Here is a 72,089-nt window from a genome sequence, read left to right as displayed (position 1 = left end):
GAGGGAGGCCGCTGGAGATGGGGAGGGAAGGAAGGGAGGGCAGTGACCCCTCCTGGGGCCAGCTCCCCGCTGACCCCAGTAGGCACCCCATGCTCTGCAACCCGCCAGGAAAGGGGCCCAGGCCCATCCGGACCAGGGCCCAGTGCAGCAGCGCCGCCCGGCCCCACAGAGCCCGGGACAGTCCACCTGACCCCACCACAGAGAAAACTGCGCCCACCCCATCATCCACTCATCTTCCAGACTACACAAGACAATAGACGCCCAGGCTGAGATCTTCCTCCACCTCTCCTGTATCTCCACCTCCTGCAGAGAGAGTTCCTGAAGAGAGGAAAGCTCCTGCAAGATGTGACAACCTCCCCCACCAGTTGAAGAGCCCCCCAGGTGGCTCGATGCACCGGCGGCACCCTGCGCCAGGGCCGGGCCCCCATACACCCACCCGCCCACAACCTCGGCAACACACCAACCAGGACCCAAGCCCCTGAGGCCCGGCCAGGGCCCCAGCCCAGAGGCGGAGCGCCCCCAGGGAGGGAGGGAGCCGGATCATTGACGTGAATGACGGGAGCCGGCTCCTTATCGGGAGCTGTGTTTCTGTTTTGTTTTCCTTTCTCTCACTCTCTCACTCACTTTTTTCGCTTCACGGCCCACATGAGCCTGGTGTTTGCACTGAGCAGAGGGGGGAGGGGCGCAAACACAGCCTTATGTTTGCCGAGCAGAAGGGGGAGGGGCGAGAGACATAAAATTTATTTTTAAATTTTATGTGGAGTGAATAAATTAAAGCATATTTATATAATAAACATATATAAATAAAAAACACATTTACATTACATTAGTAATTCATTTTGTGCATAATTTTGTATTGTTGTTGATAATTAATTAATTAAAGCAACAAGACAAACTGAAAAACCGGTTGGGAGTCTGACTACAAAATGTATGATTTCAGAAAAGATGTTTACTAAAATACATAAAAATTAAAAAGAAAAAAAAAATTAGTCCGTCGAGACCAAGATGAGACCAAGACGAGACCAAGACCACGTAAAAGTGGTCTCGAGACCGGTCTCGAGACATCCAACTCTAATACTGAGTGTACCTGAAATGGACAGAAATATGTGGGGCCTTGTTCAAAACATCTGGGACAAAGACTCAGTGAAGACAAATAAGATGTATTTCATTTAGAGAAAACAGTTTCCAACTGCAAAGTAAATATAAATAAATAAATAAGCTAACAAAAATAGAATTTTATCAAGTAAAAAACCTTACATTTACAGAACTGACATATTTAACATTTTATTAGTGGTTCCAAAAAGACACCATGAGTTTGGCTTTGTTTGTGAGTACTGAGCTCAGTTATGTCGCACTTATCCAAACAAACACCCCAGTTAAGTTAATGAAGTGAACATAGTCCTAAGAGACTTTATTTGCATGTTTCATTTGTGATAGAGTGCTGTGCAAGTATGACTAATGTCATCATAGTTTATTTAGAAAATGTGAAACAGGTGATTCATTGTAATGTGCAAAGATACATGGTCACACAGGATACAAGGCACAGAGCGAGTTTGTGTGTTCTATTTATACTGACTCATTCATAATTAATTTTTTGTAGTGCTGTCAGCGTTAATCTCGTTAAAATGACGTTAACGTCATAACCACATTAACGCGGCAAATCTCCATTAGCGAGTTAGCACGGATCATCCGTGTGTGGGGCTGCATGGTGTCAACGCATTAGCACGGTTAGCTCGTTAACGTGTTGACGCTGTCCAGCCCCATGCACAGGCCGATCCGCGGTAACTCGCTAACATAGATTTGCTGCATTAATGCGGTTATGGCGTTAACGTCATTTTAACGAGATTAACGCTGACAGCACTAATTTTTTGTTATCATTTATTTTTATTAGTTTGAACATATAGTTAATTCAGTTTCACCACAACAATGTCTGTAAACGACTGAGCGGAAGAGGATTTGAACTTTACTGTTATTGCAGTTTGTACAGAGACATGAGTGAAACAATGCAAGGAGGAAATTTTTAGATGTAAGCAGGAGGATGACAGCGATGCTAATCAGGTGATGAAAAACATGTCACTGCAGCTCAGGGGGCTCTGAGAAATTAGCTCACTCAAAACCTGCTGAACTGCATTCTAGCATTTTTTTCAGTCCGTGTGAATGTGTCAGAGGTGATGAATGTTTCCACATTCAGAGATTCCTCCTGTCAGTCAACCCTCTGGATTTTTTAAACACAATTAATAATGAGAAAAAAAGGTAAGTAAATGTCCATGTTGTTGATCAGAGCAGCTTCACAGGGTTAAAATCAGACCTGAAGAGGGCCCGAAGCTCGAGCACTTTCATTTTGTTGAGCCTTTTTATGGTAACAAATGTTTTTTTTCCTCCAGCTTTAACACAGAAAACCTGCAGCATTGTTTCTGTTAATCCATCTGAGACATACACAGAGATCTTTATGTCATCTTTATACAAAATCAATGAATAATTGCTAGAAAATTTCCACTTGACAGACAGAATGCTGTGAATGTTGCTCTTAGTCTGAAATTTGAGGTTTTTTTTTTTAAGTAATATTAGCCTGAAAATACACACAACCGTGCAGGCACATAAAAAAAAGTCACAGAACAGAGGGAAAATGAATGGGAATAGAATTCATGCCACACAAATCAAGAGAAAGGCATGTTGGAGAACAAAGTGCTTGGAATTGATGCAAAAGTATGAGTTTAGAGTCTGTGTGTGTATGTGTGTGCGTGTGGGTGTGTGTGTGTCAAAATATGACCCTGTGAAAACTGCTCAGCCAGGCCTAGCAATGTTTTACTATGTTATCTGCAAAGGGATGAAACTCCCAAGTTGACCGGTGCCATTAGCCTCCCAGGAGAATAGTAGGAGTCCTCCTTGCAGCAGCCCAGCTAAGACAAAAGACTGTTGTAACTGAAAAGATATGGAGTGTAAGTTCCGCCATACCATATATCATCAAACAAGATGTGACCTTCCCATGAACTTAACGTGTATGAGGTATGCCGAAACAGCAGAAGGGAGTGAACATCCTCCCATCTCAGAGTGCACACAGAACTAGCTAAGCATAAATGATTATATGTTTCTAAGTACAAATGGCAATCTTAAGTTATCACTCTCACAATCTCTGTGTGATCTCTACCAAGACAAAAAGATCGGAGAGACTGGTGTCACGACACTAGTCAGACTTTTACCTTTTCACAAAAGGTTAAAAAGTGATTGTCCACAATTTGGACTTTAATTCCAGAATATTTTTGCATAATATTTTATTAAAGCAATTTTGCAAGAGCAAAGCAAAATAAAATAATATCAATAACAAAAAATGATCAAATAACATGTATCATATTTATCTACTTAACCTACTCTGAGCTAATGCTGATTTTGTTCTTGTCTTTAGTGGAAAGAGGCTGAAGAAAGGATGAGCATACCTGGATCCATAGATGCACTTATTGATGATAATCACCCACAAGGAAAGCAGCACTCTCTGGGCATTTTGTAGAAGTACGATGTAACCCAAAATCCTTCAGAATTAACCATCTAACACAGCAAAAATGAGCAGAGAGGAAAGCCAAAAATATACAACCAGTTTGCAGAGGTCGGGTTGGACTGGGACAATACCTCTACCATCCCTCTTTGAATTTTCAACTGTGAACCTCTTATATCCAATCATCTAAACTGCTCATCTCACAGAAGACAAAAGGGAAGAACCCCGAAAGTCTTTTACTGCCCACTGTTATACCACCTCTAACACCTAACCTCACCTCTGGGGACATATAGTCACATCATTAACATTTAATCACCCGATGTGCACCCACACGTTACCATCCTCTCTCTATCTGACTTACATGATCTAACACACAGTTTAAAGTTTAAAATGACTTCATCATATTTTCTTCATTATTCTAAACAAAGAAATTCTAACATATTTAAACATTCAACAACATATAAATATAATTCACTTCATGTTTCATTCAATTATTCATTAGATTTGTCTTTAGCAAATTCTCACATGAAAGTTCATTTTAACATAATCCCTTTTTAATTGAAGTACATTGGAATATTTTACCTTTTTAAAACTGAGTTTGTCAATCACCATCTATTTAATACAAGTTCTTTTTATTAAATCATACATTTTATAAATAAACCATTTTCTGTGATTTGCACTCTGATCATTTTAATCACTTAAAGGTGGATGTTCACCCCCTCTCAGCTGTGACAACAAGCAGCGGGAAAGGGGGACTTCAGTCTCTCTCTACCTCATGTCACCTGACACATCTTGATTGACACTCACTGCTTTACAGGATTGACATTAAGTTTAAAATGATGGATGCACCAACGTACTAAACTATTTATAGCAAAATACAACCAACTTCTTGAATATTCTCAGAATTTTAAAGAACCCACCATTAAATCTTAACAACCACCTAAAAACAAATGCACAATCACTCAAAAACACAACCTAACACCCCAGCAAACAGTCTACACTCCATCAATTATAAATATACGAAATAAAACCACTGGATAAGTGCAGCTGAAAATCAATAAATAAAATTAAAGTCTTTCTTCTGATGATGCTGCCTAAGGGAAGCATGCATAATGTAAACAGAACTGGTGCTAGCATGGACCCTGGTGGAACTCCATAGTTAACCTTAGTGTGTGAAGAGAACGCTCCATGAAGAAATCAGAGTCTATTAGATAGATATGATACAAACCACTGCAGCGCAGTACCTGTAATACCTACAGTGTGCTCTAATAGCTCTAATAGGATATTATGGTCAACAGTATTTTTTGAACACTGCACTGATGTCAAGCAGGACAAGCACAGAGTTAAATCCACTGTCAGAGGCCATGAGAAGCAATGAGCTCTGAAACGTGACTGAAACTCCTCAAATAAACCATTCTAGTACAGTTAGCTGTTTTACAGCTAATGCATTTTATTTATTTTGGCACTGTCGGGTCATCTAACTAGTCAAACACATCTGCTATATGATAAAACCAGTGTAAGCATTACTGAAATTACATACGAGAACATTTCTATTTTAAAGGAACTACAGCATTTATATTCAAGATAGCGGTCTTTTAAGTTTGCTTAAATCACTATTTTCATTCTTTTTCACTTGCAGCTCAGTTACATTTAGGAACGAAAACTACAAGCAGACAATGAAAAAACCTCTGCAATTATCTGAAATCAGTACAAACCAACTATGCTGAACAGATTCTGCTTACATGACAGTGAGAGGTGTGAAGACAGGTCCCTTTTTTTTCAAAGTATTTTTTATGAAAACATAAAAGTAGCACTGCAGCAGTTGCCCTGACAACTACAGATAAATACTCAACTACAATTCATCAATAGTTTCCTAAAAGAAAAGCAACATGTGAATTTCCCTGCTCTGTGTAAATAAAGCAGCGGTAACACCAAACAGCTGGGAAGGTTTAGTCCCTCTAGACTTATTAGCACCAAGCACTTGACAGTGTTGCTTATTACAGGGATATTGGTCACTGGAACAGAGGCAAGCAGCCCAATGCACCACAACCAGAGCACGGATGATATAACTGTGATGGTGTAGAAGGCTCTTTGCTTTGATTGGTCAACCTGTTTCTTTTCTCCACCTGTGTCCCCTGGCCCTGGACGAATCAGAACACAGAGAACAGCAAGGCTGCAGAAAGATATGATTGTTATGGATAAAATCAAAACACATAACAATTGTATGGAGCGTTCATTATGCATAACTAGAGCTCCACAGCTCAGTCCAAAACATAGCAGCCAAGCACAGCCAATGCTGATGTTTCTGATCTTGACCCCACGGGCGTTTCTTAGACTCATGTAGATGATGGGGTGAACAACAGCCATGTAACGTTCTACACAGGTAAGGATGTGGAAAATGATCCTCCCGTAGTAAGTCATATAATAAGCATTTAATCCAAGGTTTGTCAGTGCTGAGTTATTAATATAAATGCTACCAAGAATGAAGAAGCCCCCAACGATCCAGATCAGCTCAATGGCAGCCATGTGGTAGGTGAAGATGTCAGAGTGACTTGCTGTTTTAAAGGAGCGCTGCTGCCGCCATTGTCTATGACCCAGGTAGAGGACGATAGTGGAGAGAGGGAGGAGGAGGATGATTCTCAAGGTATTGATGGTAATGTTTACGTATCTGTAAACGTTGTAGTTGTAGCAATTCAGAACACTGGAGGTGGATGAGGAGTTAACTGACATATCTGCCATATCTCCGGTATATTGTAGTTGTGCTGAGAAAAAGGAATTACAGAGAAATAAGGAGACAGAAAGTATAGAAGTAAAAAAAGGAAAAAATAAATTAATATGCTTTAAAGTTATATTTAACCTTGGTAGGGTATTGGTGTAATCTCACATTTTCTTAGTAGTTACATTAACGTTAACATATACTATCATAAGAAAATATTTGTTGACAAATATTTGTTAATAAATGAATGGTAATAATTAAAAAAAAACAAGAAAATTACATACACTGACAAAATCCATTTTATAATTTTGTACCTGAATGCATTTTATTCTTGTTATGTGTATACATTTATCTTTATGCTTGAAGCTACAAAACAAAGCTCTGTCACTACAGGTCACATTTACTAAGAGTTTCTGCTGGTGCAAAATACTTTTTTATGTTGAACAGCTACCAGGATTTAATAGAGGCACAGTGTAAATTTTGTAATTGAATGAGGTAAACACAGGAAATTCTGTGGCTGGTCTCACTGCAAAGGTATTTATCAGTTTCCAGAGCATGATGTTTTGGGAGGAGAATATTTAACTGATACATGTAAGTCATAAGTCATTACTGAGATTTCTGACACTCAGCTTAATGCAGATTATTCAATCGATTCTCATTTTAAAATATCAGTATTTTAGTAATTTGGGGTACATTTGTTGTTTATGATTATTGGGAACACAGTGAAAAGTAACTATGTTATTGGGATTGTTTATATGATTGGTAGGAATTACTTTTCCTTCTGCCTGTCACAGTGATATGCAAATTATGACTGTATGAGTGCATCACAGCTCATGTGTGATGTGTGACGCTATTTCAGCTCCACAAACAGCCAATGCGGTTTGTGACACATGTGGCAAGACCACAAGCCTTGTCTGACAAAAGCAAAAAATAAAATATAACACAGAATCTAATGATGAGTTTATGATGAGGCAAAATGAAGGAGGAGAGGAACAGGTGCTGCTAGGGTGAGACAAATGTTGCTCGTTGAGTCCTTTCCCATTACTAGCACTCTCCAGGTACAGAGAGAGAAAAGGTGGTGGTATCGGATCTAAAAGGAAATCAGTGGTCTTGCAGATCACTAGGGAGTTCATCTCTCTGTCTCTGTCATGGTCCTGAGTCCGTGGACTCAGTGATTTGGGGTTTGGTGTATTTATTATTATTATTGTCATTATTATTTGTGGACTCATGTTCTAGTTTTGGGATAATTTGTGTTTTGGGATTTTCTGCTTCTGGGATTCTGGGTTAGTGCTCCCTCTGTTGGTCCCTGTTGTTAGTGTTTCCTCTGTCTCGTCAGGTTAATCAGGTCCATCTGTGTCTCCCACCTGTGTGTGATTTCCCAGTGTCCCTCTTTGTGTATTTATGTTGTGTGAATTGATGTGCTGGTTACTGGTCCATCTGTGTTCGTCTCCTGGAAACTGTCTGTGAACCTGTGTGCTTTCCCTGCTGTTCCCCTTCATGTTCAGGTTTTCCGTTCAATAGTTTAGTTTCTCCCAGTTTAGATTATCCTAAATTCTGTTTTTGCCATCCCCGTTTTGTGTTCTTTCATTTATAATAAATCCCCCTCGCATCTCACTGTCTGCATTCGAGTCCTTTTCCCACACACCACAAGACTGTTGCCCCAGCCGTGACAGTCTCATTTAAAATAAAATGCTGGAATTGCACCCACTAGTTCACAGATTAGAAATCCAATCGGTTACATTTGTAGAACATTTATTACCAAAGATGTTTATTCAAATCAAACTTAATTTCTGGACTATAACCCGCCCTGCTATCATGATGTTGAATTTGAAGTCACAAATAAGTATTTAAACTTAATAAAAACTGCAATATCATCAGCAGTGAAAGTTGGGTTTTTTTTGGTTGATTTTAATTTTGGGTGTCAAATTGGGATATTTTTTATCCTATTTTCCAATTGTAGCTCTAACAGTGATCATTTCTTAGCACAGGTAACAATCATTTTCCATTTCTTATTGACTTTCAGGGACATCTGCTTTGGTCATAGTGTGCTGCTGTTATATCACCTTTTGCTTGTTGTCATTCTGCACCTTTGGGGGCCTAAATGCATATCATAATTCAGTCTTAGTAGGCTGCTGAGTTTAAGTTCAGCATGGCCAAAATATTACATTACATTTTGGACACAGATAACAGCGTGTGTGTGTTTTTTCCACAGCTTTTATAGTGTATTTAAATTGTGTAGGTATCATTTATTAGGTTTCCGATACAATATCAATAATTTTAATACATTATATGGCCATTAAACTAAACAAGTCCCATTTAGTCAGGTATAAATACAATTTTTAATTCATGATGATCAAACTTTTTACTAAGATAACAGAGAGCTGCAATGTATTTTTTTCTCTTTAACGTGTTTAATGAGAAGCAATGGAAGTGTAATTGTTTTTTAAATAAAGGTAACTGCAGAGTTTTAATTTTCTACAAACAAAGACATAAAATGCAAACTTTTGTGAATAATATGGATTATAATAAAGAACAAGTACCTTGTCTGTCGTCTCGTTGTTGTTAATTTCAGGCGTCCAAACTGAGTGATTGCTGTTCACTGCAAATGTCCTCTGAAGCTTCTGGCTTGATTGTGCTCACCGTCACAGCAGCAGGACTGTCTGAGCTGTTTGCAGCAGAGTCTTCTCTGACTCAGTTACTGTGAACTATATCAGGCCAAAAAAAATTCTCAACTTCTTCTGTGCATAGAGAAAATGCAGTCCTGCTCTAGGGCCCATTCTAATGACTATGGACCCTTTATGTGGCAAATAATAAATAACAGAAATTCAAACATGCAGTAAATAAACACCAACTCAGAGTTGAATTAGTTCAGACTTTACAACAAAGTAAAGTTGAAACTGTTAATGAAGTCTGAAAAAACAGTAAGCCCTATTTCATTATACTGACTCATTTCCATATGACCTGCTGTGCTTGAGCCTACCAGTCCATTACCTTTGACAGGATTCAAATGTACTGCAAAGAAAAAACAGGTGTTAATTCAAATGAGGCAGAATCTTGCAGACAGTGTGTACAGGGAGCACTTTCTCATTCTCATCTGCATGATTCATGATTCATGACTGCAGTAGAAGTGGTTTGTTTTATGTGCTGGATTCAATTTCCATGAGTTAAAAAAAACTGCATTCACAAATTGTTGAACAATTGCAGAATAAGTCTTCTCAACGTAAAATTTTGAAGACTCCTGCCATCATCAATAGTTCATAATATCATCAAAATAAACCATCAATCTAAAGAAATCTCAACAGGAATCCCTAAAGGAAAACATTACATAATAGAGAGTGTTTACATCTTCTCTGCTTTGATGACCTTTGGAAACTATAGGACAAGGACTGAAATTTCATCAATTTAGGACTCGAAAAACAAAAATAAACAATGGAACAATATTACATGTAACTGTGATTTTTCTATCTCTTTGTCTCATGTCCTCCAGGTGTAGGGCATCCACTTATTGGCTTAAACTTGGTATACCCGTACTGGCTGCTCTAAGCATAGGTGACCAACCCCTCACCATGGATCATTTCAAAAGGAGCAGCTTTCACATATATTGTTCAAAATTGGCAGGAGCAACACAAATAAATAGAATAGAATAAAATAACCCTTTAATTGTCCCACAAGGGAAATTTGGTTGTAACAGCAGCCAGAAAGACACCTATAAAAATAAACAGAACACAGGACACAGAACAGAAACATACACAATTTTTAATAAAAAGCACACACTTCTTTTTCCAGAGTGAAATGGTACAACATACATCATTAAAGGCTTTAAAGAACAGTTAGTGGGCACAGAAGTTTTAAAATATTTTTTATATTTTCTAATTCACACAGAGTCAAAAGTATGCATACACCCCAACTAATTGTAGTTATTTCTCCCTTAGCTTTTCGCAGCTGACAATTTTTGGACTGGTATGATATCATTTTTTAAGCTGAAGTTTTGCAGGCTGTGACTATTTGATAGCAGTCATTTAATTCTGTTTAAAAAAGTGACATTCCCTGTACATGTTATACAGGGTGTTGGAAATTTTTCAATTCAGTTGTTTTGCAATAGTGGCAGCATGTTTCAGCGGTCCTACTCCGCCCCAGCATGAAACACTGCGACATTTTCTCCCAGGGAGATATAATGCTACATACAGTTTGACTCTAAATACATCTGAGAAATGTGTCAGTACAAAGAAAGTCACAGCTCACATGTGTGTGCACAAAAGCAATTTTATAAAGAAGAAGCAGTGGATACTTTACATATGCCTATGCTGATGCAGAGTTTTGGTGAAATATTGGAATATAATATGTTTCATCTTTTCATTTCTTGAAACTGTCCCAGCACATAATGGATCTGCTTCTAGAAACTTAAAAATAAAATACCCAAAATAAATGAAGCACATTAATGTCTTTCTATTTTTTTTTATTTGTACTACTTGCCATCATTGCACTGTTGCGTGTTTCACAACAGTTGTATTAACATGCTGGTGAATTTGTTGTTGTAACTTTGATTTTCCCACAGCAAAGAAATCCCAGCAGCAGCAGCAGCAGAGCCACCATCACGATGTTGAACACAGTCCGTAAGATGAAGTAAAGATGAGTCTCTGTGTAACTGACTGCAGAAATAATATACATTAATTAGTTGTGTTAACCTTGGCTGGTTACTTAATATCTACATTTAATTCTGGCAAATTCAAGGACTGAAAAATTGCCAGAAACTGCATTTTGTCTAATGCCCACCTGACTAATGAACAATTAAACAAACACGTTTATAGGCTGGTACAAAACACTCTTTTGCTATATTTCCTCCGTCTCTATACAATATATTTAAATATAAATTATATGAGATTAAATGTTGGTTAAATAAATGAATGATTGATACTAAATGATAATTATTTAACACTTATATATGCACACACTTTTCCTCCATATGTGAATTGACTGATTCCTAAATAGCACTTTTCTGTTCTCCCAGACCACTCAAAGTGCTTTATACTATTTGCTCCATTCACACCCATCCACACCACAACTAAACACCACAACTTCTGTCTAACATTCACACTCTGATGGACACATCGGAGAGAAACTTAAAGTTAGTATCTTGCCCAAGGATATTTGGCATATAAACTCGGATCGAAGCACCAACCTTCCAGTTAACAAATGACCTGCTCTACCTCCTGAACTATAGCCACCCCTAAATACTGCCATAGTTGTTATTAAGGTGGATTTGTATTGATTTTTTTCAGAAAACAAATGTGACTCGTAAATTATTTTTCAGTGAAACACTGTATTTAATCGCACAAACAGGAGTGCAATAAAATAGAAAATATAAACGTGTATGTAGGATTGATGCATGAATCAGCAGTGATTGACCAAATTCCACTCGGAAAAGGAAGAAAAAAAGTGTCTCACCTGTGAGACATGGCAGAGAGACAGACAGCCAGCTTGCTAGGGATTCACCGCCTCCTGAAATGTTGCACTTGTAAAGTCCTTCATCTGTCTTATAAACTTCGTGAATGGTCATGTTTCCTGTTGAGCTGCTCCCTATGTGACGCCCATTTTTGTAGAAATCAGCTGTGAAGTTGGAGGAAACCATCTTGATTCTGCAGCGCAGAGTTACAGCATCTCCCACCATCACAGGAACAGCAGGACTCTCCAGGATCACAGAACCATCTGAACAACAAGTGACTTCAATTTATTAAATGCTGAACTTGTGTTTTATGTGACAAAGTATTGCTGCCTTCATTCAGTCATACCAGTGACAGTGATGTAGATATTGTTGCTTCTGTTCCCTCCTGCTGTCCCACACCAGTATTCTCCACTGTCACTTGCATAAAGATAATGAATGGTGCACTGTGAACCTGTTGGTGTTGCTGTTGTTTTATTACTGGTTGTGTTGCATTGCTCTACTTCCTCTTTCATCTTATATAACATGTGTCCATTAGAGATCTCCTCACAGTAAAAAATAACTGACTCATATTTAAAAAAACTGGGATTTGTTTGGAACAACACGAAGAGAAACTGCATCTGAGAAAAAACAAAACAAAGGTTCAGCTCATTGTTGAATTAACAACCTGCTGCATGTCACTAAACAATAACAAATAAAATAAAAATACCTTAACAAAGCAAAATGAAAAGCATGACAGCTAATACAATGTGTGCATCACAAATTTTGTGACGATTAAATGTATGACAATCGGTTTTAAGAAAATCACAAATATATATTTTCAATATTTTACTGCTGAGCTAACCACCTTGAGGGGACTGTTGTTGAGGGGACCGTATTCTCTGCACTATAAGGCGCACTTCAAATCCTTTAATTTTCTCAAAAATCGACAGTGCGCCTTTTAATCCAGTGCACCTTATGAATGAATTCTGGTTGTGCTTACTGACCTCAAACTAATTTTATGTGGTACATGGTGCTCAAAAATCTGTCAAAATACGTTTCAGTACGACTTTGGTAAGCTGCGAAGCCGCACCGCTTGATGGATTGTTGGACCATTACGGCTACTGTTTTCAGGAGCCCCACTGAGTAATCTCGGTCCAAAACTCTGTCCGCTTCAGGTCCCGAAGTTAAACGAACACTGCAGCATCCCTGAGAGTTAAAAACTGTCTAAATTCTTTCATCTTTAATAAAATGATCAGCGTTGCTGCTTTACCAGGTGTAACAATTAAATTTAACATCCAGGCATCCATGAAAACAGAATTAATTAAATTTAACAGAGTTAGAAGTTAGCAGGAAGTTAGCTCGCTAGTTTCCACCTAAACATGATATAGCATGTTCTGACTGAGAGATTTCTGAAGAAATTCAAGCGCACAGCTCTGCTATCAATTCCAACATTAATGAAGAAAACTAAACAGCAGGGAATTTTGAAGGGTGTGGCGGAGGTGTGGTCCTGGGCTCGGCTGCAGGAGAGCCCTGGTGCAGTGAGCTGGAGAGGCAGGTGAGAACACAGCTGATGGCATTTGGTCTGATGACGGGTTCCTTCTCCTTTTTTTAGTAAGACGGGAGAGGAGCAGAGTGAAAGCTGGGAACAACTGAGACCGGAGCTGTCCAGACTGTGGACTGTGAAGAATGAGTTGAGTAAAGTTTGACTTATCAATCTTTTTTGTTTCGCTTAATGCACCTTGTAATCCGGTGCACCTTCTGGTCCGAAAAATACGGTAATTTGGTGGTATAAAAACAAAAGTGATTTGAACTTATCCAAATCTCCTCCAAACACAAAATGATAAATAAAGTTTATATCAATCAGCAAACATACAGCACTCACCAACATTCTCATCATGTCTGCACAACAGGATGTTGACGGTCATCACTGATGAGACCAAGAAAAAAAGAAAGGAAAATGTATGACTTTTATACTTTATTGTTCATACTTTTCATATTTATTGTTAATAATAGTTTTAATAATTTATATTTATAATCTAAGGCACAGGTGTCGAACTCCAGTCCTCAAGGGCCGATGTCCTGAAACGTTTCTGTGTCTCTGTTGCAACACACCTGAATAAAATTAGTAGGTCATTAACAAGACTTTATAGAACTTGACTGCAGGTAACAAATCAGCCATTTGATTGAACATGGTGCAATAAAAGAAGTTTTGTTTTTAAATCTTACACATTTAAATTTACTTTAGTAGGTTAGGGGTTGCCACCTCAGCATGAGGTCTAGTCTTGCTAATGACTTCCAAATTTTTATTCAGGTGTGTTGCAACGTTTCAGGACACCGGTCCTCGAGGACTGGAGTTCAACACCCCTGCTCTAAGGTCTCACTAAAAGGTTCTTCCACATAAATCCTAACCCTAACCCATCCCATTTAGCATTATAAAGACTTAGCTTATAGATTAAAACTAAATTATTAACTTTAACACAGACAGTACTCACGCAGTCTGATGCAGAGAGCTCTGACCTCCATGATATGTTGCTGCAGACTGACCAACAGACTGTGTGGCATTTTTGAAACAACTCTAAATAGTTTTCAGTGAAGCAGAGCTACTGGTGTGGTAGTTCATCTGCCACAAAAACAGCCTGATGCTGCTTTCAGTTCTATTTATAGCCATTTAGCGTTCATCTTCTTTTTCTTGGTTTACAACATTGATGAGAAAAACAGACAATGCTTGACAGCGGAGACATTTCAGTGCAAACTTAGTCGGAGATCACGTTTGCTCACAAACCACCCACAGAGTCTCATAATAGACAAGTGGCAGTACTGTGGGTATGTTATGTCCCCTGGCTATTCTAGGGGATAGAAGGGACTAACATAACAGTTTGTAAATGGTTTATTTTCTGTTAGTCTTAAAGTTTGGGTTCAGACTGGCAGTTAGTTTCAGGGAGAGCCAAGGCCAACATAATAAACAAAACATCCCTGATATGAAAATAAAACAAAATACGTAACTCCAAAGAAAACAAAACTAGCAACACATAAACAGGAGAAAACAAGGGATCAATTAAAAAAGGCAGCTGTCCCCTACAGGCAGACTGAACAAAGACACACAAATTGCACATAAATTTCAAAATTAATGTAAGTAAATGTCAATGTAATGTAATGTAAATGCATAAGTATGGCAGTCAAAATGGCCAGAGGGCCCAGCAACACAGCTCCACAGGCCTTATATAGGGCTCTGCTGATTAGCAACTAGGTGGATTCAGGTAACAGCACCTAACCTAGACAGAACACAAGGCATTCTTTAACAAGAGAAAACCAGCATCCTTCTGGGCAGTATAACAGGGTAGTTTACTGATGTTTATCAGAGTTATGCTATGGGCATAGGGTTATGGGAAAACTGGCAGAAATGACAGATAAACTTTTCACACCACATGGTGCACCTTCAAAAAGAGGTTTTAGAATGAATACAGAATGATCAGACATGCAACAAAGTCAACAAACAAGATGAAGCAAGATGTGATGTTATTGATTTTTATTACTGTATTTCTCATCATTGGCTGCATCATTTTCTATATGTCATGACTTTTCCATTTGTGTGAGGATGAGTTAGTTGTTGTAGCTCTGATTTTTCCACAGTTAAGAATTCCCACCATCCCCACCAGCAGCAGCAGAGCCACCCTCACAAAAATCAGCTTTCAGTTTCTACAGCTTCTCCTTTCACCACATATTAAATACATGTCAACTTTATCTCAGAATATACCAGTGACAGTGAAATTCATAATGTTGCTTCTGTTCCCTCTCACGGTAAAATGTTGCTGGCTCATATGCATTTATCACAGGAACAGCAGGTCTATCCTCTCTATAAGTTGTTGTAGAAGGACAAGGCCTCCCCCTTTAAAAAAAAAAAAAAATCAAATTTCACCATCAACCTTTTTGTGCTTTGTTTAGGTTTAGACAATACAACTACATTTATGATTTAGGATGGAGCATTTAAGTCCATGCACTTTCAGGTAAGCACTGAGGCCTTGGAAGCAACCATAGCAATGGAAGAGACACACCCATTGGGCACCAGAGGGTGGGGGGCAACAGAATGAGTTTTTCGCCCAGTGCACCAATCAGGCTAGGACTGTCTCTGGTGGCAACAGCCAGACTGATCCCACCTAAATGAAACCCACAATGCAACATCCACTCAAATCATATTGTTCAGACTACATCTAAAGGCTTTTCCGAATGATCTCTGAGATTTCGGCCTAGAAAAGAGTTGTTCTTAATGATGTGATCATCAGCCACATAGCCCCTCTGTAACCTTTTGAGAAAGGTTTAAGAGCTGAGGATCTCTTATTCCCTTTTCTGCCTTTTCCTCAACAAGGTGTCAACCAACACTCAGCTTATGACTTGTGCTTTCACACAGTTTGACTAAACAATTATAGAAAGCCATCTCGCTTTCTTTGGCTTTATTGAACAGATGTTGCTGTAGCATGAAACAAGACACCACTTACTATGTCTGGGCACTAGACCACACTTCAGTTAGAGACATGGTCAGTTTCAGACCTTGTAGGTTTTTTTCACAGCGACCACACAAAGGACACAATGAACGCTAAAAAGTGCGGCAGCTGTTTTCTTGTATCAACATTTGTACACTTTTAAAAAGACCAACCAGATTGAGCAAATTTAATTTCATCTTCCAAATAACAGACAGCTATTGCCTGTCAGCTGTACCTAACTGACTACGCACGAACTATAACAATTTATAGACATGTATCAAACTCAACGGACAGCATTACTATTGTCTCTGGTGGAGAAAGCATTAATTTCACATTTATATTTTGGTGATGTGATTTTATACATGGTATGATGATATAACATATATTGCATTCACATGGAATAGCGTGTAAATGTCTATATAAGCAATACCAAATTTCTATTTAATTGACTTGAGTTTTTATATTACCCTTTGTATAATATCTGTTTTCCGAATGTGAGTGAAGTTGCCCCCCCACCTTCTTCAAATCCAACAAAAGTGGTATCAAACGTTTGTGCTACGTTTGTGCTGGTTTGTGCTGCAAAAATTTTGGAGAAACGTTTCGTCACTCATCCAAGTGACTTCTTCAGTCTCAGCTGACTGCAGGTTTCCCAGATCTTATAAACAGTGCATTTGCATAGTGAAGGAAACTAGCACCACTGAATGAACAATGGGCTGCGGGGTTAGTTCCATGATTGTTAGTATGCAAATTCTTATGACCATTGATCAATGACAACTAATCAAAGCCTACAGATCAATGGCCATGAGTGCCATTCACAGAAAGTGGGGAATGGCTACAATCACAGATGGCGAAAGATTTACCCTTGGGCCCCCCTTCTCGATTCAGAGATGGTCAGCATCCTGACAGCCCGATGGACGAAGCTGTCTCTCAGTCTGTGTGTTCTGGCCCGGAGGCTCTTCAGTATCCTTCCTGATGGCAGCAAACTGAAGACGCTGCTGAAGGGATGAGTGGAGTCACCTGTAATGGAGAGGACCTTCCAGATGAGGCAGGTGCAGCTGCTCTCACTACCCGTTGTATTATTTTCCTGCAGAACCCAGTGCAGGAGTCATACCACACAGTGATGCAGCTGGTGAGGATACTCTCAACTGTGCCTCTGTAGAAGGTGCTCATAATGGGGGTTGAATCTCTTGTGCTTCTCAGTTTGCAGAGGAAGTAGAGTCACTGTTGGTCTTCTCCACATTCAGGGACAGGTTGTTGTTGCTGTACCACTCTGCCAGATGGTTAACTTCACCCCTGTAGTAGATCTCGTCGTGGGTCAGCAGAGTGAAGAGAAGGGGGCTCAACACACATCCTTGGGGAGCCCCCGTATTCAGTGTTCTTGGGCTGGAGGTGTTGCTGTCGAGCGTACTATCTGCTGTCTTCCTGTCAAGAAATCTAGCAGCCAGTTATACAGCAAGGTGCTGATCCCCAGCAGATCCAGTTTGTGAATGAGTTGCTGGGGAATGATGATGCTGAACTGAAATCTATGAACAGCACTCTGACATATGAGTCTCTAGTGTTCAGATGTGTGAGGGCTGAGTAAGGGGCAGTTGAAATTCCATCATTGGTTGAGCGTTTTGAACGGTATGCGAACTCAAATGGATCCAGGTTGGGGGGGAAAGTGATAATTTGATTTGATGCATGACTAACCGTTCAAAGCACTTCATAATGATGGAGGTGAGTTTGACAGGACGGTAGTCCTTAAAGCAGGAGGTAGATGACTTCTTGGGTACAGTAATGATGGTGGAGGCTTTGAGGCATGTGGGAACGGCGGCCTGACCCTAGTGATGTGTTAAAGATGTCTGTGAAAACATTTGTGAGTTCCACAGCATAGTCTGTCAGTGCTCCTCCAAGGATGTTATCAGGACCTGGAGCTTTGCCTGTACTGATCTTTCGCAAGGGATCTCCACACACTGTCTGGGGATTTGTTCACCACGGTCTGCAGAGTGGGCTTGTAGTCTGTGATGGTTTGTATTCCTTGCCACTGCCTCCAAGTATCTCTGCTGTCGCTGAAGCTTTGCTGTAGCTGATGCCACATGACAGGTTTGCCCTTGCTGTTCTTTGGCTCACCTAATTCCCGGCTCTGAAGGCTTGGATTTTTCTGCCACACAAATTTAACAACGTGGTGTGTGCTGTACAGTGTAGGAGGGAATGCCTAGACCTCTACATTGGAGAGACCAAAGAGCCTCTTCATAAACACATGGCACAACATAGGAGAGCCACCTCCATGGGACAAGACTCGGCTGTCCATCTGCATCTAAAGGACAAAGGTCACTCTTTCAACGATGCCAATGTTCACATTTTGGACAGAGGAGACAGATGGTTTGAAAGATGAGTGAAAGAAGCCATCTATGTCCACTGTGAATGACCATCTTTGAATGAAGGCCGTGGTTTACGACACCAACTGTCTGCCATCTTTAATCCAGTGTTGAGATCCCTTTCTAGATCCCTTAATGCCCACTCATGTCCTGGGCCATTTGACCTCAGGAAATTTCATGATAGGGTGGGGCTAGATTTTACAATGAGATTACCCGAAACTTACTGACTTACTCACCCAAAACTGATTGTGACCTACACCGGTTTTCACACCTTGGCTCGTGTGATTAGGTAGAGGCTCATTGGGGGGACATTCCCACACGGCTGAAATCTGGGACTCTCCGCCATTTGACCCCAGAACTGAAGAAGCTTCTCGGATAAGAGGTGAAACATCTTCAAGCAACTTAAATAAGTCCAGACGTTTTTCTTTCCAAGCTCCTTAGACTTTGTCTTTCTATATGGCTTCTCCATAGTGTCAGAATAAAACAAAGTAATTTCCCGCTTGTATAAATTCACACTGAAAACCACTCACCTTATAAAAAGATAACCTAATTAAAATGCTCCCCCACTAAGAGGAGGGGAGGTATCACCTTTGGAGGAGGGCTGGAGGCATGCATGTGCGTGCATGAACGTGCATGTGATGAGATAGCCTTTATTTGTCAGTTGCAGTTGCCCACAAGCAAGATGACAGACCTTGCCAACTGTACATACAATACACAAACATCACATTGGGGAAACAGGTCAGGCTAGGTAGCAAAGGAAAAAAAACAGTGAAATGTGTAACACAAAATGATAATCCAGGAGTGCACAGATATCATCACACCATAACACAACACAGACAAGCAACATTGGAGAGTATTCCAGTGTGTAGAGCTGATCTGGGACCGCTGCAATCTTTGATTGCGCCTCCAGCTGATCAGCTGTCCACATCAGGTGGGAGGTAAGCATGGGAGAAGGCTTTGGATTCGGAGGGTGATAGTGCGTATCAGTATCAGTTTACATGTGTGCGTGTGTGTGTCTATCCCGTGTTCAGCTGAGAGAAAGTGTCACCACGCCCGGTTAAGCGAAGGTCAACAGTCTCCAGTCGACCCAGGTGGCCTTGAAGGAGGGACAAAGAGTTCTGATAACAGTCCTGTTATCATGGGAAGATTTTTTGTCATTCCAGTCAGCTTCGACCTTGGCAGGCCTTCAGCTGGCGCCAGTGGGATAGTCACATCAGTGAAGATGGTGAATATTTGAGTTTAGTGTGAACAACTGCATCCATTTTTTTACAGTCTAATGTCCATCACTGGTCACCAGTTCTCTCAATTCCTGTTCTTCTTCTCCAAGCTGTTATCCATATTACAGAGCCATGAGCTTCTCCAAGATCTTATCCATATCGCGTTCAATAACACAGTTTTACTCACAGCCCTGCCCATCGTCTATCATATCAGCCAGCCTTGTGGGATTTTGAACAGCTGTAGCTGCTTCTTGTTCTTTGATAAGCCAGGTCTGAGCCAGCTCCAATCAACCAGAACTCTGTTATCGTTCGTTCAATGTCCTCCAATGAGAGTGTCGCCAGAAACATGATGCAACCAACCATCGAGTATCCGGCAGCAAACGTCTCCGCAGGACGATCGTACTGTCCCAAGCCCAGGAGGGTGTCAATTTCGTTACGGGACCAGTTGATCAAATCCATAATTCTTTAGGTTTTAGGGAACAAGACTGAGAAACTTTGAGGGTTAGAATTAGACGAGACTAGACAAAAGACACAGAAGCAGCAGCAGGGAAGATAAGGATGGGAGAGAGTGAAAGATGCGTCCACCTCCGCCGAGAGCTAAAGTGAAACGTGCGCAACATGCGCAAGTTGTCAGTTCTGGAGGGCAGTAAACTATCACTCATATATTACGCACATTAAAGCTCTAAAACTTTAAAAAAAAATGGGTCCAATAGCGCTAGAATCAAATCTGCTTTATGAGCTACGAATATAAATGCTTATATGCATTTTTTAAATTATGAAATTAATGCACAAATAAAACAAGCAGTTTTTAATTCCTTAAGGGATTTTTGGCAAATTACAGATTAAAAACTTGTAGCAGGTTTGGTCTACAGCAGTGGTTCTCAAACTTTTCACAATTAGCACCACCTCATAGAATATATGGCTCTTGAAGTAACACCCTTATGACCAACATTAAAGTACAGTAGTATAGGCCTATTTAACACCACATACATTTTACACAGACAATTTTATTCTTATATGAATCTTATTTATTTTAACTGTCATAAACAGGATGTGACAAGTGATAATAATAACAACTGTACTGCATTAAAACATTCACAGTAGGTGGGATATGAGCTATTTAAGTGATGACTTGATGAAACCTGCTTCCTGGACCAAACTACTCTGCATTTATTAAGGCCAGCCCAACTTCAGTAACCCTACAAACATCACTGCTGTTTAGTTTTCTGTCTTCATTTATGTCAGAAGTGATAGCAGAGCTGTACGTTTTAATTTTTGCTGTGGCGGTTAAGCTGATTTTTTTGGCTTCCCGACCCTCCTTCATGGTTTGTGCACATTAAAGCTCAGTTTGCTCTTTGAGGCGTTTCAGACAGTGACACAAAATACCATCATGTGGTGGCTCAGCTGGATCCGTTGTCCACCCGCCATTTGATGACCCTCCTCCAGGATCCCCCCAGCCAAGGGAAATACACCGCTCTCAAGGCGCTGCTGCTGCAGTGCTACTCCCTCTCCGATGCAGAGCGGGCCGAGAAACTCCTCTTTCTCTCGGGCCTGGGTAATGGTACCACTTTCAAGCTCATGGAGAGCACGCTGTCCTTGCTAGGAACGGATGACGGTGGATTTCACTTCACTCGCATCTTCCTCCGACAGTTGCCGGTGCAAGCTGGCCTCGCCAACTCCCCGCTGCTGGCTGCAAAAGTGGAAATGCCAGCGCTCAAGGCCCAGGGAAACGCCAGCGCTCTGTAGCAGGTGTGACCGCTGGCGATAAGGAAAGGCTACTCTTCACAGAGGACTCAAGGAGATGTTTTCTGATCAACTCTGGCTCCCAGCAGAGCCTTGAGAACTCTTGTGTCGTCTTTGCATACCTCCACAATAGTATATTATTTATTCTAAAAAAAAATTGGAGATTTCCCGTGTACCACCAGACAGAGCCCAAGTACCACTAATGGTACATGTACCACAGTTTGAGAAAGACTGGTCTACAGCATGAGTTAATATTGCGATTTACTCTGATAAATAGTGCTTTTGTAGTACAGAAAACCCGGGGTTAACGACGACTTTACTTAGGTAAACCAAAATCATGTTCCTGGTACTGGCCTCAGGAGAGGTGAGGTGCAGGTAAGTAAGATTTGTCAGGTGTGTCAGCTGGAAGGAGGATGGACATGCACTTTAGAGAAGGAAACACAAATACGCTTGATAGATAGGACAGATGGCAGATCTGCACCTAGAGGACAAGGAGGGCCATAACAACAAAAGAATACTGTCAATGAAATTTCTATATTTTGTTTGTTGATCACCTTAGTAATAGTAATATCCCTTTTTGTCACTTAGTTATGTACACACACACATACAGTGGGGCATTGTAAGCTCAGGGGAGATATTAAACAGATGCTGAATCTCCTTTTCAATTATCTCAGAGGGTTGGAAGAAGGAAGGTGAAGGCTAAGTGGAAAACACAGCCATAATTCAATCTACCTAGGGAAGTTTTTAAGGATGAGCTGAAGGTGTAGACTCACATGATGTTCTGCAAAATGTCCTTTTGTCTCTGTGTTTTGTCAGCTTTTATATAAGACATAAGCAAACAGCAACCATCTTCAGAGACAGTGGCATGGGCACCTGACTGAGCTGTTTTCCCTCTATACTGCATCATGTGATTATACCAATTCAAAAGAGGCTCATCAATGGTTTTCAGTTTATTTAAAATTTCCACAACAATAAAAATGACAGAAAATAAATGCACATTTTCTCTTTTCAAAAGTGAAAAAGTGCCACAGACTGCAGTTTCTCTAGTGTCCACTAGAGAGTAACTCTAGAAGTGAGCCAGTCTCCACCACTGTTTTTCTAGGCAGCTTAGTGAAAAAAACAAACAAACAAACAATAAAAACAACACACATTTTAAAGGCAGTTTTATACCTGTTCACTCTTTGTCCACCCTCTCACACTGGATGTTTCAGCTTCTAAAATGACATCTAAAATCATCCCTTGTAGTATCCAATTACGCTGTTAATATCTAATCTTCATGTACTGTATAAATTGACCAGTCATTGTATTGTGAATAATCAGTTTTCCAGTGGGTCCCTTTGCATTGATGACAGCATGTGTTCATTTCAATGCAACTCTGCCACCTGCAGTGAATCATCAACATTGCAGCATTTATTTTCATCAGGCCAAAAAACAATACATGTTTGTTGATGTTGAGTACATGTGTGTAATACTGCCATTAAAACCATTAAATTATGGATTTATTGTGATTTTTGTCACATGATTAAATAAATAATGTTCTAAAATACTGTTTGAATTTTATTAGGTATTATCAAATTCATTTATTTACCCTTTTTTTCAGCTGCCTGATAGAGAAACTGGGGAGACTGTGTGAGACCACTGTTTAAATTCATTTGCAGCAAACATGACATCTGTGATTAAACAGAACAAGAGGGTGGACATAGCAATTATTACCAGACTGAATCTATGATGATTGTTATGATGCAGTGTGTGCATGTGTGTGTGAACTGAACACAAGGAAAATAGCATGAAAGAGCAATTTCAAAAAGCCAACTTTTTTTGAGAGAATGTTTGTAATTTTTTTTTTTTTTTTTTTTTTTATTGGGATAGCTTCCAGAAGTCATTCATGTGGTTTTGGGTATTTCTGTTTATTTCTGACTTTCATACATCCCCGTTTTAATGCTGAAGAAGTATAACTCATTTATGTTCTCAAGATGAATCATACTCAAGATACATAATAATTTTTAAATAAAAAAAACTATAAAATTGATGACAATTGTATCAAGCCCTTCAATCATTTCATTTTCAGAAGAACTATTGAGAAAAAAAAATACAGTCTTAATCCTCTTAAGTGATATTTTTACAGCTACATACTGACTGTAGATTTGTTTTAATAGGTTTTTTTTATTCAACTCTTTATTGTACATTTTTGGAAGCGCATTAAAAGACTGAACAATTTCCATAATAGATATCCAATAATGAAACAAAATAATAAAATTTTATAAAAATAATTTCAATGTAAATGACATCATACATCGACTATAAGTCATATAATAAATATATTTTAATAATTGATTTATTCTTCCTTATACCAAAGTGTATGATCTCAGTAGTCTTTCAGTGCTCAAACAAACATGCAGCCTCTTATTTAGTTGAACTTGAAATGTTTGTCAGTAGGCAAACAATTAGTATTGTACAGTCAGAAATATCAAGTTATTCTTAATACTGCAGACTTGCAATGAATAAGTTGTCCTAACAGTCATCTTAAGTAAGCTTTACTTAGTTTTTTTGAGGCAACGAGTTTACATGGTTTTTTTGAGTTCTGGGAACTAACGAGGCTGTACAGTGTACTCAAAATGGGTAAGTTGCCCTAACTTAATCATCTTAAGTAAAACTTTACTCAATTTTTTTGAGGCAACGAGTTTACATGGTTTTTTTGAGTTTTGTGAACTAATTAGATTTTACAGTGTATATGCTTTAGCAAAAAAGGAAAGTTTTAAGCCTAATCTTAAAAGTAGAGATTGTGTCTGTCTCCTGAATCCAAACGGGAAGCTGTTTCCATAGAAGAGGGGCCTGAAAACTGAAGGCTCTGCCTCCCATTCTACTTTTAAATACTCTAGGAACAGCAAGTAGGCCTGCAGAGCGAGAGCGAAGTGCTCTAATAGGGTGATATGGCACTACAAGGTCATTAAGATAAGATGGGGCCTGATTATTTAAGACCTTGTATGTGAGGAGCAGGATTTTGAATTCTGGATATTTCTAATTTTAGAGATGTTGCGCAAATGGAAGAAAGCAGTCCTACGTATTTTTTTTAAATATATGCATTGAAGAACACATCATGGTCGAAAACGACTCCACCTTTGAGTTTATCAAGTAGATAGTGCAAATCAGTACTTCAGAGCAGGCTGTAGTCCTGGCATTTTACTTACAGTGAACATTTTTAAACATTTAGTTTCAATGCTATATATCAGAACAAGCTCTAGAGTGTGATTAAAGTGGTTGGTGGGTTCTTTTACATTTTGAGAGAAGCCTGTCGAGTCTAATAACAGATTAAATGCTGTGTTGAGGCTGTCATTTTTAGCATCTACATGGATGTTAAAAATCACCCACAAGAATCATTTGATCTGAGCTGAGCACTAAATCAGATAAAAAGCTTGAGAAATCACATAGAAACTCTGATAGAAACTTCAAATGAATTAAAACTCCTTCTGGATCTTTGGTTAAAAAGCTGGAGTGGAAGATTGCAGTAAGTTGTTAAAAAAGTAAACATACAAATGCGATGAAGCGATCAGTGAATTTATGTGTTTGAAACTTAAGATATATCGGCATATGAGTACACCAGAGGTTGCCAGTGTTTGGTCTTTCTTTTTGCTGAAAACCAACCACAGAAAAAATCCCACTATGAGACTAGCCTTATGCATATGTAAAATTGGAAAAAAAAAAAAAAAAAAACAGGAAATGAAACAGCCAGAGACACAAAATGTCCATCCTTAAGAGTACTCACTCACACTCTCTCTCTCTCTCTGAAATATGTTTTTATTAGCATTTGAACTATTCACACTGGTGTAACCACATTTGATTTTTCAGTTCAGTCATTTTGTTTGTACTGAAAAAAGGTTGATATTATTGTTAATATCTTAAGTTAACAGACTGGCTTCAGTCCAGCTCTCGCACTCTGGGGGCGTCTGGATGTCTGGAGCCAGGATCTCCTCCTGCTTCATGCCCTGGGGGACGGGGCTATGGCTCCCTACACCCTCTAGCAGATTGTTACTTGGAGAAACCTTTTGAACACGCGCGCTCATCCACACAGGTGTTCACAGACACAAACTACACCTTTCTTGGCTGCTACCTCAAAGCACATTATGCACTGTCGGTCTTGCGTGCGAGACAATAACATTCAATATTTAGTATGTACTGTTATTTAAACTTGGCTACATTTTACGATGGTGTTGTGTTTATTATGTTGCTCTCTTTTTTCCTTGTTTTCTCTTCTTTTTTTCTCTCAACAGGTGATCCAGGAGATTTTTTTAAGTGAAAAAAAATATATATATATATGGGAAATTTTTAAAAAAAAAAAGTCATATCAAAGCTTGAGTCAAACATGCAGTAAATAAACACCAAAACACAGTTGAGCTTAGGGTTCACATGATTCCATTACAGAAACAACAAAGTAAAGTTGGAACTGTTAATGAAGTGTTAAAAATCTGTAAGCACTGTTTATTAAAAATGCTCTTTTAGACTGAGCACTGAGTAATACTGACTCATTTCCATATGACTTGCTGTGGTTGAGCCTGTCAGTCCATTACCTTTGACAGGATTCAAATGTACTGCAAAGAAAAAACAGGTGTTAATTCAAATGAAGCAGAATCTTGCAGACAGCGTGTACAGGGAGCGCTTAATTTGTATTTGCATGATTTATCATTTAAGGAGCCATGACCTCAGTAAGGAGTACTTTGTTCTATGTGCTGCATTCAGTCAGTTTTCCTGAGTCAAAGAAACGGCATCCGCAAATTGTGTATTATATAAAATTATTTAAAATTTTGCAAACTCAACAAGAGGAGACTGAAGGGACTAGTGGGAATTAGGCTAGAGTTTATACTTGGAAGGGGAGATTATTGTGATTCATTTAATGTAATTTAATTATTTGCATGTTTAAACGTTCTTGCAGGGCTCATCTTTATTGCAGAGCCCAGTTAGAGCTAAAATGAAATCACAGATAACAGAAATTCAGACACTGTAGCTTTGTGACAATTCGTCTATAGAAGAAGATCAAAGCATTATTTTTTATAATCAAAACAGCCAAAAGAAGCTACTTCAGAATTACTTACTAAAACGTTTTTCCTTATACCTCATTTAGTTTATATATCTGTCACTGTTTGCAGGGCAAGCCGTGTGGTGTTTGTTAATTAAGGACCCAAAATGCAGGCACTGGCTGTGATGCGAGTGAGCTTTATTACAGGAGGTGTAAAAAAAAAAAGAAAAAAAAAGAAAAAAGAAAGCGAGGATGGTGAGGACAGAACTATGACATAACCTAAAGTGGGAAAATAGTAAACAAACCTGGAACCGTAACATGCAGGAAGAAACATGGGGCGGGAAGCAGAGAGATGCAGAGAACACCATGAAATGCAGACGGACCAACAAAGAGCACAGGCAACCTGTCATTGTCCATGGCTCTGTGTCTGAGGAGTGTGTGGGATGCCCCGGTGGCCACACCCCCAGGCTGGGCCATCACCATCACACATGCATCCCATTCTAGCCAATTGCTAGGACGACTATTTAACCCTGCGCTGACGGATGCTCCACACCAGTCTGTTAGTCACCCCGCAAAGCTTTGTATATATCTAAGGCTACATTCACACTGCAGGCGAAAGCGCATCAAATCTGACCTTTTTGACCCTATGCAACCCATATCCGATCATGGTATGACAGTGTGAACAACACAAATCCGATATTTTCAAATCCACGCTAGGTCACTTTCGTATGTGGTACTGAATCCGATACATGTCTGATGTTTTAGAGAGCAACTGCTGTTTGAATGGTCATGTCGCATTAAATCTGTCTTTTACGTCACTGACACAAGACAGACGCCAATTATCAGCGCCGGAGAAGACAAAGGAGAAAGCATGGCGGCGGAAACTGGAGATGGAGCAAGTCAATGGACAGAAACTGAGGTTTTGGACTTGATTAGCATATGGGGAGACAAAATTCTGTCAGTTACGACTGTGCAGAAATTGATAGACTGCTGCAACAACACCTACTAGCTGTGTAGCTGCCATTTTTAACTTCCGTAAACAGAGCACGTTGTGTGTGACGTCTTCTTTTGTGCAGGGCAGGCCGCTTTGAGGGCCATGAACTGTTCACACTAGAACGCGTTTGCCGTCACATTTTACTTGTAGTGTGAAAAACCAGACAAAAAAACTGAGCATTAAGACCTGCAGTGTGAACGTTGCCTAAATGTTACATGAACTGTGTTAATTCTGCCTCCGTGTGTCCAGGTTAACCATCTGGCGTTTTATCCCTGCCACCTGCCTGTCCTCCTTCCTGCTCGGATCTCTAAGTGCATCATCTGTCCTCATCCCTGCCTGAATGGATTCACTTCCCACGGACACGCTCCCCGCCCCTCCGAGCCCCACGGCCGGCTCTGATCGTAAGCCTAATTACTATAGTCCTGTTTAGTTGTGTCCCTCAATCTCCCTGCTCACTAGTAATTTTCTCCCCTTTCTGTTGCAGCCTCCCATGGTCCCGATTATGGCTTCCATGTGTAATTTGTCTTCCCAGTTTCCTTCAGTTCCGCGGTTTTGCTTCCTTGGTTGTTCTGGGTCACCTTTTGTTAAAACAATAAAATCTGTACTTGCTCCCATTAAGAGTATTGAGTCTGCTTTTGGGATCCCGCTTGTGTGCATGAACTGCGGTTCATGATATAACCACACACGATATATACATACACGAGGTAACGAGGAAATAGCACACAGGAGGAAGACACAGCTGAACCTAATTAGACTAGACTGGGAGGAAGCAAACCGGAAAGCATGAACCTAGAGCCAGAAACACTAGACGTCACCCAGAGAAACAAAACCCGAACTCTTGCCCAGAATACAAAATCAGAATAAACTAGAACATAAGATGATAAACACAAAACGCTGGGTCAGGTGACCCAGAACCATGAGAATTTCACATAACACATTTCAACAAAATATTTACAGTCTTTTGTAAACAAGTGCGGCTCATTTAAATGAATTATCACATATTGAAATTTGGTCTTCTCTATTTCAGAGGAGCAAATTAAGTATTGGCCCAGTCACTGAAAGCAGTTTTAGCTTTGCAGGCAGCATTTAGACATTCCTGTTCCATCACGTTAAGTACAAATGTCTTTATGCAATTATAAAAAAAGGTTTCCATGAGTTTATACTTTAATGGAGCCTGGTACAGTGCCAGTTTCCCAGAGCAGTCCTTGGATTAAGAGGTTTATTCAGCTAAACCCTCAGGCTGGTATTCAAGGTCTCAAAGGGGAACATGTAGGAGGGCTCTTCATATATACCTCCTTAGAACAGACTGGCCCTCATGTGGCAGAAGTAGAAGTCATTTTCTTTGGCCGTGGAAAACATAATGGTTGATCATATCTACAAAAAATTAAATTGATTGAAATTAAAGATCATCTTTCCATTTCATATTGTAATGTGATATCAAGAACCTTTGGCAGACATTTGTAGGTGTGGGTTTTGAGGTACAAAGTATTTAATTATTTTAATTTCTGTTTTTTGACTTACTTCTAGGGTAAATTTGAAGGAACTACTACATTTACCTTTCGCATGTAATGATATTTATACAATTACAAGAAACAAAGCAGACAAAAGACAGACAGGCACTTATGCTAGCATTTGAACTTCATTTGTATTTAACAACCCAAAAAAAAAAAGCAGCAAGGGAACTAACAAAACATAACCTGAAAACAAAGGAGAGAAGCAGAAGACAGGAACACAGAATGACAGAGGACTAAATACATAAAGGGGGAATGAGGGAATGAGGAGGGAAACACAGCTGAGACTAATCACACACATGAGACAGGGAGGAAGCAAAACAGTATACTCTAACACAGGACACAGGACAGTCAAAGTAAACAGGAAATTACATGAACATAGAAACCAGGATGTCTAGACGTGTCACAAGGACCACAAGGGAGGCACAGTAACAAAAACTAAAGACTAGAAATTAACAAAATCCTACAGAATAATTAAGGGAGCTAGAAATTCAAAAGACTAAACCATGAAAAACCAGTACATCATAGAATATTGATAATCAAAAACATAAACACTGGGACACCAGACCCAAGACCATGACAGATACAGAGAAACTCCAAAACTAGACAGCACAGAAAAAAAAAAAAAAAAACAAGGGCAGTTTAATAAATATATATCATGGCAGTAGTATTTTATACATGAAATAGCATGTAGGTCTATAAAATCCATCCCATATTTTACATATATACAATACATAAATAAAATATATGTATTTCATTTGCTTTCATTTATTTTCCTGAGGTTTCTTTAATTTGTAATGCAAATTGTATAATATCTTTTTCCAGCACATACTGTAAGTGTCATGGAAGTTTTAAATAAACTGCAAACACCCGCTGAGCATTATTTGAAGTGGTTTAATTAGGTGCTGCAGCACAGAGAAACACACTCCGGCACTCCCACTCTCATTTGTGGTGCTATCGTACATGCATATAACTAAGTGAAAATTATATTACTATTACTAAGGTGATGAGAAGATAATCAATACATAAGAAAAGAAATTTCCCACCACGATAGCCATCATTGCCCCGAGTCTTACCTGCTGTATTGTAGAATAGAAGGGATCGTCTGCTATAAGTTGGTTTATACCTGCTGAAGACATTAAATTAATTAAATGTGTTGGTAACTATAATTTTCTCATAATAAAAACCATTTCTCTTAGATTATCACAGATCACTTAACAAATCACCATTAAAAAGTCTCACCTTGAGTTTGAGTTTCACTGAGGCCAAAGCTATTTGGAATGACTCTAGAGGATAATCCAAATTCAGCTGATGGAGTGATACAGTAGAAGTAAAGGGACAGAAAATCACAGAAACATCAGTGATAGTAATCATTGTTTGCTCTTTACTGTATTCATTAAAATTCATCTGAATTTTTGGGAAAATCTGAATTCAGAGTTAGATACAGAAAGAAGGGTTACTCCTATAAAATCCATCTAACTGACATTTTTCAAATATTATGCACCAAATAATTTAATAGGCACATTTCCCATTTTCCCATTAGAAATAGTTCAGTAGCAGTAATTTCAGGTTTCTACAGTTATATAACCATACAGTGAATTTAACAGATCATGTTGTAAATGTGAAACAAAGCAAAAACAATGAACACACAATTATGATTAAAGTTTTCTTTACCTCTGTCCCAGCAACATTTGCCAAAGTGATACAGTCCTGCCAACACCAACAACGCACTGAATACAGTAATAGCAATGATCCAAGGTGTGGCACCAGAGGAGACAAGTGTTGTATCTTTGTAGCTGTCTGGATTACTTGCTAAATGTTAAAAAGTTAAACTTGTAACTTGTAGATACAATATCAAAATGTTAATTCAAACTCATTTATACTAAGACAGTTTTTTAAATGTTACACATCTGTCATTAAGAGCTTGTAAAAACACTTTTTGTAAACATGTTCATTTGATTATATTAGACAATATAAAAGCTGCAAATCACCTCTGACACTGAGCCAGCTCTCTGGTGATTCTCCACCTCCTGAAATGCTGCACTTGTAAAGTCCTTCATCAGACTTGGAAACTCTGTGGATGGTCATGTTTCCAGTGGAGCTGCTATGGATGTGACGGCCATATTTATAGAACTCAGCCATGAAGTTGGAAGAAGCCACCTTGTTTCTGCAGCATAGAGTCACATTTCCTTCCTCTATTACAGGAATGGCAGGACTCTCCAGAATCACAGAACCAGCTGTATAACACAAGTGTTTGATCAATGTGATATTAAAATCATTTAAAATGTATGACAAGAACACTAACGTGTCATCACATTTATGTGAATTCAGTTAAATTTTGGTTATTTTCTTTTTAATGTAAGTGATATTTTCATTTGAAAATGCCCTCAATCAACTAATTTCGCCTAGAGACCTGGCATCCAGTCAGGGACGCTGTGGCTGCCGAAGCAGATGCTCCCCACTGTTTTCTCATAATAGCAGAGTAATCGAGAACAACAAGCCACGTCTCCCTGTCCAATCATCCCTTTCCTGTTTATAGGTTAGAACTGTGTCCGAAATATAAAATTAAAGAGGCCTGGTATTTTGTGTAGCTTAGTCAATTTGGATCGGAAACTGGAAGGACACAACCTAGTTTATTGTTGTAAATGAGTTTTTCATAAATGTTTGGTCATGACTTTAGCTTTTTGTTATTGCATGTTAGTTTGGATCACTCATCTCCAACATTCTTAATGTTACTAGCAGACTCCACATTTATCAGGTATTGTTTTCGTTGCTTGTAATCTGCCATAAAGTGTTTACTCACATTCAGTGCACATATCAACATTGTACTTATTACATTTCCTCATCCCCGTCTAATCTTTCCTTTCCTGTTAATAGGACACATATATAGGTGTCCACAGGTGCTGCAACACCATACACGCAACATTAATTTGTTGTAAACATACCAGTGACAGTGATGTTGATAATGTTGCTTCTCGTTCCTCCTTCAGTCTCATACCAGTACTCTCCACTGTCCTCTAGATAAACATTTGAAATGGTGCAGGATGATCCTGTTGGTGTTCTCTTGTTAGTGCGGTTACATGATTTTATTTTCCCTTTGACTTCATGCACAACTTGACAATAAACAACCCCCTCACAGTAAAATGTTACTTTTTCATATTCAAAGAACTGCAATCTGTTTGGACTGATTCGAAAGGACACTGCATCTGAGAAAAGAAGAAAGGAAGAGACTCAGTTTAGACTTTTACTACTAAAACTGATGAACTTTATCTAAACAATGAAAAAAAAAACAACATTTCAGGAAATGGAAGCAAAATAATCGAAAAACTGCATCACAGCTCCTCACATGTACCTGAGGAAACAGTTCACTATCATAACAAAACAGTCTTTTTTTCTACTTTTATACATTTGGTTCACCAAACAGACAAAACAGAAAACCTTAACAATGAGCAAATTTTTGATACTCACTAACTTTCTGATCATGTGTGCACAGCAGGATTACAAGAGTCATCACTGAAGAGACAAAAAAGAGCAAGATTACAAAAAATTTAGTTTATTCTTACATTTGCTGGCAAAGGGATTATTACATCTAATAACAGCTCCACAAAAAAAAAATTAGTCTGAAAGTAGTCTGAAACCTCAACAAATGTGCAGCAGGTGTGATGCCATCATCTCAATATAGATCAAAATTTCATTTCAGTGGAATGTTTCCAGCACCTTGTTGAGTCTATGCAATGAAGAACTAAACTAGTTCTGGAGGGAAAATTGTGTCCAACTGGCTATGAACACTGTATAAACAGGCCAGTAAGTGTATTGTAAGTATTTAGTTTTTAGTTTACAGTAATGACAGCATGTATTCATTCCTGCTCAATTCTGCCAACTGCAGAGCATCATGAAACATTTTTTTGTACTTCAGGCACAAAAAGCCTACATGCTGTTTTACATTGTGTACATGTGCCTGATACTCCCACTAAAACCTTAAAAATATGAATTTAATGTGATTTTTATCATGTGGTTAAGACGATAATGACTATCAATCAGTCAGTGTTCACCTTGTAATATTTAGTTTTCCAGTGAGTGCTTTTTTTACAAATCTTGCAGATTCATTATTCGAAAAGATTGCTTGACTCTAAGGGACATGCTGCTAGCAGGTTGGCTATGAGCTAAGCTAACAAATCCCTAAAGACGTAACGAGTGAATACAGTGAATATAATTAGTGGGTCAATCAACAGACAGTGTGCTTTGGATTAAGCATTTGAAGATTATACTATGAAATAAGACGTCATCTCTAAGCTTTTATTTAAATTGGATACACAGATAAGATACACAGATAAGCTACACAGAAACACCACTGTGAGTCCCTTTGAACTGATGACCACATGTGTTCATTGCAGTCTAATTGTGCTACCTGCAGTGCAACAGGAAACACTGCAACATTTATTTTTTTTAAGGGACAAAAAGGTTAACAGGTGAACACGTGCCTGATGCTGTCACTGCAACTTTTAAAATATGGGTTTATTGTGATTTGTGTCAGATGATTAAAATAATTATGTTAAGAAATACTTGATATTTATTGGCCATTATTAAAGTCTTTTATTCAAACTTGTTCTGTTGTCTAATGGAAAAAGGGAAATGGCAGCAGAGTGTGTAAATCACACCCTTTTAAGTTCATTTGCAGCAAACATGGTGTCTGTGATCACACAGAGCAAGAGCGTGAAGACAGCAGTTGTTATTAGCGTGAATTTTATCTGATTGCAATTTTTTCATAGATGATTGTTGTGATGCTGTTTGTGTGTGTTGGTTTTCAGACTAAAAACAATGAGTAATCGAAACGTTAAAAAACACACACAGTTTAGTTGGTAAAAGAGTCACAGCATTTTAACAGCAACAAAAACTTCAACAAAATCTTTACAGTTTAGATGTATAAATGGAGACAGTACTCACACAGTCTGATGCAGAGAGCTGTGATCTCCATGATGTGTTGCTGCAGACTGACTAACAGACTCTTCCTGTGTGGTGAATTTGAAACATCTCTAAATAGTTTTCAGAGAAGCAGAGCTGCTGCTAAGGTAGGTCAAATGTGAGTGATTCAGCTGATTATCAGAAAGACTGATTTTGCTTTCAATACTATTTTTCTTTTAAACTTCACCTTCTTTCTCTAATTAAACAGTTCATCCATGCTTTGTCATGATGCTTGTTGTAGACCCCATTAAACACACCAGTTTTAAACTGAAGATGGAAATACCAAAAATCAGACACGCATAACTGTTTGTGGCCATGTCAGAATTCTTTGAATATGAAGATAGTTGGTGTTTTCTAACACAGAAGACAAACACAATGCTTTATGGTGGAAACTAAGTCACAGGACATGTATGTTCACAAACTGCCCACAGAGTCTGTTAATAGACAAGTAGCAGTACTGTGGCTACTTTGCATTTGTTTATCAGGGTTACACCCACAGTGCAAAGTGGAAGTGTGAAAAATAAGACAAATGGCAGTGCCAGTATTTACTTAGCTTATAACTTCTGCATTCACACAGTTTGATCAGATGTTGCTGCAGCATGAAACAACAAACAATTTATTCTGTCTGGGTATGCTGTTTTCAAATTTATCCAGATTAGTGTAGACGTAGCCTTAGAGCTGCTGAAATGAAAGACTCCTTATTGGGAGCCGTGCTTTGTTTTGTTTTTTCCTCTCACTCTCTCTCACACACTTTTTTTTCGCTCCAAGCTGCATGTGAGCCTTGTGTTTGCACTGAGCAGAGGGGGCAGGGGTGGTAGTTACACTCGCAGCAGCAGTAGCACACGAACAGAGCAGGAGGGGGAGAGAGAAAGAGAGCCAGGGGCAACAACAAGAGACAACATCGTAACTTTAGAAAGGTATAGTGAAGAAAACGAGTGACACCAAGAAAAGAAGCAAAATCTGAAACCATTTCAATATTATTCACAATACAAAGGCAGAGTGCAAGAAAAGGATATCATATAGAGCCGGCTCCACAAACAACCTGCACAGGCACCTGAGAACTGTCCACCCATCAGTGCAATGGGAAGATAAAACACAGTCAGTTGAGTGTGATATTAATGAAGGTGCTTTTTTTTTCTTCCATATTTTAATTTATATTTTATTGTGTTGAGGTTTGCAGTGTTTTGTGTTGTTTCACTTTAAATTTGTTTAAAAGGAAAAAGCTGAAAATTTAAATAGTTAAAATTGAATTGTAAATAGTTGGTTTTATAATTTATTTTTTACATTTTATGTGGAGTCAATAAAAAATCATATTTATATAATAAATAAAAATGCATTTTTTTTAATTAGTAATTCATTTTGTGCATAATTTTATATTGTTGTTGATAATAAATTAATTAAAGCAACAAAACAACCTGAACACAGGTTAAAGACCACCCATTTTCTGTGCTGCTGTCAGAAGGAATCATCTAATATCCCCCAAAGTCTTCAAGTTTCATCAGTTGCATTAGTTTAAAAAGATACATAACAGCTTAAATATGTATGAAAAAGAAGACATTTAAAATTTACCACTATAATAAAATATATTAATGTGCACCATCCATCCATCCATTTGCTTCCGCTTATCCTTTTCAGGGTCGCGGGGGGCGCTGGAGCCTATCCCAGCTGTCATGGGGCGAGAGGCGGGGTACACCCTGGACAGGTCGCCAGTCTGTCACAGGGCCAACACACAGGGACAGACAACCATTCACACTCACATTCACTCACACATTCACACCTAGTGACAATTTCGATTATCCAATTAACCTATCCCCACATGTGCACCTTTTGGTTGAATTGTTTCCTCTAGTTCTCCAAACTCACTGACTGCTATTCACTCTAAACTGCGCTGATGCTTCTGCTAGTGTTCAGGGTGTTCACAGTGGAAACAGCAATAGAACTGTGAGCTTTTTGCATGAATCATTAGGTGGCACTTAATGTATATTACAGCAGCAAAGTATTTGGCATTAGCATTTCGGTCACAGAGCAGTATCGTAGGTCTAAACGCAGGTGTTTATTCAAATTAAGCAGAGTCATGCCACCTGTGTGTACATAGAGCAGGTTTATGGGATCTCATTTCCATTCTATACAGAAGCATAGAGCTGCCAACGAGGCAAAAGAAAAATATCACGTTATAATGAGAAGACTTCATTGTTCTAACAATATGCTTTTCATGTTTTTACAATATACTATCATGTTAGTACAATATACTTTTCACATTTGAACAACATAATATGACATTATTACAATATATATACTTATCACGTTATAACAAAAAACTTGTCACATTCTTACTATATACATATTATATTGTACAAACATGATTATATTTGGACAAATGTAAAAAAGATACTGTTAGAATGTTATTTTTTTTATTGTAAGAACATAAAACGTGTTGCGTTCAGAAACCCCAATTCATGGTATGCTCTTGGAACTGGCAGTGGTAACTTGCAATGCAACACACACACAGACCTGAATAGCCCATCGTGGTGTACCTCAGGACTGTCTCTTACAAACGGTACAAATTTGCACACATTAATAATTTAAACTCAGTTAAAACACCAATGAGTTTGTGCATTGTGCAGCTGAAAGATGAATACTAATTTACTTTTTCGAAACTGGGCGTTTAATTTACTGTACCATTTCTATTTATGATATGTTGGAGCATCTGATTAAAGTTGGTGGCATAGAGACAGGATAAGAATAAATGCTAAATACTGATGGCTGCCACTAAAATAATGATAGATTTTTATAGAATGACATAATAAACAATTATCAAAACACATGTGCAAAGTACAAACCGGATTCCAAAAAAGTTGGGACACTAAACAAATTGTGAATAAAAACTGAATGCAATGATGTGGAGATGGCAAATGTCAACATTTTATTCAGAATAGAACATAAATCACGGAACAAAAGTTGAAACTGAGAAAATTTATCATCTGAAGGGAAAAATATGGTGATTCAAAATGTCATGGTGTCAACAAATCCCAAAAAAGGCCATTTTCACCACTGTGTGGCATCTCCCCTTCTTCATACAACACTCAACAGACGTCTGGGGACCGAGGAGACCAGTTTCTCAAGTTTAGCAATAGGAATGCTCTCCCATTCGTGTCTAATACAGGCCTCTAACTGTTCAATCGTCTTGGGCCTTCTTTGTCAAACCTTCCTCTTTATGATGCGCCAAATGTTCTCTATAGGTGAAAGATCTGGACTGCAGACTGGCCATTTCAGTACCCGGATCCTTCTCCTACGCAGCCATGATGTTGTGATTGATGCAGAATGTGGTCTGGCATTATCTTGTTGAAAAATGCAGGGACTTCCCTGAAAAAGATGACGTCTGGATGGGAGCATATGTTGTTCTAGAACCTGAATATATTTTTCTGCATTGATGGTGCCTTTCCAGACATGCAAGCTGCCCATGCCACACGCACTCATGCAACCCCATACCATCAGAGACGCAGGCTTCTGAACTGAGCGTTGATAACAACTTGGGTTGTCCTTGTCCTCTTTGGTCCGGATGACATGGCGTCCCACATTTCCAAAAAGAACTTTGAATCATGACTCGTCTGACCACAGAACAGTCTTCCATTTTGCCACACTCCATTTTACATGATCCCTGGCCCAGTGAAAACGCCTGAGCTTGTGGATCTTGCTTAGAAATGGCTTCTTCTTTGCACTGTAGAGTTTCAGCTGGCAACGGCAGATAGCACGGTGGATTGTGTTCACTGACAATGGTTTCTGGAGGTATTCCTGAGCCCATTCTGTGATTTCCTTTACAGTAGCATTCCTGTTTGTGGTGCAGTGTCGTTTAAGGGCCCGGAGATCACGGGCATCCAGTATGGGTTTACGCCCTTGACCCCACGCACAGAGATTGTTCCAGATTCTCTGAATCTTCGGATGATGTTATGCACAGTTGATGATGATAACTGCAAAGTCTTTGCAATTTTTCGCTGGGTAACACCTTTCTGATATTGCTCCACTATCTTTCTGCGCAACATTGTGGGAATTGGTGATCCTCTACCCATCTTGGCTTCTGAGAGACACTGCCACTCTGAGAAGCTCTTTTTATACCCAATCATGTTGCCAATTAACGTAATTAGTGTTAATTGGTCTTCCAGCTCTTTGTTATGCTCAAATTTACTTTTTCCAGCCTCTTATTGCTACTTGTCCCAACTTTTTTGGGATTTGTTGACACCGTGACATTTTGAATCAACATATTTTTTCTTTAAAATGATACATTTTCTCAGATTAAACTTTTGATCCGTCATCTACGTTCTATTCTGAATGGAATATTGACATTTGCCATCATCATCATTGCATTCAGTTTTTATTCACAATTTGTTTAGTGTCCCAACTTTTTTGGAATCCGGTTTGTACATACATTTTATTCTGATGTACCATTAATATATGAAATAATAAATATCTCTGTTATTACAGATTGATGCCACAGTGATTGAACTACGTATCTCTACCTCACGTGACAGCTACCTTACACATCTTCATTGATTGACACTCACTACTTTACATGATTTTACATTAAGTTTAGAATGATGGAATGCACCAACATCCTAAACTATGTGTAGCAAATGCAAAATACAACCAACTTCTTGAATATTCTCAAAATTTAAAAGAACCCACCATTAAATTTTAACAAACACCTAAAAAAATGTGCAGTCACTGAAAAACACCTCCTAACACCCCAACACTCTACACCCCATCACTTGAATATATGACATAAAACCCCCAGATACGTGCAACAATCTGAAAAGCAATATATAAAATTAAATTCTGTCTTCTGATGATACTGCCTAAGGAAAGTATGTAAAATGTAAACAGGATTGGTCCTAGAAGGAAACCCTGTGGAACTTCCTAGTTGACCCTAGAGTGTGAAGAGGACTCTCATTTACATGACCAAATTAGAGTATATTAGATACATATGATTTAAACCACTTCAGCGCAGTACCTGTAATACCTACAGCATGTTCTAATCACTATAATAAAATAATATGGTGTGAGTACAAGAAAATAATTATTAGAATGTAATGTGTTAAATTTGTTTAGATCACAGGAATAGGAAAGGATTGGTCTGTGTTCCAGTTTGGCTTAGCTGTAGGCCTGAGAGTGTGTGTAATTGTTTAGAGAGAAAGGAATTTATTTAGACTTTAGAATTTATTTATTTATTTAGAATTTAATTTAGACAGGAAGCTACAGTTGGGGGGTTGCTGATGCTTGTACCTTTAATAAAAACTCATAATTGCCATAACTTGGAAGTAGGTTTGCAGGAGACTCTCCACCTTATCTGTAAATGTAAAACAAACAAGATGTAATATGTTAACTCTGTTTCTACGTTGTGTAGAAGAATTTGGGGTGCTTGGGTGAGGAGATTACTTTTATGACCCCCAGGAAGTCACAGACACACACACACACACACACACACACACACACACACACACACACACAGTGCTTTAACTGTTACGCACCCACACCTACATGCACACTCACTCACGTGCACACACATACACACAGGTACGCACACACACAGGCACTCATGTGCTTGTGCATACACACAAACACAGAGTTTGCAGCACACCATGAGGGTTTTATGATGGGGTTGCTTCTACAAAACTGCATTTCACAGTCAAAGGAGTGAAGATTTTGCAGAGGGACACCGGCCTGGCACGTCTTCCCTTTTAGAAGATGCATGCTTAAATAAAGATGAATAAAGGTTTTGTGAAATAACTACTGAGTTCCGGTGCCGTCTCTGGATGCCCGAGGAATAAAAAGAACCGGGGTAAAACTGATTTCATAATAATGGTCAACAGTATCGAACGCTGCACTAAGGTCTAGCAGGACAAGCACAGAGATGAGTCCACTGTCAGAGGCCATAAGAAGATCATTTGTAACTTTCACTGAAGTTATTTCTGTACAGCGATGAGCTCTGAAACCTGACTGAAACTCCTCCAATAAACCATTCTAGTACAGTTACTGTATTTTATTTATTTTGGCACTGTCGGGTCATCTAACTAGTCAAACATATCAGTTCCTGCTATATGATAAAACCAGTGTAAGCATTACTGAAAATACATCCAAGAACATTTCTATTTTAAAGGAATTACAGCATTTACATTCAAGTTAGCGGTCTTTTAAGTTTGCTTCAATCGCTATTTTTATTCTTTTTTTCACTTGCAGCTCAGTTACATTTAGGAACCAAAACTACAAGCAGATAATGGCAAAACCTCTGCAACTATCTGAACAACTCAGTACAAACCAACTATGCTGAACAGGTTCTGCTTACATGACAGTGAAAGGTGTGAAGACAGTTTCCTTTGTTTGTTTGTTTTTAAAGTATTTATTCATAAAAATATAAAAGTAGCACTGCAGCAGATAAATACTCAACTACAATTCATCAATAGTTTCCTAAAAGAAAAGCAACATGTGAATTTCCCTGCTCTGTATAGATAAAGCAGAGGTAACACCAAACAGCTGGGAAGGTTTAGTCCCTCTACACTTATTAGCACCAAACACTTGACAGTGTTGCTTATTACAGGGATATTGCTCACTGGAACAGAGGCAAGCAGCCCAATGCACCACAACCAGAGCACGGATGATATAACTGTGATGGTGTAGAAGGCTCTTTGCTTTGATTGGTCAGCCCTTTTCTTTCCTCCACCTACTTCCCCTGGCCCTGGACGAATCAGAACACAGAGAACAGCGAGGCTGCAGAAAGATATGATTGTTATGGATAAAATCAAAACACATAACAATTGTATGGAGCGTTCATTATGCATAACTAGAGCTCCACAGCTCAGTCCAAAACATAGCAGCCAAGCACAGCCAATGCTGATATTTCTGATCTTGACCCCACGGGCGTTTCTTAGACTCATGTAGGTGATGGGGTGAACAACAGCCAGGTAACGTTCTACACAGGTCAGGATGTGGAAAATGATCCTCCCATAGAAAGTCATATAATAAGCATTTAATCCAAGGTTTGTCAGTGCTGAGTTCTGAGTGTAAATGCTACCAAGAATGAAGAAGCCCCCAACGATCCAGATCAGCTCAATGGCAGCCATGTGGTAGGTGAAGAGGTCAGAGTGACTTGCTGTTTTAAAGGAGCGCTGCTGCCGCCATTGTCTATGACCCAGGTAGAGGACGATAGTGGAGAGAGGGAGGAGGAGGATGATTCTCAAGGTATTGATGGTAATGTTTATGTATATATAATCGTTGTAGTTGTTGCAATCCAGAACACTGGAGGTGGATGAAGAGTTAAATGACATATTTGCCATATCTCCTGTATATTGTAGTTGTGCTGAGAAAAAAGAATTAGAGAGAAAAGAGAGACAAAAAAGGAGGCAGAAGGTATAGAGTAGAAAAAGGAAAAAATAAGATTAACATATAGTTAAGTCGCATTTAATTTTGGTAGGGTATTGTGATATAATCTCATGTTTTCTTAGTAGTTACATTAGCGTTAACATATGCTGTCATAAGAAAATATTTGTTGACAAATATTTGTTAATAACAGTATGGTAATAATTTTAAAAAACAAGAAAATTACATAATACTGACAACATTCATTTTATACTTTTGTGACTGAACGCATTTTATTCTTGTTATGTGAATACATTTATCTTTATGCTTGAAGCTAATACTGAAGCTCTGCTGGTGCAAAATACTTTTTTATGTTGAACAGCTACCAGGATTTATTGGAGGCACAGTTGTAAATTTTGTAATTGAATGCAGGAAATTCTGTGGCTGGTCTCACTGCATAGTGTATAGGAATTTCTTTTATTAATGTATTAATCACATTATTTTATTGTATGATGCCTTGGTGCCACTGGATTTTAGCATGTCTCACACTCATGCAGTTAGACAGATGGTGGGAAGGGGGAGGAAGTTGGGGGGAAGCAGACAACTCCACAGGAAGAATCTTTTGTCTCTTTTGACTCTGGGAGGTAGCAAGGGAGTGTGAACCTTAAGGTGTGAAACAGCTGTGAACTGCCTTTTTTTCCTGGGGAAGGTATAGGGCTTTGGAGTTGACGTCACTGGAGGTGGGCCACGCCCCCTTTCCGCCATGACAGTAGGCTAGACACAGGATACAGCTTCAGCTATGGTTTGTACGTGTTGTGTTATCAGTTGCAACGTTAGATTACACGATCGTGAAGGCAAGAAGCTGGATAATGGGCTCTCTTTTCATCGTTTTTCAACCTGGAGGCAATGTGAGGGATCCCATGTATCCGATATTACTAAACAAAGACGTCAGGCTTGCATTGCAGCGGTGAGACGAGTGGATCGAGTTCTGTGCAATCCCAGCTTTTTGTTGGTTTGGTCTCCGCATCTTCTTTCCGGTGAGTTCTAAATTAATTCATATCACTCTTAAAAGGCTTTTAGTGTTATTTTCAATGTGCTGAGGTCATAGATAATGAGATAAAACATGCTAATGTGTGATGCTGCAGAACCACGTCATGTCATCATGTCGACTGAGTAGCTTATGATTTAGCATTATTGCAGGCAAACCAGCATATGAAATGGATGTAACAAATCCAGACTGGGCACCAACACTGCTCATGGGCCTCTAAAAACATACTAAATTGCTCTCATTGTACACTAATCCGCACATAACTTCCAGATGAATCACACACCTGTCATGTGCACTAATTTTATCTTACAGGCTTTTATGCAGCTGCAGAGTCTGAAGGTGTGCCCCGTGCAGAAGTAATCGATGAAGATCTGACAGAAGACCAACAACAAAATCACCATGTCATGGAGGCAGTGGACAGCAGTTGTGTTGGACAAGTGGAGGTTGAGGTACCAGCTGTAAATGTGGACAGTGGTGATCGGACAGACAGCATCACAGAAGCTAAAGGGCAGACGAAGCATTGTGTGTGCAATGAACAGGGCAGAGCAGAAATAAACACAACACTGCTTGATAAGATTGTTAAGGTTTGCTGTGTTTTGGTGAATATGTGCCCCCAGTGTGGTTGAAACCAGCGCCAAATGAAACTTGCTCTTGTTGAGTATTCATAAAGCTGTTGTGTTGCATGTGTAGTTCATTGTAAATAATTGTACTTTGTGTGAAGTAATTTCAATAAAACAGAAAAGAATAGTATCTTTGTTTGTTTTTTATTCTTGATCTTATCACATGTACTTAGCAAGTACATAGAAATGAAATGCAAACTATTTACATGGCAACACACAGCTGGCATCAATCTTGAACCACAAAATGAAACATTACAGGCTATTTAGAGCAGCATGTTGTTGAAGTATTTCCCAAGAAGTTCAGGAAGACACACTTTAAGAAAGAAGTCTTGTGCTTGCTTTAAACGTGGTTCCCAGAAATCCACATCAGGGAAGATGCGTATGACAGAAGGTCTCTCTGTGTCCACACAACGAGGTCACAGTGCAGTTTCATTCAGTCGTTGTGAGTGCAGTACCTGAAACACACAAAAACCACTTTTAATAAAAGGTCTGTAATGAACCAAAGCTAATATAGATGGTTTGGCTGTACGTGCAAATCAAAAACTGTAACAAGGAAGTTGTTTAGAAAGTTATCATGTTCAAACCGACTTACCTATGTCCTAACGACAACGTACTCGCAGCGTGGAGGCATAAAGATGGACAAATCTTGCACCCAGCCGTTCGTGAATTGGATGTGGGCCTCCAGGGATTTATAATTCTTAAACTGGTTTGCTGTGTATGCGCTGACTCCACAGACAAGGTATGCAAAGATCGGGATAGGACAACGGCGGTAAGATAAAATTAGTGCACATGACAGGTGTGTGATTCATCTGGAAGTTATGTGCGGATTAGTGTACAATGAGAGCAATTTAGTATGTTTTTAGAGGCCCATGAGCAGTGTTGGTGCCCAGTCTGGATTTGTTACATCCATTTCATATGCTGGTTTGCCTGCAATAATGCTAAATCATAAGCTACTCAGTCGACATGATGACATGACGTGGTTCTGCAGCATCACACATTAGCATGTTTTATCTCATTATCTATGACCTCAGCACATTGAAAATAACACTAAAAGCCTTTTAAGAGTGATATGAATTAATTTAGAACTCACCGGAAAGAAGATGCGGAGACCAAACCAACAAAAAGCTGGGGATTGCACAGAACTCGATCCGCTCGTCTCACCGCTGCAATGCAAGCCTGACGTCTTTGTTTAGTAATATCGGATACATGGGATCCCTCACATTGCCTCCAGGCTGAAAAACGATGAAAAGAGAGCCCATTATCCAGGTTCTTGCCTTCACGATCGTGTGATCAAATGTTGCAACTGATAACACAACACGTACGAACCATAGCTGAAGCTGTATCCTGTGTCTAGCCTACTGTCATGGCGGAAAGGGGCGTGGCCCACCTCCAGTGACATCACGCTCCAAAGCCCTATTTAACTGAGAGCCATGTTAGGCTCAGTGAGACTCTGCTGACCGTCTGCCCCGCGATCATGCAGGCTCTCCACCAAGCTTAGTTTTTCTGTTCTTTGTTTGTGATTAAAAAATGTTAGCTATCGCTCACCATGTGTCTGCAGGCTTTATTTAATGGAAAACTTCCATAACAATAGGTATTTATCATTTTCCAGAGCATGAAGTTTTGGGGGGAGAATATTTAAGTCATAAGTCATTACTGAGGTTTCTGACATACAATTTAATGCAAACTGTTCAATTCATTCTCATATTAAAACATCAATATTTTAGTTATTTGAGGTACATTTATTGTTTATGATTAATGGGAACACAGTGGAAAGTAACTATGTTATTAGAATTTTTTAAATGATTGGTAGGAACTATTTTTTCTTCTGCCTGTCACAGTGAAATGCGAAATATGACTGTATAAATTAGAGATGGACCGATCCATCGGTATCGGTCCGATACTGACGTAAATTACTGGATCGGATATCGGAGAGAAATAAAAAATGTAATCCGATCCATTAAATATCAAAAAAGCACCTCACAAAACTGGCAACACGGCGTAACTCGGCTCATAACCGTAGCACGTCGGAGCAGTATGCGTCACGTGATAGAGCGGCTGTGTGTATTTGTAGCCTCGCTACCAAACCAGCATTTCATCTCCGAGGAAGTTATCCCAGAGAGAAGTAAAGCAAGTGTGTAAGTTCATCTCTGAATGTTTGTAAAGCATTCCCATGTTAAGCTTAACCACCGATATATGGAGCGTCTGCCTCTCTCTCCCTCTGTCTCCTGCCGCTACTTCATGAAACTCCTTAATGATCAGCTGATCGGCTTTTCTGTCCCGAGTCCGTCTCTCTTCTTTGTTTTTGGCCCACTTTGCACCAGAAAGAGCAAACCAGCGGCGGAACAACAGCAGCACGTTTAAGCTTGATAAGCTGTTGTTAGAATTTATTTAATATTACTTTCTACACCAGGATCCTTTTCTACGTAGCTGACGGCTGGTAACTGTGCAGGGGTGGATCTAGCAAAGTTTAGCCGGGGGGCCGATAGGGCATGAACAGGGAAAAGGGGGGCACAAAGACATACTTTTCTTTCTTATTCTCATTTAAAATGTCTAGCTTTTAATAAATAATTTTCTGAATCTTACACCCAAAATTTTAATCTTATTTAAATTATATAGAAGTCCATTACTGTAAATAGTAACTGTTAAGTCTAATATACCCTAGTAAGCTATAGTACTTTTTCCTTTGGGAAGGTACCATCTGTGAATTCTGCAATTCTGTTGAAGAAAGATGTTGAATCTATTTAATTATTCTTGAAAAATAATTTATTTCTGTGCATTTTTTTTTCACCCTGCATCAAATTAAAGTTGATTAGTTGATTAAACATCATGAGGTGGAGGGTGGGTGTGGTTCCCTATTTTTTTTTTTTGCTGGCAGTTTGCAACCCTATTAGTTAGGTTGCTTAATATTTCTGCTAAGTACTCTTTAAAATACCAGAATAGAAAGGATGAAGTAGGTTTAAGTTTAATAGATTGATCAGTGTTGCTGAACTATGAAATATTTTGGGTGCAGTGTATTTTTTACATACAGGTATAACAGAATAGCTTTAGTGTTGTTGTTTATTTAAACTTGAGTATGAACTTATACAAAATGCAGCAAGATATTAAAAAAAAAACAGTTTTATTGATTAAAAAACACACTATATCGGATTCATATCGGTATCGGCAGATATCAAAATTTAAGATATCGGTATCGGTATCTTTGCTTGGTGTGGTAATGTCTTCATGTACAGCACAGATACAGGCAATATAGAAACAAGCAACATGTCACTCTGCGACCAACATGAAAACACACATAGCATACCTGGGCCTCCCATATTGACAGGAGCACAGGCAAGTTTTTCTTCACTTGCACCTAATTTTTGTGTCACACAGTCAAATTTAAGTCCCAGGGGCCAGATTAAGGGCCAAGACTCCACTGTGGACTGCTGGATGGCTTTGGAAAATATAAAGGAGAGCTTACTTTTAACTGTGTGGGATTTTTTTTTTTATTATAACTTTACAGCTTTTCCTCCTGATAAAGACCTCCCCACAGCTATTTACTTATTTTTTTTAATTCAAGTAATACATTAAAAAGTAACAGAAAGATCCTGTTTTTCACTGTTTATTATAGAAACTTCAGCTAAAAATAAAAACAAATAATTCAGCAATTAACAAAAACCTTGTGTTGTATAAATGCGGGACAGTCTATATTAAGACATCAAAAAAAGAAAAAGAAACATAACAAAGTAAGCTGCATGAGGCCCTCAATGTAAAATGTGATTATATCAATTGTGATTTCTTTTAAGTTTTCATTTATTCAGCACAAGAGCAATCACTTGGTTTACCTAAAGTTTAAAAAAAGCTACCAGTCAAATTAAAATATTTCACTCAAATTATTAAATTAGAAACATACTACATTAACTAAAGGTTTATAATAACCCATAGTAAACCCAAGAGTAAATGTAATGTATTAATGAAAGAAATGAATTATTATAATAACACAATAATTAATGTTTCAGCGGTCCTACACTCAGAAAAATAAAGGTGCCAACTGGAACTAAAAGTGGTTGTTTAGACTGATGCCATAGAAGAACCTTTTTTGGTGCCACAAAGAACCTTTCAAACAATGGTTCTTTGAAGAACCATTTCTTTCAGTGGTTCATTGAAGAACCTTTTTTAAAATGGTTCTTTGAAGAACTATTTTTAAAAAGGTCTTTCAAATGGTTCTTTAAAGACCCATCTTAAAGAACCCTTTTCTGAGTGGTTCTTTAAAGAACCATTTTAAATCTTTCAAAATAAAATGCATCTTAAATTGAATTAGATAGAGTAGGGTAAAATAAATACAAGCACATAGACATATATTAATGGTTTATTGGCACTTTGTATTACAGAAAAAGACAAAAAGGCATTTTAACGCTAAGCACAACACCACTAATAATAGCATATAAGTCATTTAAACAGTAATAATTAAATATCTTTACTGTACTATAAATAAATACATATAAATATTATACTATAGATAAAACAATTATTACATTAGAAATAGCAATACTTTCATAACAGACAATTAAACAACACATTTTCATCAGCATGTTTGCATTTTCAGTAAAACTATTTCAAGAACAATCTTTTTATTTAAATTATCAATGAACTGCAGCCTTAAGTTATGTAAGTTAAGTTTAATGTGATGACTCATGGTCCTTTGTTAGTCCACATTGGGACAATTTCAGTCTCTCACCTGCACTATGCTGGCAATCTAGGAGATATTTAATGCATTTGCCACTCTTTGCACAGCTACTGGTACAGGTGTAGTCAGAGTTCCCAAGTTGAGAACAAATGCCTCCAAAAAGCAAAATGTCTTTTTTAGTTCACTTGGATAGGCAACATTGTAGACATGGTACAGGGAGAAGACAATACCCATCGCCAATGAAATGTCCATTTCCCCACTGTCCAGAATAATTTTTTGTCCATCCATCTGGACATTGACCTCAGTTGAATCACTCAAGGGCTTGCCGTCACTGCTGCTGAGTACGATTGTAGGTATTGGGCTGTGTGGATCCTGAAACAGAAATTAAATTCTTGAAATGAGGAGTATAGTTTAAATAAGTATAAACAACAGGTGTCCCAATGAAAGTATAAAACTCCTGTAAAATACTGGATTAGTTCAAGACTCTCTCCCCCCAATACCAAAAAAAAAAAATCTAAATTTACCTTATTTATGACGAAGAGATGAGAGGCATTTTCTTTGAAAATAGATGGCAGGAGAAGAACAGCTGTGTTTACTATCTGACCTGGAAAATAAAGAGAAATATGTAAATATTTTCTGGCCAATTTTGTTAATACAAAGCAGTAAAGGCCATATGAGTGCCTTCATCAGGAGTTGAATGTCTTGCCAGAACATAAGCATTAGTGCAGTAAATGTATACCTAATTAACTTTTCAGTGTAATTCAGTGTAAATGTTAAGCATTTATACAAAACCCCCAAAATGTTGTTCAGTTCTGTAAGTTGCTAGCTTTAAATGATGTGAGTCCTAAAGAACTTGCAGAGCAAGTCTAGCTGCCTCTGAACATTTTTTGGGATAAACATTGTGTGAATGACTGAAAATCTTCATAGAGATATATATAGCATCGAGGGTATATCAGTTAAATCTTCAAGTACATCAGTGCAGAGACGAGAAAGGAGAAATGTCAGTCTGTGGATATTGTAAGGGACACTGTGTTTACTAATGTGCTGTATGTGAAACCTTAAAAAGTGGTATCTGAGATAGGAGTTGAAAATGTTTTTGCTCATTATTGCCAAGTGCCCTCACCTTTTCTTTCAGTGTCTGTCTGGCTCTCATCAACAGATTTTAAGCAGAGGCTTTTAAGGTTGCTGTTTGGGGCTATTGACACAAGCTTTGCTGCCAACTTACTGAATCCTCGGATTACTTTTTTGTCCACATCATTTTTAAGTAACATGGAAGCCTCTTCAAGAAGCTAAAATAAAGGATAAACATATACATATTAGCTTTGTACCATAATATATACCATTATATAGCAAACCAAAACAATCATTATTTCACACATCAACTATCATTAGAGAACAAATTATAATTTTGCATTTGTTTACTTTAATTCTCAAGTACATATTGTTGTGCAAAAGGGATGTTTAGACTATTCTTCCCAAAAAACTATCATTGGCATCAGATTGGTCCAAAATTATCCTGTAGCATGAAAATAAAACCAAAGAGAAAGACATAGTCAATGTGGCAATTTCTGTTAGTGTTCTGTTAGTGTACTTTTATTACTCATGAAATAAATCTGCTGATTCAGTCACTTTTCCTGTCCTGTAGGTACGTGATTATTAGAAGTCTGTATAAATGTGCAGCACATCAGTACATATTCGTGTTTTTGCCGTGCACTATTGTTATTGTTGTTTTTTGCTGCAGTTTTTGATAAAACACTCACCACAACAGGGATAGTGAGACATGGGAATTCTCATAGAACCTCTTCAGTAGTATGCTGAAGAATGTAGTGTGTTCTGTACTTCTGTATTTTCCTGAGGTGCGTTCGAATGACATCCACATTTGGCCTAGTTTTTTGGCACTCTTGCTTAATCACTGATACATGTTGGTCGGTGCTCCTTTCATCCGCCCCATCGTCAAAAGGATTGATATCCTGGTTATTAAAAAGTTTAGCAAATATTGAGAGAAAAAACAAAACAATACTTTTAATTTTTTATGTACAATTTAAAATGGCAAACAAACATTGAGCATATTTAACTTGCCTTGGTTTTTTTCAAAAGGATACAGGGCTGGACATCTGATGATCTTTTTCTTCCTGAATTTGGAACTGAGTATTTCTGTCTCATTTTTTCAATTTCCTCTATGTCTACTAGTGGTCTTCTTTCCTTTTTAAACTTGTTCCTGAGAGACTCATGCAGAGCATCCTACAAACGATAAAAATGTAACTAATTATTCATAAATAGGTGCAACTAGGTCCTCCCTTTATACAAGACATTTGCCAGAAAACTTTGAGTGACATAAAGCTGGTAGGTTTGCTGTAATCATGTCATAACCTAATTAGTTCCTATTTACAGATCTCTTCTTTAACTCTTAGGAGTTGATCGAACACATGATATAAAGGTTTGGAGCACTTTAGATTGGCTAAATACACTATAAAAGGTAGATAAAGATTAGATAAAGTATTAATGGCATTATGTCCTACAAGCATACTCATCATGATCTTTTAGTCTATACGTTAATACCTCTACCTTTTAATAATAAAAATAATAATGTATACTTTATTGATCCCCACAGGGAAATTTCTCTCTTTGCATTTAACCCATTCACTCAGTGAAGCAGTGGGCAGCCACTAATCAGGCGCCCGGGGAGCAGTGTGTAGAGACAGTACCTTGCTCAAGGGTACCTCAGGATAGCCGTTCAGTTGATTCAAACCCCCGACCTTCCGATCATGGGGCAACCACACTACCTACTGAGCTATCCCTGCCCTATTTTCAAATTTAATTTTTTAAATACAAAAACTACACTATCCTGATACAAAGGCAAACAGAGCTAATATATTTCATAAGAAATGAAACATTAATTAATTTAAAAGAGCAACTGATATTTTATTTATTGTTTGACCATACTGCACAAGATCTGCCTCAAAAATCACAATACTAATACTTGTATTGTAGTGGCCACAAGGGAACAGATAACCTCTGAATATGTAACAATGAAAATGTTAGCATGTTACACTCGTTAGCCAATAATAAGGCAATTCAAAGACAATTTGTTGGATAATTTTATCAATGTTTGCTTTTTAGGAATACTTACATATCCAGAGCCATAACTCTCCTTCAAAAAAGGAAAACTCAGAAGGACAGTCCTCAGAAGCTCTACATACTGCACATGAGAGGGATACCTGCAAATTTTGAATGATGAACTTAAATTCTGATGTACATACTGTATTTTAAATGAATCAAATCTTAATTATATATAGACTTACATTGTCTCATTACTCAAGTGGTCAAACAGTGCTTGAATAAGCATGTTTTTGAGTCTGTTCTTGGTGGGTGACTTTAGTGCTGCATCTTTATTGGTCAACGCAGTGAGCACAGCTGGAGGAAACTGCACTTTGCAGTTAAACATAGGTTGGAGTGCTGGCACAGTATGCTTTTCTTTGTGTTGCCTTCCACTGCAAGAAGAAGTAAGAAGTATGTTTAGAGTTTGTTACAAGACATGAATATGCGTGTCCTTGTGTCCTGCATCAGGAATATCTGCATATTTAAAACGCACAATAACAGCTGCTGAACTACAGAAACATCATAACAGAGAGTAAGAGTGGCTGTGACATTTCAATTTTGAAAGTAAATGGGTGTGTGATGCACATCAATGCTGGAGAAACAGAACAGGGCTTGCGTCAACCCCTTGACCCCACCCTCCAACACCGTAAACCTAGGGGAGGGGAAACACTGAATTGTATGAATGTACAATTCAGTGAATCATGTCCAGTCAACTTAAGACTCACTCTTTCAGCTTCTCTACAGCAGACAAGAATTTCACTTGGTCTTTCACTTTTGGAAAAAGACGCTCACTCATTCTTTCAGTCATCTGCAGGAGTGTCAATCCATCGATTTCATTGTCTGTGGCCAGTGTTGGGGAGTAACGGAATACATGTATCGCCGTTACGTATTCAGAATACAAAATATGAGTAACTGTATTCCGTTACAGTTACCGTTTAAAAAGGTGGTATTCAGAATACAGTTACTTTGGTGAAATAAATGGATTACACGGCGGTACTTTCCTGTTTCATATTGTCGCGGGTCAGGATTATTTGGGTTTGTTTGACAGCTACGTTCTGTTGTTCCAGGCGGCAGCGTTACGGTTGCCATGGTTACAGGGTGACGCTCTCTCTCTGCGTGTTTCCTGGGTGAGAGAGTGCTTTTTTGTTGTTGTTGTTGTGCTAAGCTAAAAGGCAGAATGCTACAGGCATGGCCCTAAAGCATGTAGCCTGATGGGCAGTGTAGTCCGTGCTGCAGGGAGAATGGACTGCCATACCCGTTATGTGTCTGTGAGCGAGGGAGGGAGAGAAAGGAAAAGTCCGAGCTGTCACGGAGCAAAAACGGGAGCTGGAAGCATGTAAATATAATAATAATCACTGCAGCCAAGAAGAGTGCCTGACCAGCCCATTTGTAAGTAAGCTATTAAGACTCAACTGTACACTGTGTTCGTGTTTTCCTCCGGAAAAAATAAGTTCCGTTGGAGCAGCCTTTCAACGCCTCTCTCTGTCTCTGGCAAGCAAAGTTGACCCAGACAACAAAGTAAAGCTAGTTTTCGGCTACCAGCCCGACACAGAACCCACCGTATTAGCCAGAGGTCCCTTTACTACGGTTCGGAGCCGCGGACCTTCAGTAACAGTAATAAATCACAGCAATAGTACATTCACGTAGTTGTAAACAGCATAATAATATATTAAGTAATCCAAAGTATTCAGAATACGTTACTCTCATTGAGTAACGTAACGGAATACGTTACAGAATACATTTTGGGGCATGTATTCTGTAATCTGTAATGGAATACATTTTAAAAGTAACCTTCCCAACACTGTCTGTGGCACAGAAAAACAATAAGACAGGATCAAAACAGAAATGAGCATGTCGAAGATAAAGAATAAAAATATCATAAAACATTACTAAAAAGACAGCTATGAGTTCATTAGTGACTGTAGATGATGACAGACATGTGGAATAGCCAAAAAGTGGTTAAAATCATTTTAACAGTGGTTGACAACTCCTAACTAAAAAGTCATGGTTTAGGATGTATCTTACCTAACTTTGGTATGGACTGCCTTAAAAGGTCGGTGGATCAGTGTAATGAAGTCTTGACCATCACATCTGTATGCGTCCAAAGCATGAAAGTCTACCTCATCCCCAGGCTTGAATATCAACAGATCATCAGTCTCTCTGATGTGGTATGATTGAAGGTGTCTTATAAACTCCAGTGTTGTGAAAAGTCTTCCAACAAGAAACCAGTTTGCCCTGATATACACAATCAGGTCTATTTTCACAAACAGTGGAATTTGCTCTGCATGCACAAGTTCCAAAATGAAGAAATCTCCAACTGCATATTTTACAGAGTTTAAAATGATGCATTTACTCGTCCAGAGTTTCTCATCCACAGTAACGGCTGTCTCCAAGTTCTGCAAACAAATCTGCAAGTTCACTGGAAGTTCTTGAAGTGATAAGTTATTAACTGCTGCTTGTGTATGATCACTCCTGATGATCCGTTCAGGCTGCCACTCCCAGCATTGCTGATTCCTCTTTGCCAAAGTCTGACAAATATTAATATAGTTATTGGTGATTCTTGCTACTGTCTTGAAATATTGATGTCTGGCTTCAAACCTCATGCACCAATGAGAGCGGAGTGACCCATAATCAAGGATGAGCCGAGGATAATGCATCAGAAAATGCAGCTTGGGTGTAAACACACCAGGAAACAGATTGTTGAAATCTGTCAAAAAGTAAGCGATCAGTTCATGTAGATTACTAATCCAGTCAGTGCTGATGGTTGGAGCAAGAATAATCTCTCCTATTTCTCAAACCAAAAGATAAAGCTGCCAAAACTTGTTACCCTTTTCAATCCTGGAGCCTATGAGGAAAGGCAGAGTCCTAAATAATGTCCATTTCTCAACAGCAGTTCCAGAGATATTTCCATCCAGTGCTACCTTCTCAGGTATTAGAGCAGGTTTGGAGGTGCAGTCATTCTGTCCAAAACTAAAATTCCTTATGCTGTCATTCACCTCTTGGATAGTAACGGTTTTGTCCTTGTGCAAGGCTTTTAAAACAGACTTCAAAACAAGAGGAATGACCCCCTCAAGAAAATCATGCATTACATCAGGTGGGAATGCATTTGTGTTATCAAAATATGACAACTTGTTGAAGGCACATGGGCCAGTTACACCATACACAGACCTACAGTTGGGGTCATCCTCAACACATTGCAGATGCATGAACAGTCTTTGTCCTAAGAACACAATCTCCCTCACTAATGATCTTAGACAGGTCCTCGTAATGACACATACAAAACCTGCATATTCTACCATTACTGAATGAGCAGCTAAAACCTGCAAGTGTGTGAGAGGTTAGGTTGTCTGCAGATATTGTGGCCAGACCACCTTTGATGCAGTACTGTCTGTCTTCAAATTTTAATCGTAATCCACGTTCTTGCAAAACCTGTAGGTCACAAATTAATGGTTCTAATATTTTCTCAAATCCATATGTTTTCACCAATCTATGTTTGACAAGTATCAACAGATGAATATGTCTTAAAACAGATCTGTCTTTTGGTGGAATATTTCCCAAAGTAAAATAAAATGCAGACACTTTATGTAGAAGTTTCTTTGATCCTAATGGATTAGCAGCTTCAAATTCATCACTGTACAACTGAATTCTCAAATGTGGGTTGTCTCTGTTAAAAAAATCACTTTCTTTGTAAATTTTCCCATCACTAAAATCTGTTAAGGTTTCAGGAGCACGGGGATCTGGCCTAAAAAATTGTCCTAAAATGTTACGATCATTACATATTAATTCTAAGACTTTTAGAAGTGGAATATACTGAAAAGTGTCCTGTTTCCCAGTAAAAGGATCTATCCCCAGGATACATTCAACAGGTTCAATCAGGTTTAATTTCTCAACACAGTATCTGTCTAGCTGATATGTGTTGCTGACTGCACTGAAGCAATGTTCTACCAAACTACTGTCATCAATATAATGAAAACTTGATATATCAAAATTAAGAGTCTGCAAACATTTAGTAAATATCTCCCTATAGTTTTTAATAAAATACTTGAAAAGTGACTCTACTTCACTAAGAACAAATGTTTGAACTTTTCTATTTACAATACTTTTCTCTTGAAGATTCAAGGAAAACAATGCCAGTTGTTTTCTCACAGTCTCTGTAAAGTTCTCTATAAGTTCACTCAGAGCTCGTTCAGATGATTGGGGAAATTCAACAGTTTCCTGGATGACAGGGTCACAGTCTGGGGCAGACTCTAATCCTTGTTTCTGATATTTATGTTTCTTCCTCATGTGATTTTTCAAAGATTTCACAGACAAAAACTTTCTGGGACAGTCTTCTAGTCCGCAGACAATGAAGAATCCACATTCACTTTCATGGTATATCTGTTGATGTTTCAGCAGTTTTTCATATGTTGGTTTTCTTGTGGAGCACTGTGGACACTGATATGGCACATCCATAGAAATGCTCACCTACAAAGACCTGTTGATAATCTCCCAATTCATTTTCCCCAAGCCAAAGAGATACTTCTCCAACAGTCCACTGCTGAGCCATGATCTGTTAAAACAAAAGAAAATGCCATTACATTGTTTTATTCTGTGACATCAAAAACTTATTTATTTATTTTTTGTTCATTCATTTTCCAAGCCGCTTTATCGTCATAAGGATCGGAGGGGTGCTGGAGCCTATCCCACCTGTTTTTTTAGGCGGGGTAGACCCTGGACAGGTTGCCAGTCCATGGCAGGGTCATCATTCAGATATGTATGTCTTTGGATTGTGGGTGGAAACCCACACAGAAACAGGGAGAATATGCAAACTCCCCACAAAAAGGCACCCGGTTGACCCCGGGAATTGAACAGTCTTTCCAGCTGTGAGGCAACAGCACTAACCACTATACCACCGTTTATTCTAACTTTTAAGCCTTCTTCAGATAAAAATTGATTATTTTATGCTTTGGATTATATGGTCTTGTTAGTATGATGACCTCTTTTTTGCCTAATGTATGATGTTGGATAAATGAAATGTACATAAAAAATTTAACTATATTAAAAAAGGACATTATCTTGGTAACATCAAATGACCGGAGCATAATTTGTCAACTACTCTGAAAATAAGTTATACAGTAACAGTCAAAGACACAACTTCTCATGTGTCACATTTCTATTTATTCAAAACACTTATGCATTGCTGTATTTTATATAGCTACTCCACAATTCAAAGTACAGGCTACTGAATTTCTGAGTTTTGTAGACCAGACACAGAGCTCACACAACAGGCTTCAGGCGCCATTTTGGTGACTTTAACAATATTATTCATTTTAATATCTGTCTAGCTGACATTAGTTTATGTACGCAGCACGCAATAGAGCCACATATTTTAGAGGCCAAATTAATTGGGAGCACCTTCACTTAATTGTAACAGTGGTTTTGTTAGGAAAACAGTTCTATATACCAGATACTAAACTGCGTTAACGTCAAAGGCTAACGTATCTAACATAGCTAACCATTACTGTTAGCACAACATTAACAGCAAGCTACAATGACGAGTAACAAAAACAAAACAATAAAAAGGTTTTATGAAAATGATTCACCTTTTCCAACAGTCCAGAAATCCAGAATCCTTTAAAGACCAGCAGGTACTGAAGACTGTTATCCACTGGCACCGTCGGCGAGAAAGTTTTTTTTTCCCTTAGAAAGTTCAAGGCTCGCGCGATCTGTGTGCGCATGCGCATCCCTACAGTTGCCCCCCTTTGGTTGTACGATGTGTTCTAACGTCTCTCTCACTCTCCATCTCTCTCTCTCTCTCCCTGTCATTTATTTGGCTCGACACAAATAATAATAAATTGTGCAGTGATAAACAAGTACTCAGATCACATGTGCAATTGTTATTTACTTATATTATTTTATAATTTGACTTTACATACTGCTGGGTGGTTTGTAAAGTTCACAGTAACTAGTATTATCATTATGCTATGTTTTCTAATATGTATATATATATATATATGTATATATATACATATATATATATATGTATATACATACATATATATATATATGTATATATATATATATACATATACATATATATATATATATATATATAGAGAGAGAGAGAGAGAGAGAGAGAGAGAGAGAGATCTGATATAGATCAGTATCTGAATCTGTCTAATATCCCCCGAATGGATTGTTAATTTATAAATTCACCATATTCATAAACGTCTTAATAATAAATTCTATATTCTGTTACCACATTATTTGTGATCAGTGGGTTTGCAGGGTGGGTGCTGGGGTCTTTAGGCTTTGGCCCCCAGCACCCACCCTGCATATTTTTAAGCAAGTGTTTCTAACTTTAATTTGAATATTCAGTATCCCACCATCTGCCCCCCCCGCACACGCACACAAACAAAACACACAGTATAATTCACACCCTCATTAAAGTGAATGAATATTTATGCCATTTTACACCGACAAACTCAGATAGCTAAGGATGAAGAACCTTTTGTTCTTTAAAGAACCATTTGTAATACCTAAAGAACCATCTACAAAATAAAAAGGTTCTTTGACGTATGATGGTTCTTTAAAGAACCACAGAGACATCTGAAAAACCATTTAAGAACCATAATTTTTCTGAGTGTAGACCGCCCCTTGCTGCGCAACATGGAACACTGCAAGATTTTCTCTGAGGGAGATCCATACATGCTACATACAGTTTACAACTAAATACATATGATTTAGTTGTAAATTGTCTCTTCTCTCTTGCTCTTGACGAAGGTGGTCGCACTTTTCTCCTCCTCTCCTCTCCCTTAGCTTCCCTGCTTAGCCTCTTGTGTCCTTGTCTAGTCTCGTGTTTTTTCATTACTTTTTCCCTGGAACACTCTCTCACAGTCTGTTCTGTAAAACCTAAAAGAGGAATTATGGATTTGATCATCTGGTCCCTGAATGCAATTGACACCCTTTTCTCAACGAGAAGTCTGGGCTCGGGTGAGCCTGAGTGTCCTGGAGGTACTTTCCCTGCCGGATACACGATGGATGGGTGGCAGAAATGGAGGCTCGTGTGCCTGGCGGGACTGTCGATCAAAGACGCTGAAGATATCTACCTATTCGGAACCATGATAACAGGGTTCTTGCTGATTGGAGCTGGCTCGGCCCTGGCTTATCGAAGAATTAAGAAAGCGGAACCGGCTGTTCAAACCCCCACAAGGCTGCCCGCTGGGATTGAAACGATGGGACGAGGCATGAGTTTCTCAAAATGGGCTCATTGAGTGCAGCATGGATAAGATCTTGGACAAGCTTACGGCTGCCGTGAATACTCAGAATAAGACCTCTGAGTGGAGACTGGATCACATCTTGGAGAAGCTCACTGCGGTCGTGAGTTCTCAGAATCTGCTCTTTGAGCACAAGAATGACAACATCACGGAGCGTAAGGTTGATAACCTCATGGAGAAGCTCACGGCTCTCCAACGGGAGATTGAGAGACCAGTGTCGGACTGTTAGAACAGCTTTGAAATTCATATGAGTTGTTCGCACTAAAGTAAAAACCACCATCACTTCATGCGGAGACCCCTTCGGCGCCAGCTGTGGTCTCAAGGCTGGAGCTGAACAACAACACCCTGATAACGACTGTGTTTAGACTGTTCTTCCCATTCTATGCAAGGCCACCTGGGTCGGCTGGAAGACTGTTTACTTAGCCTGGCAGGGCGAAGGACACTGTCTCAGCTGAACTCTGGACACACACACACACACATACACACACACACAGACACAGACATATATGCACATGCAGATATACACTCATCCCCCCTCCCCCCTCGAAACGCCTTCGACGCTCATTCCCTTCCGATGCTGACGGTGGATCAAGGAGACCAGCGCTTATGCTGCAGGCCCGGATGTACTGTCTACATTGGCTGTCTCTCACCCTTTACCCACCCCTGTTGCTTGTCATGTGTTTCTTTGGTGTATTAAGAGTTTTTTTCATGTGCTATGTGCAGAGGTGTTTTTCTGTTCTCAAACTGATCTCCTGTTGGAGCTCAGTCTGGGGAGTTATTTTTCTCCTTATCTTTCCTCATGTTGTGCATTTTCCATGTTATACCTCTCTGACCTGTCTTCCCCATGTGATGTTTGTGTAATGTATGTATGGTCGGAAGGGTAAGATGGCGCTGGCACGGCTGGCAGCCTTAACCCAATTTCCCTCGGGATGAATAAAGTATGATCAATCAGTCAATCAATCAGTCAATATGGATTTTATTTTATTGGTATTAAAAATATAAAACTATAAAATATATATTTTTTGTTTTAGGTTTTATTATTTCAAAAGTAAAAACAAGAAAAAAAATGCACTTGATGGTTGAGAGACATTTTTCAGTACAAAGAAAGTCACAGCTCAAATGTGTGTACACAAAAGCATGTTTATAGAGAAGAAGCAGTGATGTGGCTACTTAAAGAAACTTAGAAAATGAAACTTAAAAAAAACCTTAGGAACTTAAAAATAAAACACTCAGAATGAATGAAGCACATTAGTGTCTTTCTATTTTCTATTTATACTAATTGCCATCATTGTCGGTATTGTTTCCTGTATCATGAAAGTTACATTTACATGTGGGTGAAGATGTTGTTGCAACTCTGATTTCCCCACAGTGAAGAAGTCCCACCAGCAGAAGCAGGAGAACCACCATCATGATGGTGAACACAGTCTGTAAGATGAGATAAATATGACATCCCAGGCTCTGAGGAGGGATCTGTCTCAGTTTCTGTGTGATCGCCTGCATAGATGATAAGAATTAATAAGCTGTGTTCACCTTGGTTAATTACTTAATTAATTAATATCTACATTTCATACAGGCAAAGGCCTCAACAACTGCCAGAACCTGCAGTTCCTCTATCGTCCACTTGAGTTGTTCAAAGGTGAATAAACCCCCATAGACTGCCAAACTGTTAAAATGCCCAACGAATGGCCAACTAAAGAAATATTTTTATGGGCTTGAATAAAAACATTGTTTCTAACTTTCTTTAGGGTTTCTTTCTCATGGTGAGCTCAACCCTGGTAATTTTATGTATTCTCATAACTGAATCCACAGGCGAGAGGGGAATATAATCATGTTTTTAGCCTGTTTGGTGTTTACTATCCATGACAGAATTGGGGTGTTTTTGGTGGTTTATGGCATCTGATCTGAAGAGAAAATTATGTAAGGAGTGGTGCGCCTGAGTCTATGTGTGAATGACTGCAGAAATGATAGAAATTAATTAATTAGTTCTGTTAACCGTCGTTAGTTACTTAATGTTGTACAATTCTGGCAAATTCAAGGACTGAAAAATTGCCAGAAACTGCATTTCATCTAATGTCATTTTGAATTAAGTAAATCAATATCCAAAGATTAGACTGTTAAAATGGCCAGCTAACAACTACACAAACATGTCAATAGGCTAGTACAAAGCACTCTTTTGGTCTATTACCACCTTTTATACATCATATTTAGCCTCCTAGGACCTGGCGTCCACATATGTGGACATCACATTTTGGGTTATTTAGTCCAAAATACTCAATTTTGCTCTACAAGGGCCTGATATCCACTTATGAGAACATTATACTGCTACTGTTGTATCGAAATTTTATATGAATATCCTCATATGTGGCTCTCATTTTTCTTAGAAACAAATATTAGGTAAAAAAAAAAAACTGGCAATTCTTTGTTTTTACATTCATCAGGTCCCAATCAGCCCAAATATCAAAGCGAAATTAAAAATGCATGCCGTGGAAGAGTTCGGGTCCTAGGAGGTTAAATATAAATTATGTATCAAATTAAATATTGATTAATTAAATTAATGATTGACAAAATAATTATTTAACATTTAAAATCTATACAGTTATGCGCAAAATAATAGCAGTCTAACGTTACTAATGATTTTGGCAGAAATGATGATACAATATGGGAACAAATTCATGGCCAATCAGCAGACTTAACAGACATGATATGCATGCTAATTTGGGGTAATTGACTCATTCAATGAAAGGGTTGTGTTCAACTTAATAGCAGTGTGGAGTTCAGTTAGGGAGGTCATTCAATCTGTGAGGAAAGGGATGTCAGCAGATGTTGTACTTGCTGGTTTTAGCCTTTGCTCAATGAGTAAATGGGTCGTTCCAGACACTGCACTAAGAGAGAAAGAACTTTGATCAAAAAGTTGATTGGAGAGGGGAAAACACACAATGAAGTGCACAAAATAACTGACTGCACAGCGAAAAACTTCTCAAATGCTTTGAAATGCAAAAGAAAACCCAAAACAAGTGACAGAAAAAGGAATACTACCATCCACCTAGATCATAGAATAACAAGGATGGCAAAGAAGCATCCAATGATCAGCTCCAGAGAGATCAAAGAAGATCTCTGTTTATCTGTTAGTACTTCGACAATCAGAAGATGCCTATGTGAAGCCAAACTATTTGCAAGAAACCCTCACAAAGTAACACTGCTGAAAAAACACGTATTGAAAAGGTTACAGTTTAACAAAGAACACACTGACTTGCCCAAAGAGAAGAGGCGCAATACTCTGTGGACAGATGAGAGCAAGATTGTTCTTATTGGATCTGAAGGCTGCAGACAGTTTGTGAGACGACCCCCAAACACTGAATACAAGGCACAGTACACTGTGAAGACCATAAAACATGGAGGTGTAAGCTTAATGGTTTGGGGATATTTCTCATACTTTGTGGGGCCCATTTATCGCATAACAGGCACCATGGACCAGTTTCAGTACCTAAAAATACTGGAAGAGTTCATGTTGCCTTATGCTGAGGAAGAAATCCCCTTAAAATGGGTGTTTCAGCAGGACAACGGCCCCAAACACATCAGCAAGTTGGCATCCCGGTTGCAGACCAAAAAGATTGATTTCCTGAAGTGGCCAGCCCAATCCTTGGACCTAAATCTGAATGAAAATTTGTGGAGTGACCTCAAAAATTCTGTTTTTGATGCAAAACCCAAGAATGCAGAAGATCTGTGTTGTTCAGTCAGCTTGGGCTGCAATTTCTGTTAGGGTCAAATGTTAGTTGACTTCATGCCCCACAGATGTAAAGCAGTGTCAGAAATAATGGTTATACAACTAAATATTAGTTCAGTGCTTAAAGAAAAGGCAAAACCCTATTTTATTTTCAGTTTATACTGTAAATATTCCAGTTTGTAAATGAAAACGCAGACACTGCTATTTTTTTAATAACCTCATATTCTTTTTCTTCATTGTCAGTTAAAAAAAATAAAAAATAAAAGACAAAATTGTTCATGTTTTCATTTGGGATTGAATGTGCATGGCTCCCAGTGCCTTTGCATATATGAAAATAAATCTATTAGGAACATGGAAGTTTTCCTCTGTTGTTTTAAGATCACTGCTATTATTTTGCACATAACTGCATGCACATACTTTTACTCCATATGTAAATGGCCTGACTCTTAAATAGAGTACTCAAAGTGCTCTATATAACTTGCCCAGTTCGTGTCTATGTACACAAGCACCCTTTTCTATGCTTAAGTGCTTTCTAACACTTAAACTCTTAAAGACGCATTCGAGAGCAAATTGAGGTTAGTATCTTGCACAAGGATATTTTGCATGTAGACTTGGATCGAAGCACCAACCTTAACCTGCAGATGACCTGCTCTACCACCTGAGCTACAGTCGCCCCCTGCATACTGCCACAGTGGTTATTAAGATGGATTTGTATTGATTTTGTCAGAAAAAAATGTGACTAGTAAATTATTTAATCACACAAACAGAAAAATGACAAAATAGAAAATGTAATCGTGTATTTATGATTGATGCATAAATCAGCTGAGAATGACTAAAATCCACTTGAAAAAGGAAGACGAAAAAGTGTCTCACCTGTGAGACATGGCAGAGAGACAGACAGCCAGCTCTCTGGTGATTCTCCACCTCCTGAGATCTTGCACTTGTTAAATCCATGTATCCTGTGGAGCTGTTGCTGATGGGGAGTCCATCTTTGTAGAACTCAGCTGTGAAGCTGGAGGAAGTTGTCTTGTTTCTGCAGGTCAGAGTCACAGCTTCTCCCTCCATCACAGGAACAGTAGGACTCTCCAGGATCAGAGAACCAGCTGAAAAAATCAACGTGTATAAATGTATTCAATGATGTGTTTGATTATGACAACGTATTGCTTACTAAATGGAAACTTACCAGTAACACTGATGTTGATAATGTTGCTTTTCTCCCCTCCTTCAGTCTCACATATGAACTCTCCACTGTCGTCTGTATAAATATTTTTTATAGAGCAGGACGATCCTGTTGCTGTTTTCTCATTAGTGTTGCTGCATGATTTCATTTTCCCTCTCAACTTATGTAAAACATTATAATGAGAGACGCCCTCACAGTAAAAGGTTACTGGCTCATATTCAAAGAACTATAATCTGTTTGGAATGACATGAAGAAAAACTGCACCTGAGACAAAATAAAAGATTCACATTAGTTTTATTTTTCAATAACTGAAATGTGGGAGCACAGGGTAAAATAAGAAATCTCAAACTGATATAACTGATAAATGTTAATGTCAGTTTAACTAGCCAGTACTTACCAACGCTCTGATCATGTGCACAAAATGGGATCATCACACTCATTACTGAAAAGTCAAAAAGGGCTAAACTTGTAAACCTACTGATAAATGTATTTTTTATTTTCCGTCTGGCAATTTCTTATGGTTCCCGACATGAAACTTTTAAAACAACACAGTAGTTTAACAATTTTACTATCTTAAACAGATTCCTTATATTTTAGTTTTAATGCGGGAATGAAAAAAAGTACTCACTGAGTTTGATGCAGAGGGCTCTGACCTCCATAATGTCTTGCTGATTGTGAACAACAGTCTCTTCCTGTGTGGCTCATTTCTGCTGCTGAAACAACACCTTGCACTTAAAAATAGCTTTCAAAGAAGCAGTGACGCTGATGTTGTTGTCAAGCCTCAGTGTTTCAGTTCACACTCACTGGAGGGAAAAACAAACTAATGCTTCACTAAAACTTGTAACCTTTTCATGCTTCTTATGTTCACCTCATGTGCTAGCACAAAACCCAGAGTGACAGCAGTGTCTCAACACTGAAAAAAAAAAATTGCACTGCTAATGGGTTCATTGTATATGATGAAGGTGCTTGCACTTATCAGTGAATTTACCTGTTTTAAACTTAAGCTAAGATTTGCAAGTATGAGACTGTGAGTACATCAAACAGAGATACAAATGTAAACCAGAACTTTGTAGCAGAATACATTCTGGACTTTTATTTCAAATAATGATTTTTACGCAGATTTACCTCTTATTTTGAAACCCTGATGATATACACTTAGGTGAATATATGTTTTGACACGGACACAAGTTGTTTTTTAACCTGTTCACTTAAACATATTCCAGTCATAGTTATATAATGGACATGGACATAATGTGTAGACTCTCAGCTTTCATTTGAATATGATGTCCCCATTCAAACTGGATGAAGGGTTTAGCAGTTTCAGCTCCTTAACATGTGCCACCCTATTTTTAATGGGACCAAAAGTAATCGGGCTGCTGACTCAAAGGCAGGAGTGAACAATTCCTTCACTACGTCACTTTCTTTTAAGCTGATGACAGGCCTGGAGTTGATTTGAGGTGTAGTCCTTGCATTTGGAAGATTTTGCTGTGAACTGAAAATATGCGGAGCTCTCCATGCAGGTGAAATAAGTCATCCTTAAGCTGTGAAACAGGAAAAACCCATCCAAAAATGCTACAATATTAGGAGTGGCAAAATCTACAGTTAGGTACATCCTGAGGAAGTAAGCACTGGTGAACTTAATAAGACAAAAAGACCTCACAGTAGGTCTAATCACAGATTAATTTCCATGGTGCAGAGAAACCACTTTTCAAGGGTGAACCAAGTGAACAACACTCTCCAGGAGGTGTATTGATATCCAAGTGGACAATAAAGAGAAGACTACGTGAAGATAAATGCAAAGGATTCACTGCGAGGTGCAAGCCACAGAAACGATTAACCTAGAAGTAAATGTGTTCGTAGTGTCTCTTTAAACGTTTGTTTTCATGTCGGCTTGAAATAAAATATTGCCCGTTGCTGGTACTGGACCTTACTAACAAACTGTGACAACACTACGTAGGGAAGGTTTCAAGGATGAGCTGAAGGTATAGACCCACGTGATTTGCTGTAAAATGTTGTCTTGTCTCTGTGTTTTGTCAGCTCGTATATAAGACATGAGAAAACAGCACCCATCTTCACAGAAAGTGGCATGGGCATCTGACTCAGCTGCTTTCTCTCCATGCTTTCTCTGCATGGGATTAAACCACTTCAAAAATGGTTCATTGAGGGTTTGCAGTTTATTTAAAGCTTCCACAACAATATAAACTAGAAAAATTTGCATTTCCTGCGAAAATGCTGTGTGGATGCCTTAACGCTGAAGCTGTCTGCTGAAAAGCTGAAAAAGATGAAAAGTGGTGAAAAAAAAACTTTTGTGCTGAGCAGGATTCGAACTTGGCCCTCCTGGACTCAAGGCAGCTATTCATCTCACTGAGCTAAACTCATTCCCTGAAGAAAGAGGAGGAGAGACTGACAATTCTGCTAAAATGAGCAGAAGCTGCTGAGAATTGTGCTGAGAAGAGGTGAAAAGGCTGAAAATTTTGCAGAAAAGAGGTGAATCAGCAGAATTTCTGCAGAAAAGAGGTAAAGAAGCAATAAGTTGCGCTGAAAAGAGATGAATCAGCAGAATTTCTGCTCAAAAGAGTTTTTTTGTCTGAAAACAGCTGAGATTTGTGCTGATAAGAGGTGAAAGGCTGAACATTTTGCAGAAAAGAGATGAATCAGCAGAGTTTCTGCTGAAAAGAGTTTTGTTTTTCTGAAAACAGCCAAAAAAGCTGGAATTTGTGCTGAAAAGGGGTGAAAAAAATGAAAATTTTGCTGAAAAGGGGTGAAGAAGCTAAAGTATACCAAATCAAAGTATTTGTGCCAAAACATAGTGTTTCTGCCATATTGTGGTACTACTACATTACAACATGAATACGGATTAAAGATGAAAGAAACTGGCAACAAATTCCTCCACTACAAACCAGTCTGATACCACTTCTTTGCAGTGTTCACGTTTACTAAGGCACTACCCAAAAGGCGCCACAAGAGGGCACTCCAACACAAGAGATGAGGTGAATGAGCAGAATTTCTGCTGAAAAGAGGCAGAAGGTTCTGTATGTAGAAAAAGAAACACTGTTGAACCATGTGTGAAATAAATAAAGAAATGAAATGAAAGAACAACCTGGTTCTGCTCAAATTCACCAATCAGAGGTACTGCCTCAGTCTGCTTCATCAGGCTGTACTTGTTTCTGCCATGGAGCGTTAACAAGAATCTGAGGTCCATATTAGAAAAGCTGCTAAAATCATAAAAGTTTGCAGAATTGTAATAAATGAGCAATATAAATTACAGGTCTGTGATAGTGTATAAATTTGTAGTGAAAAAAAAAAAAAAACGTGGACCAAGGTGGGATTGAACCCACGACCTTTGAGCTGCAGAGCCGTGTCATTACTGATTGCGCCACCTGGAAAGGGGCGGCGGTCTGAAAGACAGATACTTGGGCAGTCAGAAAATAGATCGCGGTGAGAGGCGAAAAACGCCGTTTTTGGAGTTACAAAACGTCGTGTAACTCAAAAACTAGGAGGGCTAGCAGCATAATTCTTGTACTGGGTGAATCAGCGGACTTTGGTGTATTTTCACTGCGATTTTCATAGCTCGTTCTACCTCCGTCGCGGAGATATGACGAGAGAAGAAACGGCTTCATTTTCGGCGTTTGAAAACTGAGAGGAGGACAGATTTCCACCCCTCAAACAAACGTAATTCATTGCTCAACGGTAAGATAATTGTAAAACTGCTTCCACTGTGAGTGTCAGCAGTGTCTGAAGATATATTGGCACAAGCCTCATGTCCTAACTTTGCTTTGTTAAAGAGATATGGCAATTTGAAAATGCCTCCCATTACAGAATTTCAGCTCTGAATTTCAAAACCTCCCCATAGACTTTGAATGGGGACTTGTCAGACCTTGTGTCACTCCGAGGCAAATTGCGAAAAAACGGTAAACCTCACAATAAAGATAGTGACATTTTCTGAAAGCCAGCAAAAATACCTACGTTTTGATGTATAATTTCTGGGGTTGAGTGGAAATTGTGTGAGTAGCAAGAAGTTGTTCAGACATGAAGAGAAAATTCAGAACGGACCAGCACTCACTCTGACTTAATTGCATAGCAACCATAGCAACGCATGTATTTTCTGAAAAATCACAATTTTGCAACTGAAAACTTAAAAGAGATAAGATTAAAACGGTAGAAGATCTGAAAAAGCTGAATCAGACAGGAATAGCCCAATAATCTGAGAACATTTTAAAGTTTGAATGGAGTTTCTAGGTGAAAGCATGAGAACGTAGTTAAGTTTCAAAGACAAGCAAGTTTTAGCAGAATTGTGGAAGTTTCCCATTCATTTCAATGGGACAAATTAAAGGAAAAAAGTGTAATATTTTAAAAAGTATAACAGTAATAAACACCAAAAGATATAGCCGGAATTAGCAGAAATAGCAGAACAGTTTAGAGTTTGAACGGAGAAAATCGGCTGAAAACTGAGGGAGTAGTTCAGTGCCGAAAAACGGGGCAGCAACTTGAAGAATAAAGTTTAAAACAGGAAAACAATAGTGTGGAAGCCCTTTAGGGCATCCACACAATGACAGACTGCCACAGACTGCAGTTTCTCTAGTGTCCACTAGAGGGTAACTCTAGTAATGAGCCAGTCTAAATCATTGTTTGTCTTCTGTTAAGCAGGGGTGGATCTAGAGAAATTTTCTTAGGGTGGCATGAGGGTGGCAGAGAAACCAAATGGGGTGGCAAAATTAAAGCCTTTTTTTTCCCCAAACACATATGCAGGTGGTTACATATGGTTAAAATGATTCAAATGCAGTAAGTATACACGTTTTTCATATAAATATAGTCTATAACTTAATTATTGTCTGTAGCCCACATAATTACACACTTTAGTTACATAAAACATGTGAGTTTTGATGTTATGTACTGTATAGCCTGTATAATAAATAAATATGTAGCCCAATAAGTATAAAATCCAGAAAGCTACACAACATGGGGCGGTTCATTTACGAACACAAGTCTAACTTAAGTTTCACACTGTTTTTTGTTACAAAACAATCACATTGTTACAGCTTAAATTACACAAAATGTCAGAAATCTGCACTGTCATGAACAAAAATTTAAACCTAATTTTTCATGATTTGTTGGATTAACCCACTGAGGTCTGAAATACAACCAGACATTTCTGACTCCTTTTGAGTTTACGTTTGTATTTCACCCTCAAATTGTTTCATTTTATTTTTTCCTCCTTGCCTTGTTTGGTATCATTCTTTTCAGCTCAAATGAATTTAGTTGTTTTTTCACTGACATACTGCATTAGTACTACTATTACTATTAATAGTACTATTACTGATCTGAAATCACACAAAGAACTTAAAATGCTAGTAGTATTTTTTTACTGTAAAAAAAACCCCACAGACATGTTGAGTCAATGTTTATAACTTGAAATGCAAATATAAATTGTACATTTTGTAAACATATACAACTATTTATCTAAAAATGCAGCCAATACACCTGCGTTTTTTTTTTTCATTTTGTACAACCATTTAAAAATATTACTAAAACCAAAATGAGAGAACAATCAGGTGTTGCAATAAGATGCCCCACAAATTATGTGTCACAGTAAAAAAAAAAAAAAAAAAGTTTGTCCACCAAAAGACAGAGGAGAACAGCACAGGGATAAACCTGCGGGCATGACAACAGCAGGTGTATCACTCCGCTGGTTTTCTACTTAGTGACAGTGTTTACATTGCAAATGTGCCTTAGTGACATTCATTAGTGCCCTCACTGACACACAAAACAAAACGACTACACAACAGAACAACTACACAAGACAACACAACACACTAAGTATACACTCCACACTAAACGTCACAAATCTCCTACATCTAAAAACTCTCTCTCTCGCTCGCTCGCTCTGTCTCGCTGCCGTTACTGTCACTCCCCAAACTTTCCCTCTTCCTAAACAACAAAATCCTACGTGTTGACTTTTTCTAAATTCGACATGGTACATTTTCAATAGGAAAGAGGTGGCTTTTTTCCCTTTCTTTACTGTTTTCGCGCTGTCCTTAGAAAACGCTTAAAACACACACACACAAAAACGTGACGACAGTATTTAGTAAAAAGCGTGGCTTATATATATTATCATAACTCTGGATTTACTGGCCTGTAATTAAAATGTATATACTTTGAAGTGCGAACTTTCAATCTGGGCTGAAACAGAGACTCAGCGTGGCTGCAGCTTGTTGCTGTGTCAGCTTACATCAGTCATGTGATTTGGAGGTGCAGCGTGTCCGTGGACCACAGAGAGTTAATAACACTCACCTTGCTTCCATTTCCAGAGTGTAACATCCAACCACCTGTGTAAAATCTGAAATTCCCATGGTGTTGTTCAAAATGTGCTCTGGCACAATCATAAACATCGCTTGCTGCTGACAACAAGAAAAAAGCCGGTCCCTGCTATGGGCTGAACCATTTGTTAATGGTGGAGGGGGGGACACTATTCAGTATATTCAGTTTTAGCATTTATATTCACTGTTGACTGTAACTACGCTCGAACTGTTAATGCTATTTTAATAAACAACACTGTCATATGCAAAACTGGGGTGGCACTTGGGGTGGCAAGGGATCATTTTAGGGTGGCACTTGCCACCCCATGCCACCCTTCTAGATCCGCCCCATGAATCATTCAAGCATCAAAAACCAGATAATTCAAGGAATGAGCCAGTTCTATGGAGACATAATAGATAGTAAAAAAACAACAACAAAAAAAAAACACACATTGTAGTTATGTTTTGTTAGCACTTGATACTAGCATCCCATCACAAAACCACATAATTTATTCCCATTTGTTTAGTTTAATTTATCCGTTTAATCTTCACCACAGTTTTATACCTGTTCACTCTTTCTCCACCCTCTCAGACTGAATGTTACATATTCTGAGATGATATCTAACATCATCTCTTGTAGTATCCAATCATGCTGTTAATATCTCTATTTATCTCTATTTTCCCTCTCAACTTATGTACACCATTATAATGAGAGACGAAAAGTCACTGTATTGTAAATATTTATTGTCCCAGTCAGTCCCTTTGCATTGATGGCAGCATGTGTTCATTTCAATCCAACTCTGCCACCTGCAGTGAATCATCAACATTGCAGCATTTATTTTCATCAGCCCAAAAAACAATACATGTTTGTTGATGTTGAGTACATGTGTGTAATACTGCCATTAAAACCATTAAATTATGAAGTTGTTTATGATTTTTGTCACATGATTAAACGAATAATGTTCTACAATACTTTGAACTTTATTAAGTATTATCAAATTCATTTATTTACCCTTTTTTAGCTGATAGAGAAACTGGGGAGACTGTGTGAGACGACTGTTTAAATTCATTTGCAGCAAACATGGTGTGTTATTGCACAGAACAAGCGAGCGAACACAGCAATTATAATCAGACTGAATCTATGATGATTGTTATGATGCAGTGTATGCATGTGTGTGTGTGTGAACTGCACACAAAGAAAATGGCGTGAAAGAACAATTTCAATAAGTCTGCGTCATGTGAGAGAATGTTGGTATTTTTTTTTAATTGGGGAAGGTTCCAGAAGATGTTCATGTGCTTTTGGGTGTTTCTGTTTATTTCTGACTTTCATACTTCCCCTTTGTCATGGTGAAGTACTATAACTGATTATGTTGTCAAGATGAATTGGTGTATACTCAAGAAAAATTATAATTTTAAAATTTTTACTATATATATATATATATATATGTAAAATTGATGACAATTGTATAAAGCCCTTCATTCATTTCATTTTCAGAAGTATTTTTGAAGAACAAAATACAGTCTTAATCCTCTTAACTGATATTTTTAAAGCCACATACTGACTGTAGATTTGTTTTAATAGGTTGTGTTTTTGTCCGACTCTTTCTTGTACATTTTTGGAAGTGCATTAAAAGACTGAACTATTTCCATAATAGATATTCAGTAATGGAACATAATAATAATATTTAATAAAATAATTTAAATGTAAACGACATCAGATATTGACTATAAGTCATGTAATAAATATGTTTTAATAATTGATTTATTGTTCCTTTTAGCAAAGTGTATGATCTTAGTAGTCTTTCAGTGTTCAAACAAACATGCAGCCTCTTTTCACAGAGCTTTATAGAGATTTTGGTTATGCTGCAGATAGTTTGTCAGTCTTAAAAAAAAGACCCAACCAACAATAGAAATAGAAATACAGAGAGATGGTTTAGAAACCCAACAGACGCTCTCACTGGCACAGCGGTAGAATGCCCTGAGGATGCAGGAGCTCATACTGAAATGTCAGGCTGTAGTCCTGACATTTTACTTACAGTGAACATTTTTACACCTTTAGTTTCAAAGTCATATAACAGAACAAGATCTAGAGTGTAACTACAGTGGTTGGTGGGTTCTTTTACATTTTGAAAGAAGCCTGTCGAGTCTAATAACAGATTAAATGCTGTGGGTTTTCAGGAAACACTGTTAAATGTTCAGTTTCTATGCCATATGTTAAAACAAGGTCTACAGTGTGATTAAAGTGGTTGGTGGGTTCTTTTACAATTTGAAAGAAGCCAGTTGAGTCTAAAAACAGATTAAATGCCGTGTTGAGGCTGTCATTTTTAGCATCTACATGGATGTTAAAAATGACCTACAAGAATTATTTGATCTGAGTTGAGCACATACAAGCCAACCCTCCCGATTTTTCTGGGAGAATCCCGAATTTCTGTGCTCCTCCCGAAAATCTCCCGGAGCCACCATTCTCCCGAATTTCTCTCGATTTCCACCCGTACAACAAAATTGCTAAACCATCCTTAACTGGGCTGCAGTTTCCGGACGGACAATAATAACAGTGACACCTCAAAATCAAACGCAGGGATGCTACTGGCTGCGAAACATTGCACTTTCAAATACAACCATGTGTAGAGGAGTGTTGTTGTTATGGATATTGTTAGGGAAGAGTATCCCCAGTTCTCTATTTATGTATATATCTGTATCTGTTGTTGTATAGGATGATTCTATTGAACCATCACTACCATCTGTTGCACAGGTACTGGACAGCTATTTAATTTAGTTTATAAATAAACATTGTAAAATTCAAGTTTTTTGTGTGTATACGTACATGACGACCCCTCCCCCCCGAGAGCCCTTTTGAATGTCTCCCTAATTCTGAGGTCTCAAGGTTGGCAAGTATGGCTGAGCACTAAATCAGATAAAAAGTGTCACAAAATCACATAGAAACTCTGAGTA

At 38.4% G+C, this 72,089-nt stretch overlaps 4 protein-coding genes across 5 annotated transcripts; all 4 read right to left on the bottom strand.

Annotated features, from left to right (window-relative positions):
* Positions 1 to 28,589: 28,589 nt before the first annotated feature.
* Positions 28,590 to 33,918, bottom strand: LOC120435556 (low affinity immunoglobulin gamma Fc region receptor II-like). The gene is made up of 8 exons (XM_039605340.1): positions 33,884 to 33,918; positions 32,408 to 32,452; positions 31,885 to 32,145; positions 30,931 to 31,176; positions 30,614 to 30,751; positions 30,182 to 30,247; positions 30,016 to 30,065; positions 28,590 to 28,802 (listed from the first exon to the last, which is right to left on the bottom strand). Exons 1-8 carry the CDS (start codon positions 33,912 to 33,914, stop codon positions 28,797 to 28,799), a joined length of 843 nt encoding a protein of 280 aa, XP_039461274.1. The 5' UTR covers positions 33,915 to 33,918; the 3' UTR covers positions 28,590 to 28,796.
* A 15,454-nt stretch (positions 33,919 to 49,372) lies between these two features.
* Positions 49,373 to 53,284, bottom strand: LOC120433942. The gene is made up of 5 exons (XM_039601095.1): positions 52,707 to 53,284; positions 50,885 to 51,073; positions 50,713 to 50,800; positions 49,662 to 49,823; positions 49,373 to 49,552 (listed from the first exon to the last, which is right to left on the bottom strand). Exons 1-5 carry the CDS (start codon positions 53,282 to 53,284, stop codon positions 49,373 to 49,375), a joined length of 1,197 nt encoding a protein of 398 aa, XP_039457029.1.
* Positions 53,246 to 56,401, bottom strand: LOC120439266. Its single transcript, XM_039610068.1, has 2 exons — positions 56,264 to 56,401; positions 53,246 to 55,230 (listed from the first exon to the last, which is right to left on the bottom strand). Exon 2 carries the CDS (start codon positions 55,131 to 55,133, stop codon positions 53,868 to 53,870), a length of 1,266 nt encoding a protein of 421 aa, XP_039466002.1. The 5' UTR covers positions 55,134 to 55,230; positions 56,264 to 56,401; the 3' UTR covers positions 53,246 to 53,867.
* A 2,561-nt stretch (positions 56,402 to 58,962) lies between these two features.
* LOC120438972 (Fc receptor-like B) lies at positions 58,963 to 63,550 on the bottom strand. 2 transcript variants are annotated; one of them, XM_039609590.1, is made up of 4 exons: positions 63,470 to 63,500; positions 62,845 to 63,105; positions 62,535 to 62,764; positions 58,963 to 59,431 (listed from the first exon to the last, which is right to left on the bottom strand). In XM_039609590.1, exons 2-4 carry the CDS (start codon positions 62,987 to 62,989, stop codon positions 59,213 to 59,215), a joined length of 594 nt encoding a protein of 197 aa, XP_039465524.1. In that variant the 5' UTR covers positions 62,990 to 63,105; positions 63,470 to 63,500; the 3' UTR covers positions 58,963 to 59,212. The 2 variants fall into 2 exon arrangements, with proteins under 2 accessions (XP_039465524.1, XP_039465525.1); XM_039609591.1 differs by lacking the exon at positions 58,963 to 59,431 and adding an exon at positions 60,425 to 60,819 and having other exon boundaries at positions 62,845 to 63,550.
* Between the last annotated feature and the right edge of the window lie 8,539 nt (positions 63,551 to 72,089).

Source organism: Oreochromis aureus, linkage group 3 (assembly GCF_013358895.1).
Source record: "Oreochromis aureus strain Israel breed Guangdong linkage group 3, ZZ_aureus, whole genome shotgun sequence".
Classification (NCBI taxonomy): domain Eukaryota; kingdom Metazoa; phylum Chordata; class Actinopteri; order Cichliformes; family Cichlidae; genus Oreochromis; species Oreochromis aureus.
The sequence above is the reverse complement of the archived record's forward strand: the minus strand, read 5'-3'. Positions and strand labels throughout refer to the sequence as shown.

Excerpts from the sequence above, each read along its gene's own strand:
- LOC120435556 (XM_039605340.1), bottom strand. The coding sequence starts at position 33,914 with ATGGAGATCACAGCTCTCTGCATCAGACTGT. Across the intron at positions 30,752-30,930 it reads GAGCTGGCTCAGTGTCAGAG|CAAGTAATCCAGACAGCTAC; the intron begins GTGATTTGCAGC and ends TTTAACATTTAG. Across the intron at positions 30,066-30,181 it reads CAGTGAAACTCAAACTCAAG|GTATAAACCAACTTATAGCA; the intron begins GTGAGACTTTTT and ends TGTCTTCAGCAG.
- LOC120433942 (XM_039601095.1), bottom strand. The coding sequence starts at position 53,284 with ATGAGGTTTGAAGCCAGACATCAATATTTCAAGACAGTAGCAAGAATC. Across the intron at positions 51,074-52,706 it reads GCAGTCCATACCAAAGTTAG|TGGAAGGCAACACAAAGAAA; the intron begins GTAAGATACATC and ends TTCTTCTTGCAG. Across the intron at positions 50,801-50,884 it reads CACTTGAGTAATGAGACAAT|GTATCCCTCTCATGTGCAGT; the intron begins GTAAGTCTATAT and ends CAAAATTTGCAG.
- LOC120439266 (XM_039610068.1), bottom strand. The coding sequence starts at position 55,133 with ATGGATGTGCCATATCAGTGTCCACAGTGCTCCACAAGAAAACCAACA.
- LOC120438972 (XM_039609590.1), bottom strand. The coding sequence starts at position 62,989 with ATGAAATCATGCAGCAACACTAATGAGAAAACAGCAACAGGATCGTCC. Across the intron at positions 62,765-62,844 it reads TATCAACATCAGTGTTACTG|CTGGTTCTCTGATCCTGGAG; the intron begins GTAAGTTTCCAT and ends TGATTTTTTCAG. Across the intron at positions 59,432-62,534 it reads CTCTCTGCCATGTCTCACAG|GCGATCACACAGAAACTGAG; the intron begins GTGAGACACTTT and ends TCATCTATGCAG.